We start from the raw sequence: 72,089 nt of genomic DNA on the forward strand, positions 1-72,089 counted from the left end.
ATTAATTAGGCACTGTGTCTTGATCATTGTTAGAGGATACATACTGTGTTGAATGTTTTGTCAGATCAGCTTGTTCTTGTTCAGTTCACTCCAAGTAATTAGTCCTATAGAAAGCTGCCTGGGTGACACATTCACCCCCAGCTCCTCCTTCCTAGCACTTCCAGGAATGCTTGCCACATGGGATAAACACATCTAGGAAATAATTCCTTTAGTGCAATACTAGAAATGCTGAGTAAAACCTCTGACCAACATTGGATCTACATTTCTGGTCCATGGAATATACAGCAGTCCACGTGATGACTAATGACGACAAAGGCATCAGCTCAGAGTTCCCAGCTATACTGTGTCAACACACTCTTCTGCCTTTGGTTTTCAATGAGCTGGACCAATGTCCCTTGTCCTGCTTTCACTCCATCAGGAGACTGAGACCTTCCATGTCCCTATGCTGTCCATAACAGTAGTCACCCAGCACCTATGGCTACTTAGGCATAACAACTCCAAATTGAGAAGTTCTTTAACTACTAAATATGCAGTGTAAGGACTTGATACAAGAAAGGATGCAATTTTCTACATTAATACATTTTTTTCTATATTGACATAGTAAATTGGATTAAAAGAAATATTAAAATTTATTTTTCTATCTATTTTAAAATGTGTCTATGAGAAAAAAACAAATGGTACTTGTGGGCTAATTGCATTTATGTGAGCAGCACTGATTATCAATTCTTCCTATGTCCCTCACAACCTCACTAATCCCATCCTCTTTGGTCCCATGTACATGAAATGCAGGAAGCAAGCAGAGGGTCTCAGTGATACCACACCAGTTGAGTGAACAGTCCAAGGCCACTGCAACCATCCGATGCCAACATTGGAATGTTTCCCACATGCCATGTAATTGCTTATTTTGTAAAAGGCAGGCTGAGGCATACAAAGCAGTGTCCATATCCAGCCAGACCCATTTCCTTTTAAAAGGACATAGTGCCTTCCCTGCCAAAGCCCTCTCTTGGAACAGGTATCTCTTATGCAAATGCAAAACCTCCGAGGCCTCTGGATAGCATTTTGAGATATCAAAGAACTCCATGGACTCCACAGGGCCTTGGAGATCTTTTCCAATCAGTGATGGTTGGAGACAAGGGTCTGCATGTCCTATGAGCAGCGGTAGTACTTGTTTGTACACACTTAAAGTGAAAAGATCCAGTGCTCAAGACTGCCATAGCTAACTTCTAATGGGCACACTCTGCTCTCTACCAGATTTTATATTCTATCTCATCATCTTTGTAGGAAGGAAAATGACAGCAAACTCTCATGGCAGTCAGCACTTACTTTTAAAATATGAAGAAAATCTGGGAATACGTCATCACTGTGGCCATGCCTGATTCCAACAGCAGAAAGTTTCCCATGTCACCCACTAACATAGAGAGAGCAAGTTGTATTAATTCGAGGTGACAAGGAAACTCTAGCCAGATGGAATGCTCCCTGCTGTTTGGGAATGGCCCATCTTCAATCACACAAAACACCAGTAGAAGCAAAAGGCCCTGAAAAACAAGCTGTGAGGAGAAACTGGGGTAGAGAGAATGAGAGAGCAGTGATATGGGGGAGGAGAACTGGAAATTTCCAGAGTTTTGAGTCTGTGTTGGCACTCCAAGAACACAGCGCTTGTCTCTCCTCATCTTTGTGTTCAGTGCCAGTGTGCTGACGCATGATATTGGCTCTGTGGGAACATTTGTGCAACAGAAGTACGGTAGCCTTTGACTCTGGTAAGAATCTTAATGCAGTGGAACTGGGAAAAGCTTCAAATTAGCCTCACCCCTTGAACCCAATATTGAAAGTCCAATAGTATATCACTGTGCAGAGCACTGAGTAGCCAGTGTCGGGGGCCCTTAGAGGAACGCCATTGGTCCTCCAGCGGGGTGGTTTCACAGTGGGACCTACATCTCTGTGACCTGTGCAGGGAACGAATGGCAGGTTCTAAGTGGATATCATCTCGCTTATTCCAAATCCTCCACTTAATGCCACCCAAGTAGCCTTGTGTTTGCTTCATGCTGACAAGCAGCTGATGCCTTCGATATTCCCACCTCTACTGGCTGCCCTGGCATCGTTTTACACTGAAGTTCTGAACTTTAGTAAGATCCAGTTAGGAAACTCCTGGCATTTCCCTCGTTAAGTGTGAAAGCCAGCAGAACTTTGTTCTGAAAGATCCATGTTAGTGAGGTTATTACCGAGTTTACTTGTAGCCTGCAAAGTAGCCTTCAGGATGGCAATGTGTCTGTTGGGTGTGTTTCTGACTATTGTTACAATAGAAAAAAAGATGAAGCTGTGTTGGTGGTGTTGAGCATTGCATTTTTTTTTTATTAAAAAAGCCATGCCTATTCCAAGTCTAATCATAGACAGTAGTAAGCAGGACATGGGGGCCAGAAAGCCCCCCAGCAATCAAGAGCTGCCCCAAAGGAAGCTCCAGCCTTGTGTGCTCCCTGGGACAATCTGTCACAATTACTGGACTCATCTGGAAAAATCTGAAGGCTAAGCCAGTCAACTGGGGTCACTCACGACTGACAAAGAACAGCAAGCGCTTCAGTGTAAAGAGAGGAGAAGGGAATTAAGCCAGGGCCTCTTCCTGAAGTGTGTGCTTTCCTTTACTCTCACAATTTAATATCTCTATTTAATGACAAAATGAATTATCCTCCAAAATAGCAAATGTTCACTACCTTGCTAAATAATAAAATACATTTTCCCAGCAAAAAAAAAAAAAAAAAAAAAAAAAAAAAAAAAAAAAAAAGCCATGCCTATCATTTGTAAACTGATGTGAAGATCCAGGCCTTCTGGGATGGAGGGTTCCTTTGTTCTCTGCCGTTCACCTCTCAGTCCTTGATGAGTCACATCTGAGTAAAAAATCCCTCTGCGCTTGGAAAACCTCCCAATATGTTTAAATCCAGCAGTCCTTAAGCATCCTCTCCCTGCCTTCTTAAAACATTTCCATTCACCTTCCTGCTTAGAAGCCCTCATGTGTTATTCATAGCTATGTTTTTCCCAGTTGCATGAAAAATTCTTTATTAAGAAAAACTGCTATTCCTTTTTTCTTTTTCGTGATCTCTATACTTAATGCCCAATGCACAGTTAGTAAGTAATTAGAAGAAAAATATTTATAACACCTTTTAGCATTTTCATTGCCTCCTGTAAACAAGATACACACCCACATTAGTTCACTGTATCTTTACAGCGGCTCTTGGAGGCATATATTATCATCTCCATTTGCACACGAGGATTTTGAAATTCATGGTAATTGAACACCTGCTTAAGCATATAGCAATGCAATGGGGAATATGTCACCATGGAGAAAAATCAGCTTTCTTCAGCTTCTCCAGGGACATACTTTCCCCTCCACACACCAACCCATGTGAACAAGGAATGGGTAGGAATGATGTCTGCAAAGTAGGATGCCAAGGGTCTTTATTGCCCCTCTTTTTCCAGACTGGATAATACCTTGATGGCTCTTATATGGGACAAATAAGATTCTGCCTACAGCCAGTGCTTCAGTCCGCCTGCTATGCTTTGGCTGATTTCCCTGGAAATCCAAGTCTTATTGTGCCATCCTGGCCCATTCAGGGTTGTCAGTGACATCTGAATGGAGTCACCCTGTGGATAGACTGGACCAAGGGTCCCTGATCCTAAGTCCCTTTGGGGGTATTTCTTTGCTTTATCTGCTGCACATGGGTTCATGGCAGCTCTGGATGTTTGCCTGTGAAGTTGCGTAGGTCTTCATTGATCAATCACTGTACTTCATATGGATCTATGAATTGTATATTATCATTTAAAGCTGCAATTTGATATGGGCAGAGCAAGTAAAAAGTATTTGCCCATGGGCCTGTCTACTCTATGAACAGACTTGTTCTTCAGAAAAGAGTCACCTAGCTTTCCTTTTACTCTCAATGGAAGCTAGGCTTCCATCTATGTCTGTTACTTCCTTCTAACCTGCCATTTTGAATTCCAAATGTGTGACTTTCAAAAATTTAAAGTTTTGACTTTAAAGAACATGGTTTCTGGAGCAGAGAATAGAGAGTTAGAGAAAGGGACGCTGGACATCAAAAAGCCGAATAGTGACCTATTGTAGTATACGAGGAGTACTGCAGTGTTACAGTGTTGTACGGCCTCATTCCCACAGCACAACTCACCTTGCCCTTGCATTCCAGGACTCCCAGGAGTAGAGTGCGATTATGAAGCTTGTGTTCCATCCTGGCTGCTCACATCTGTAATTCTTGTCCTTGGGAGCTGATGCAGGATTGTGGATTCAGTGTCATCCTGTGTTATAGGGAGAGATTCTGTTTCACTCCACTCCTTTTCCTTCTTATGGGAAAGCTTACTGTGTCTCAGGATATACTTTACTGTGGAGCCTTGAAAAAACACATTGCTGGTCATTACAATATGCTAAAGCTGTTGAAATAACTGCATGAGTAGGAATAGATTATGTGAAGGCTTATACAAGTTAGCCAAGAAGTGCTCAGTATTTCTGTCATTGCGTCTGTAGCAGACAATTATCAAGAGTAAGGTAGGGTTAAGACAGGCCATGGCAGGGCAGGGCCAGGCAGGAGAGTGAAGAACAGCTCACCCTGGTAGCCAGGGATGTGTACACAGAAGGATGCATGTTCAATTCCTGTACCAAGGTTGATGTGAGATACAGTCCAGCAAATTAAAGACCATCGCTAAACCCATATCTTCTCCCATGGAATACAGTTTACAATAGAGTCCTGTGTCCTTCATGGGGAATGTAAGGGTTTATTCAGACAAAGCTATCCAAGCATGACTAGATACCTAATTGTCTTACTTTGCATTTGTGAAAGGAAGTTTTGATCAACATTCTGCAAGCACAGGTCCACAGTGTACAATTATTCTTGGATCTGTCTGAATGGTGAGCATACAGCAAGTAGTCACAAAGGTCTCACTGGAAACTTTATGGTTTGTTTAACAAATGCACTTCAAGAAGGAAAAATAGAGTATAAATCTGAATTAAAGTGATGTTATCAACTAGCCACAGTGTGTAGAACCTCCTGGAATCTTATTTTTGCTTTTATTTTATTTAATTAAAATTTCATCTAGTTTTAACACACACACACTTACCACATATTGCATGTTTTGAGATGCATTCGATGTATAATGGCAGAATCAAATTAGTTAACTCATATATTATACTTAAGCAAACTGAAAACATAGTAGCTAGTTGAAAGAGTTACTAGATATTAGTGGACATTAAGTAATTACTGTGAAGTTTTAAGGTAATACTAGCGAGTATTAAGCAAATATGTTAGGGAGATTTGAGTAAACTTGTAGCAAAATTTAGAATTATATTAATAGCCTGAGACTTAAAACATTTGAGTAGGTTATGGGAAAACATTGCTGGCAGAGATTATTATGGGAGAATGGGTTTTTGTGGTGATTTACTATGCTTATTTCTTATCTTTTATGTATCTTTGAAAATGTTCATAGTAAAAAGGAAACATTTTAAGTAAAAAGAAAAGCAAGAAAACAATTAAATGTTCTTTTAACTTACTAATCCCCAAATTCTTGGAAAATACTATTTTAAGGCATCTTAACATTTCAAACGGAGCAACTCTGCGCTTATTCTTGGATTTACTTATTCTTTTCTAATGTAATCTGCCAATGAATTTCTTACTTCTCAAGCTGGTATCTTAATATGTCTCACAAGAAAATGATTGGGACTCTTCAAGTTAACACATGTACGTGTCTGGCTTTCACAGAAGTGATGGGGATCCAAACTCAAGCACTTTACCACTTCGCCATCTCCCTAGCCGTTGACTTGCTTCTTATCTTGTTTCATATATATGAATACTATATATGAATATATATAGGAATATACACACATATCTCTGTCTCTATATCGTAAAGGAGATAACATGAGATAATGTTCTGCACAGAAGCAGAAGACTCTAAGGAGGAAAAACTCCTTTCCTCCTATTAGGTTCTTCCTCTCCTGTTGCTAAAAGGCAGATGTAAGCTTCTCCACGAATGACCTTCCTCACCAACCAGACCAGGTCCAGTGTCTCTGCTGTGACTAGGGAGCTGCTGGTTGTGGCATGGAGGCCAGGTGGTGAGGACCCTGGTCTTTGCTCCTATGTTTGTGAGCACAGACTCACATCTGAGCCACTTGTACAGCTTCCAGGTGACCACCGTGAATGTCTAGATGGTTTCCTGGCACCCTGTTTACTGACTGCAGTTATACCAGATCAGCCTGTGATGCCACTTGTAATCTTCTCGGAGTCACACGAAACCTACCTGATAACAGAACAGGTTGAGCTAAGTCACTTGATTGTTGACTTCAGTGTCTTGTGATGAAATCCAGTGTAAAAATAAAAATGGTTGCTGTAGGGTATAACGACATAACCAATATAAAAGTTGAAAAGTGGTAGGGTACAATTCATATCTTATATGCTGTTATAAAGTGTTCAAATGAATATTGAATAAAATTCATTTTATATTTCTTTATGTTTATGACTCAAGTATCTGCATCAGTATAGGGTCTTAACCATCACGTTTTGGAGGCAGCAATGGCAATAGCCTATAATGCTTGGGATCTATGGGACATCACTGGCTCAAAAAGAAATAACCACTATCTTGCTTTGGAGTTTTTATTTGGTAGTGTGTGGTATTTAGTCGGGGTATTCTCTCCCCATTATTGGATAAGCACTCTTAAGCTTTACTGTTTGTATATAGGCATATGTTTTAGGAATCCTATGCAGTAGTAGTATCTATGCGGCTTTTTAAAAAGATTTTTAGTGTTAAATAATCCTTTCCAGCGTTCCCTCCTCTATGGTGGCATCCGCTTCCCCTCTCCATTTTATCCTTCCCATTCTAATTGTCCTCCATCCTCCTCCACAACACTATATTCTATTTCCCCTTGCACGAAAGATCTTGTGGAGGTTTGAATGAGAATGGCTCCCGTAGGCTCATAGATTTGAATGTTTAGTCACTAGGGCGTGGTGGTACTTGAGAAGGATTAGGAAATGTGGCCTCATTGGAGTACGTATGGCCTTTTTGGAGGAAGTGTGTCGCTGGGCTTCAGGTTTGAGGTTTCAAAGGCCCAATCCAGGGCACGTGGCGGTCTCTTCTTGCTGCCTGTGGCACGTGGATGTAGAACTCACTGCTACTTCTCCAGCTCCAAACTTGCGGCCGCCATGTTCTCTGCCATGATACTAAGCTCTGAATCCTTACGCCTTTTATAAGAGTTGCCTAGGTCATGGTGTCTCCTCACAGCAATAGAATAGTGTCTAAGATAGAGCCCCTCCTTTACTGTGGCCCCTTATTTCCAAACTGCTTTAGGTATTCCAAATAAAACACATTTCTAATGCTATAAAGCTAACAGCCACACATGAGAAGTATGTAATATTTGTTTTTATTTGCTGGGTTACCTTGTTTCAGAATGATTTTTTTCCATTTCTGTACATTTACCCCCAAATTTAACTTTTATTAACAATTAAATAATATTCCATGCTGTAAATATACCATGTTTTCATTATCTGTTTTTCCACTGATGGACATACATCTAGGTTGTTGCCATTTACTAGACTAGCTGTTGCAAACAGGGAAACAATAAATGCAGAAGAGCAAGTATGTCCTTTGGGACAGCATGCACACCCGTGAAAGCTCAGGTCAGACAAAAATCTCAGCATAGAGTGAAGACAGACACAATTCTGTCCTTATCTGAAAAGCTATTGGCATTTTACAGCTTTGGAAATTGCAGGCTCCGTTTTATTTAATGAGTGGCCTCTGGCATATCAACCACATTCTAGGGTAAACCCAATCTCATACCCAAGAGCAGTTGGTCATGTCAAACTGTGGAGAGAATGAGAGAGAGAGGGGGGAGGAGAGATCCTAAAGTTGGGTGAAAAAGGAGGTAGGGTGGATCTAAGAGGAGTTAAGGAATGGGATATATGAAAAATGCATCGAAATTCTTACAGAAATAACCAACAAATAAGTTTTAAAAGAATACATTTAAATATTTTCTAAACTTCTGAAGAAAACAGAACAACTTCCTATCTTAATGGTCACCCTGAGATACACTACAGATCTTCCAAGTAGAAGATTCTACCTGTACCCTCTCAAAAAGACAATCTGTGCCCTTAATATTTGATTCATAATTAAAACTGAATTTTACTTGAGGATTCTCATAGAATGTTAGTCTGTTAGAAATAATTTTTCCCCCAAAATCTTAAAATGTAATAAATATAGGTGGGAATAAGAAATTTTAAATAGTTAATTTACGGTCTTTTGTAATTTCAAGACAGTAACTGTTTTGGTTACATCTAACTTTTCATAGTAATAGCAAAATTTTATTTGATTACTGATAGATTTTGATTACTCAATCATATTTTAAAGCAATATCATATTCCTTATTTCATAGTTTACTGGAGAAAATCTAAAACTATGTCAATTTTAAATAGCGATTTAAAAATTTAACAAAATCCTCTTCACACAATGATCCTAAGCTCTATAGGTCTTACGTTGATATTTATAGGTCTGAAAGTATTTGTAGTGTCAAAATTCTTGAAATTGTTTTATTTTCTGCTGAAATATTGTATCATAAGAAACAGGGGGAAATATACAGAGAATACCCTTCTGTTACCTTTTCGTTGGTAGGGATCAAACAATAAAAGCCCATCTTCTGCTATGGTTTGCTGAAATGTTTTCCCCAAAGCTAATGTTTTGAAAGTTTGCTTGCCAGTTGGTGAGGAAATTGAGGTGACTGAATGCTGAAAACTTTCCATAAAGTAATGCACTGGTGACTTTGTGGCTGAATAGGCTACTAGTGGTTACGGAATAATTCATAGAGTTAAGTCTCTGAAGGGTATATTCTGTCTCTGGAATATACCCTTACTCCTTGGCTTCCTGGCCACTAGGGGTGATCAGCTCTGCCTCACTCTGCCCTTTCCAGTGTGATGCTTTGCCTTTCAGAAAGCCTGCCAGGTATGGACTCAAATGACAAAGGACTGAAATTTCTATCTGTCAGTAAGATCTCTTTTTCTTTAAGTATTTTTTTTTCAGGCATTTTTTATCACAGTGCTGAAATCTGGTGAACACATCTGTCATTTCCTCAGGAGTCCATTCCAGGAGCTCTAGCGGCTCACCTGAAACTGCAGATGATCCTAGCACCTATACATGCCATGACTTTCCAATAATACATATATAGGATAAAGTTTAGTTTATGGATTAAGTTCTGTAAAAGATAAATAGTGACTAGCAATGAAATCAAGAAAGTATAAAAATGTGAATGTAGCATTTCTCAAAATATCTTACTACACTGTAGATCTTATTAACATTAGTATATAGTTTTCTTATAAGCTGAGAGCTTTCAGTTTTTCCCTTAGAGAAGCACCTGATAGCTATTCTTAGGCCTTCCTGACCTGCCAACATCATAGGGTTTAGCCATGCTTCTAAGAAAGACACTTTCCTAACCTGTTTTTTATACTTTAAAATTTTTCTATATAATATTTTTGAACAATAGTTGGCCTCAGATAACTCAACCTGTAGAAGCTAACCCCATCGATAATGGAAAAGCACTGTTATTTCAGAAGTTCTCACATCTGCTGTTGATACTTTCTTGCACGAGCTTCTCTGACGGCCTCTGGGACTATATTAGCTTCCTCTGTAAGCCAAGGTCAGTGAGAGTGAATGAATAGTTGCCATAAACTTAAGGTTTCATCTAGGGAGAAATCAGATCTCAGGTTGAGACTAGAATACAAGAGGAGGACTGTCACCAGGTGGCAATGGAATAGCATCATGCTGCCCACTGACTGTGTTCTGTGATTGGGCAGGATGTAGCTGGGAACGGGCTTCTGTGAAATGAATGAGAGGGCTGCGAGGCAATAACAGATCTGTGATAAGACATTCTGGATATCTCACTTTTACAGAATGTTTCTTAAGGAAGTGGTGTTGGTCAAAATCTTGGGAATCTGTCACGGGCAGTCACAATGCCACCGCCACTGAAAACCAGCTTTCTTCTTGTTCTTTCTGGAGTCATTGTTTACATGTCTATTTTCTTCTTCTTATAAGGCAAGCTCTAAGAAATCAGGGATTTTGATGCCTAAAATAGGACCTGTCTCAACAAACAGCTGTTGGCTTACTGCTACTACGGGTGACCCTAGTTTCAATTAAACCAAAAGGGAGGTAGCTTGCTCAGGAATGAGAGACATGAAGAAGGTTAACTCAAAAAATATCTTTTCATGCTTTCTATCAAATTTAAAAGTCCTGAAGAACCATAAGGGTATACTCATGGAAGTTTATTGGTGAGGTTCTTTGTCAGGAAATGTATTTGAAATATGTAAGTTTAGAGACAGAGAGTTTGAAAAGAGAAATTTGGAAGGAAGTGCCTTTTGAGCTGAGTACAGAGAGGGCTCAAGGGAGGGTCTAAGAAGAAGGAAATAACTGACAAGTAGAAGGAGCGGGACAGGCTAAATGTGAGCTGCAAAAACTATGGGGCCCAGTTCCCCATAGAAACACGCCATATGGTATTGACCAATCAGGCAAGACCCTTCATTTTGACTTTCAAGGCACTATGGAGTCAAAGGAGAGCTTTCAATGTATAAAATCATTTGCAGTGGGGATTACATTGTAGGCAATATTTGGAACTGATTTTAAAAGCAAGGGAGGATAGCATGATTGTCATTATAGAAAATATGTTTTTATATCTAAGGTCAACATTAACCTGTATTGCAAAGCTAGGTTATTATTTCAATCCTACTCTATCACCAGAAGTTGAAAAAATTTGCTTCTACAACAAATATGAAATGGCTGTGTTGGGCAAACCACAAGTATTAAGTCCAGGAAACAGAAATTGGCTTGCAATATTTGTAACAAAAATAGAACTATTTCTTTACTTTCCTCCAATCCTAATAAATCTTAAACTTTTCTTTAAGATTTCTTTTTATCCACTTTCCTCTCTAAATTTTCAAGCCCTGCATAAGACCAAATTATTTGAATGAAGTTTCTCTGGGGAGTGATTAGAAAAAAGAAATCAAATATAACTGTTCCTTTGTGATTCACTGCTTCAGGCCTCTGACAGCTCCGCATTATCCCTCTTTATATGGAACTCCTTCTGGCCAGTGACTGAGTGTAAAATTTAAATGAAGCAAAAGAAACCCAGAGCATTTGAGCATACGCCTTGCAAACGTAATTAGTTACTGCTAGTCAAGACAATGTTTTAAAATTACTAACATTTTACAGTACACACCAGTGGCCCAAGAGCCATTTAATGGGTGCCAAGGTATGAGAGTTTTGTATAGATCATTCACAGTCTTCCAGCAGTTTAAAGAAGGGAGTCAGCCTCTGGACTTTCCCTCTCTTCTCCCCTTCACCTATCTTCTAGGATCTGGCTAGATTGTGGTCCTATCAACACTTCTGTAATAATTATTTTGAAATATAAAAATTTAGTGTGGCATCTGTGCCTGGAACTATTTTCCTATAAATATGAAATATTTACTGGGTTATGACTTATTTAGTACTGGTTACGGATGACTTATTAGCTGAAAGTGAGGTGCTAAGTGTTTGACATAATTGCCTATGGAATCCTCCCTCCTAATCCGCAGTATATAAGATCCCATAACTTCCATATGGTGATGAGTTCTGCAGTATATAAAAAAGAGCCCATTTTTTTCACATAATGATGAGAGATCTTTTCCAGATCATCAAGCTGGCCCTCACCTCAGACTTCAGATCCATGCATTCAGCACTCAGATAGATTGTTCCTGTAATAGCTACTGTTTAACTTGGTTGTTTGGTAAAGGGTCTTTCCATCTAGAACAGTAGTTCTCAACCTGTGGGTCACGATTCCTTTGGGAGCCAAACAACCCTTCCACAGGAATCATTTATCAGAGATCCTGTATATCAGATATTTATATTATGATCTGTAACAGTAGCAAATTTATAGTTACAGAACAGCAACAAAATAATGTTAGGGTTGGGGATCACCACAGTATGAGGAGCTGTATTAAAAGGGTACAGCATTAAGAAGTCTAAGAACCACTGTTCTAGAATCTTGTAGTAAGGGGTGAGTCATCCTGTGTGAGCTTGTCACATAAATGACTGTGGTCTAGAGGGGTTAAGTGACCAGTGAGATATCACCTGGAGATAGCTCTGGGAATGAAACAAAAGCTCCCTCCCTCCCTGCCCCAGGTTCTTCTGTAAAGCATTTTAGAATCATTATTTTTCTCATTAAATAATGAATCGGTGTGACACTTACATGTGACTAGTCTTGTTTGAAGGCTAAATGGGGCCAATATGCTCCAATTCCAACAACATAGGCGTAGTCTTAATGCTGAGCCCAAGGCCAGACATTTGGCCTCTACAACAGCTCTCAAAGGGCGAAAGTGAAGGGAGTACTGCAACATCAGAAAATATGGTCAATATTTCATTGACTTGAACATATAGCAAGCTTAGGAGTTATTTTCAATTTCTGTATTGCTTCCCACTGAAGTAATTATTTCTGAATGCAGCAAACACTGAATGAAGCATTTTGACGAGAGTGGCCATACTACCAAAGCTGAATTATGGATAGGGAGATAATCACTAGTTATGGAGATATGGGAAGTACTGGACACATGAGGGCATTTACTGATATGACCTCGGTATAATTTTACAAAAGCATACCATCCTGGTTTAGAGGTCCAAAAATAAAGGTAAGAAAAAACTGCATGCATATTTCATGTAGACCTAGCAAATATCCTTTTTATATTGAACAGAGTTGTTTATTCAATGCCAACATGAAAGAAAGCTTTAAAGATAGAATTCATGCAGGAAGCAACTAGTTTGATAAAATGATATTTGCTAGTAACTCATAAAAGGTGTCTGTTCCTCCACATCTTGGTTTGTCATAGTTAAAACTGGTTATGGATCTGACAGTATCTAGACTCACCGAGGACAAACCTCTGTGCATGTCTGTGAGGCGTTACTTTAGCTTAGCTTCTGAGGCTGACTATGAAGGATTGGTTGAGATTGGAAAACCCATCCTGAATGTGGGCAGCACTATTGCATGATCTGGGGTCCTGGACTTACTGCAAAGGAGAATGACAGCTAAGCACAGGCATTATTTTCTCTGCTTCTCATTGGCGATGCAATGTGATCAGGTGTATCAAGTTCCTATTGCCATGAAGGATTGCACCCTCAGACGGTGAGCTAAATCCTTTCTTCCTTAGATTGCTTCTCATCAGGAATTTTCTTACAGCAACAAGGAAGATAGCTAACACAAAAATTTCAAGAGGACATGTTTTCTCATTTTGCTTAAGTGTTATGAAAAGATCCTTCCAGTAGCTGAGTACACACAAAACCCAGAAAGATCTAGCGGACAGGACATTGTGGTCTCTCAGTATTTCTGGGTGAAAAAAATGAAGCCAGTGGTATTTCCTAGAGTTCTCTGCTTTTTAGAAACCAATGCAGTGGCAGGTACCTGGCCAGCATTCAAGAGGAGCTGTAACAGAGAGAAGAACTCATTATCAGTACATGCATAGTACGTGATACACAGAGGAACTCAGCCAAGACAACGAGAAAGGAAGCTAACACAATACTCAAGGAGAGATTTTTCTTGGCTAAGCTTAAAGAATTTTTTAAAAAAACTTTTTACTGAGATAGGCACGGTAGGAAATTGGTATCAAGCAGCCACTGTGAATATTTTGTTTCTTTTCTTGTGGGGGAATGTATTAATTATCATTTGGGTAAGCTAAGATATAAAGGAGTATTTTACTCTGAGTTCAATTGTCTTCAGTAAAGATTTTTAGTAGCCCGAAGTAAGGGTAAGAGGTAGGCGTCTGGTGTTTAAGATTTTGAGTTCTTTATATATTCTATATATTAATCCCCTGCAAGATGGGTGTAAACTGAGACCACGCTTCTGTTTCCCAGATACCTAGACCTGAATAAACACACAAATTATATAAATTACAACACTGTTTGGCCAATGGCTCAGGTCTATTCCTAATTAGCTCCTACATCTTAAATCATCCCATTTCTATTAATCTATGTATTGCCATGGGGCTGTGGTTTACCTGTAAGTTTCTGACATCTTTCTTCTTCGGAAGCTACATGGCATCTCTCTGACTTGGTCTTCTTTCCTTCTCTGTCTCTGCTTGGATTTTCCATCTTGCTCTCTTCTTCTCTGTCATGGGCCAGAACAGATTCTTCCTTAACTTTATTCACAGCATACTGAGGGGAACCCCACATCATACGGGCAGAGACTTTGTCCATTCTCACTGTTGACCATTCTCTTTGTACTCTGCTTGTCAGTTCTTTATAACCTTTCCATTTTGTAAAGAAATTTTTGTTTATTCCTAGAATTTGACACATTTTTTTTTCTGCTTTTTGACTCTAATATCAAGCTTCAGGTCTTTGATCCACACTGAGTTCTATTTCCACCACCACAAGTTTAGAGTCAGGAATCTAGTTTCATTCTTCCATAAAATAACCAAGAGCTTATCCCTACTTTAGGCCATGGTTTTAATGCCAAACCATCAACCTGAGAATGTCAGTGGCCTTCTTGTGATTTATTTCTGTCTGAATCCACTACACATTACAGATACAGACATTTAAAATATAAATAGCTTAATATATCTGGAAATTCTTTTCATTATTCTAGAGGACTATCTTTTATTAATATTGCCCTGTGTTTCTCTAGTTTTCTTATTATTGTCTTTATATCAGTATGCACATTATTTATCTCTTTGGTATTACAGTCATGATCTTGATACTACCTGTACCTAAATATTTTATGTGTTCAAAAATATGAATTATTTTGCTCCTCAAGCTCACTTGCTCCCTCAATTTTTTACTGTGTTTAAAGACAAAGAAACAGCTTGTCCTGCTGTATATTTAAGAACATAATATTTGATTGTATAAAAACTTATTGCTACTTTAACTTCCTTTCTTAAGGTCTGAAACATTCATTTATTTTCATACTTTTGGTATTAGTTTCTTTTATGGCTTCTTTTAATAACTTAATATTTTTATAGAGAATATATTTAGACAAAAGGGGGAGGTAATGGGGAACCTCCTTCCGTCAATAGCCTTTGAGAGGCTGGACCAGGTTGGGTGTGGCTTTGGGTACCAAAGGTGCATGCCTGCTGTTCTCATGTTCTCTCTCTCTGCTCTCACACTTGGATGCTGGATTCCATTCCTGTTCCCCATTGTGATCTATGAGTTTCCCTTTAAGTAAAAACCACCTATTATGCCCTAGTTGGAGATAATGTGGGATTACTTTATTCACATTCCCCTTCATCTGGTGTATTCCCCTTCAATCAATCCCACCACGATATAAACCCTGTGAACTACAACAATGACCTTTCTGGCAAGACATGATCACTGGTGCAATAATGGCATGAATGTTATGTGAGTAACCAATCATTTTTTGGTTGTACTTTAAGACCCATTCCACAAGGTATGAAACCCATCCCTGACACTGTCAACAAGGCCAGGTCCCTATGGGAAAACCTATTATTATTATTGTGCCAAATGGACATAGTATTAAAACATCCCTTAGTAGCATATTGTGATACCCATAGACCAGTTCATTACTCAAGTCTCATCAGAGAAATATTTTCTAGCAGTAAATAACTACTTAATCTTATTTTTGAGGAGATCATGTGTATTCAGAAATGTGACCATATGGGTAACTTACTTTTGAAAGAAAGAACTTAAGTATATAACACTAGATATTGTAGGAAACTTCTGTATCTTCACCTCTACCCTTCCTCTCTTGCTAGGCTCACTGCAGCCTAGCTCGAGGTAGTGTGAGTAACAGCTAGACCAAGTTTTGTCTTAAATAATATTGAGAGATGAGTACGTGTGCGATTTCTATTCTGTGTGGTTCAAAGAAATTGCTTTTCTTGACTATTTTATCTTCCCCCTTATTGCCAAGCTATAATCTGGGGGCAGTAACCTATCTACTTCAACTAGGAAGTGTGGACCATAGATGATGTTTTCAATTTTCCCATGGATGTTAATGATCCTGATGCAGGATGAGAAGTTATGTCAGAAATTCCTGTAATTCTGTATCTTAATTATTATTGTATTTTTAAAATTATTGAACCAGAATTCTGTGTGCTATGTGTGTGTTTCTGTGTGTGAGTATGTGTCCATGCGTGAGTGAGCCACGAAGCACATATGGAGGACAAAGGACAACCTTGGGTGTTGGGCATTCCCTTCCACTTTGTTTATTAGGACAGATTCCCTTGTTTGTGTCTATGTGTGCCAGGCTTGCTGGCCCATGAACTTCCAAGTGTTCTCCTATCTAATTCCTACCCTGCAACAGAAGCACTGGGATTAGCCACAGATGCTCCTATGCAGAGCTTTACAGGGGTTTAAAGATCCAAACCCAGGTCTGTGTGATTGCATAGCAAGTACTTTACCCACTTAACTAACCCTATGCTGTAGTTAAAAAGAAATCACATTTTACGTATCATTAAGTATCTTTAATGACTGTCTTAGTCAGTATTCTGTTTCTGTGAAGGGACCCCATGATCATAGCAACTCTTAATAAGGAAAGCATTTAATTGGGACTTGCCTATAGGTTCTAAGGTTTAGTCCATTGTCAGCATGATGTGGTTTTGAAGAGATGGTTGAGAGTTCTACATCTGGATTGGCAGACAGTGGGAAAAAACAGGCATGGGCCTGGTTTGATCATTTGAAACTGTAAAGCCCAGCCTAGCAAAACACTTCCTCCAACAAGGCCACACCTCCTAACAGTGCCACTCCCTGGTGACCAAGCATTTAAATCTTAGTCAAATTACCACATTCCACTCCCTGGCCTTCATATCAAAATGGAACATGCATTCAGTCCAATTTCAAAAGTCCTCATGGTCTATTATAGTCTCAAACTTATTTAAAAGTCCAATGTTCAAAGACTCTTCTTAGACTAATAACAATCTCTTAACTGTAATCTTCTGTAAAATCCAAATAGAAAAGCATATTACTTCCAACATATAATGGCACAGGATGTACATTACCATTCCAAAGGAAGCATAGTGAGGAAATATTGGACCAAAGCAAGTCTGTAAACCAGCTGGGCAAACTCCAAATTCTTCATCTAGATGTCTGATGTAGAAGAGCTCTTCAGATCTCCAAATGGTTTCAGCTTTGCTTACTGCAACACACTTCTTTCTCTTGGGCTTATTTCACTCCCTGTTAGCAGCTCTACTTGGCAGGTATCTCATGATTCTTGTATCTCCAGCATCTTGGGTTCTCCAGGGAAATCCGGGCTTCACTTTCAGTTTCACACAAAGGCCTCTCTGAACGTTCATGCAGGGACACCCCTGACACATGCCTGACTTCAGCAACTTTCCTTAGTTGTGAAGGGAGAGTCCACAATCCCTTTCTTCTATTCTTTATTCTAAAATCAGAACCACATGGTTGAAGTTACAAAGTTCTTCTGTTTGCTAGGGCTAGAACATGGGCCCTTCATTTGAATACATTCTTTTTTTTTTTAACTAGGTTTTTTTTTTTTTTTTTTTTTTTTTTTTTTTTTTTTTTTTTTTAGTTTCCTCCACTATCTAAGCATGGCTGTGCTGAAATTCAATCTCTAGACCTGGCTGACCCTGAACTCTGATATCTGCCAGGCTATGCCCTCCTTGGTACTGGGATTAAAGGTGTGCTCCACCACACCTGGCTCTCAGCTTTTCCTTTGTTCCTGCTCACAAGTTGGAAGCTTGCACTGAGGTCACCACTTCCTTTATTCCATTTAGCATCAGGCTTTTCTTTAATCTGATTATCTCTTTAAACACAGGATTTAGCTCTATTACACTTCCTAGTGCCCTTTATCCTCTACAAACTGTACATTTTGTATATTTCCTTGCTCAGCTTACTCTTTTTCATTATAGATGTACACAATACCATCCATTAATAACTACTTGATATAGTCAATACTAGGCTGTGTTGAATCTCCTCTGACAATGTTTATATTCAGAACTCTTCAATTTAGACCCAGGCAGATTATTTTTTTGAAAAGGGAAGAAAACAGTCATATTCTTCACCAATATATCACAAGTTTGATCTGTAGGCCACTTACTAATATTCTTCTCCTCTGAAACTGGTTGAGCCAGGACCTCATACTTTAAGTTACCCTTAGAAACACTGTCTTCCATGCTCCTAATAGGATTATCCATTAAGCCCAACTTAAAATGTACAATCTCTTTTCTAGGCCTAAGTTCCAAAATATTCCATATTCTTCCAAACAAAAGCATTAGCCAAGCCAATCACAGCAATAACCTGCTTCCTGGAACTAATTTCTGTGTTTGTCAGTGTCCTGTTGCTGTGAAGGGACACCATGATCATGACAACTATTAATAAGGAAGGCATTGAATTGGGGCTGACTTACAATTTCAAAGGCTTAATCCATTATCAGCATAGCAGGAATCATGGTAACACAGAAGAAGACATGGTGCTGGAGGGGTAGCCAAGGGTTCTACATCCAGATCTGTAGGCAACAGAGAGAGAGGGATACTGGTTCTGGCTTGAGCTTATTATTCCTGAGTCAAGACACAAAGGCAAAAATTATAAATTTCAGTGACACATAAAATACAAATTCAGTGGCATATAAGCATAACTTTCTAGTTATGTAGTTATGTACAATAGGTAACATACAACAGTAAGAGACAGAAACATACAAGCTTGGGAGATGGCCTAGCAGTTAAGCCCTTGTTCCACAAGTGTGAGAACTGGGGTTGAGATCTTCAGAGATCAACATCAAGGCTGGCTGAGCATGACAACCTGCTTATAAATCCTGAAAAGTGAAGATAGGGTGTCTTAGTTAAATTTCTATTGCTGTGAAGAGACATTATGACTAAGGCAACTTACAAAAGAAAGCATTTAATTGGGGGTTTGCTCACAGTTTCAGAGGATGAGTCCATGCACAGCAGGAAGCAGAGCAGCAGGCAGGCAGGCGGTGGAGCAGTAGCTGAGAGCTACATCTTCATTCTTTTTTTTTATTGTAGGCTTTTAAAATGATTTTATTTTATTTTTTTAATTTTTTTCCGTTTATTTATTTATTAAAGATTTCTGTCTCTTTCCCGCCACCGCCTCCCATTTCCCTCCCCCTCCCCCAATCAAGTCCCCCTCCCTCGTCAGCCCAAAGAGCTATCAGGGTTCCCTGCCCTGTGGGAAGTCCAAGAACAACCCACCTCCATCCAGGTCTAGTAAGGTGAGCATCCAAACTGTTCTAGGCTCCCACAAAGCCAGTATGTGCAGTAGGATCAAAAACCCATTGCCATTGTTCTTGGGGTCTGCTATGTTTAGCAAGTCCGGTTTTATCCCAGGCTTTTTCAGACCCAGGCCAGCTGGCCTTGGTGAGTTCTCGATAGAACATCCCCAAAAGACACTTAAGGTCATGCTCAACTTCCTTAGCGATCAGGGAAATGCAAATCAAGACAACTTTAAGATACCATCTTACACCTGTCAGAATGGCTAAAATCAAAAACACCAATGATAGCCTTTGCTGGAGAGGTTGTGGAGAAAGGGGTACACTCATCCATTGCTGGTGGGAATGCAAACTTGTGCAACCACTTTGGAAAGCAGTGTGGCGGTTTCTCAGGAAATTCGGGATCAACCTACCCCTGGACCCAGCAATACCACTCTTGGGAATATAACCAGGAGAGGCCCTATCATACAACAAAAGTATATGCTCTACTATGGTCATAGCAGCATTGTTTGTAATAGCCAGAACCTGGAAACAACCTAGATGCCCTTCAGTGGAGGAATGGATGAAGAAAGTATGGAATGTATACATATTAGAGTACTACTCAGCAGTAAAAAACAAGGACTTCTTGAATTTTGCATACAAATGGATGGAAATAGAAAACACATCTTCATTCTTAAACTGGAGGCAGAGAGAAGAGATTTGCTCTAGTTTGGATTTTGGAAACCTCAAAGCCCATCCCCAGAGACATTCCTCTTTCAGTAAGGCCACCCCTCCTAATCCTTTCTTCTCAGTCTTTTTACTGGGAACAGAACATTCAAATACATGAGCTTATGAGGGACTTCTCATTCACACCATCACTCAGGGGATCCCCAGAGCAAGCCCTACTGGGGAACTCTTGGTTTAACTGAGAACTCCTGCCTTAATGAAGATGGTAGAGAGTTATAGATTCCCAACACTAACCTTGATTCTCCTCTCTCAGGCTCACACCCATGATAATATATGCACATTCACCAACACCGTATAAAAATACAAAATGGTAAAAAGAGAAAAGATAGGACCATGATTCCCCAAATCAAATTATTAAAAAGCAAGTGATGTGGTCACAAATATCTAAAATTAAAAAGATGGCCATCAGAAAGGGTGTTAATATTCAGACCTTATTACATGCCTCATGCGGTTATTTTGCTCTTTAGTTTCCTGACAAGTAATGAAGCCTAGAAACTTTGCCTCTCAGGAGTGTTGACCTTGGCTTCTCAAAGTGTTTTCAGAAGTGCTGGTTGATTGGTTATTGGATGGTATGGTTTCACCTAAGCTCAGCTTATTTTTCAGAGATGAAAATATTCGGCCTCTTTGCCCTGGTTTTGGGTTTTTCATGAAAACGGAATTGCTTTTTCCAATTTAGATTTTAGATCATATTTTTTAATTTTGTGTTGAGGCATCCCACAACATTCCTACATTTTTCTCTTTGCATTTCATTTCTCAAAATATTTATAAAGAGCTTTAGCCTGTAAGGAGTATTCAAATATGGAAAATGGTACCCAACATGATTTGAGTAGTTTTCAAATAATGTAACATTCAGCTCCCCCAGCAAGGTTAACAGCCTCTATTAAAGCATGAATTGAAATTGCCAATTTAAAAGCTTGTTTAGTGTCCAAAACTTATTTTCTGTAATATCGTTCATAAGACTTGTTTAAAGTATATTGGATATATAATGTTTTCTTTTCAGAAATAACTCACAAGCAGGCAGATCCAGAAACATATAGTCACCACAGGCAATGACAAATTAATAGCTACTGCTTTTCCTTTTTAGCCTTTTATTCCCATGGAAAAATTACGACATTTTTCATTGTTTTCTTTTTAGCCATTTTTATCTCAGGATTTGGAAAAGCATGAATTTCCGCAGAAAATGTGAGGAGAGAGCTCATCTTAGAAGCAGAGTCACAGGGGCTGGCAGAGAACAAACACATAGCTGCTGCTTGTCTCTGAGCCAAAGCAGACTCTTAGAGCCTGGAGGAGCTGGACAGTCCCTGAAGAGAGAAAAGAACTTTTGAATCTTATTCAAGTCATTATATTTCGGGCATCTTGTTCCAGCAACCTAGCTATCCCTATAGCAAATCAGCAACACATTAAATAGTTTTGGTTGAGGACTAGAGGGCATTTCCTGCATAGCTTGTTCTGAAATTCTGTGTTACTGAAATTTTGAATTGAAACACACAATCTAGTTCAACTATTTCATTCCATAGATAAGTTGAGTCCAAGGGATAGAAAACGGACTGTCTGGAGACACTTGACATTTCATTTCAGATTAATGAAATTTATTCATCCATCTCCGTACTAGGTATATTTCCAAGGAAACTGAATCAGATTGTCAAGGAGACACTTGCACCCTTACACTCACTGATGCACTATTTATAGTAGACAAGATATGGAAATGATCGGAGGCTCCATCAAATGGTGAGTGGGTAAAAATGTGGCATATATGCATAGTGGAATGCTACTTAGCCAGGAGATAATGAAATCTTGTTAATTTTAACAGCATGGAGGAAACAAGTCAGAAAACATAGTATTATTCAATCATAAAATGACTGCAATCCTGCTATTTTAGTTATTATTCTGTGGCTGTGATAACAATACCACAACTAAGGCAACTTATAGAAGGAAGGGTTTATTTGGACGTAGAGTTGCAGAGGAGTAAGAGTCCATCACCACCCCAGTGGCAAGCATGCACAGCGACAGAGCAGAAAGTAGCAACTCACATTTTGAACTTCAAGCACCAAACATAGAGAGCAAAGTCTGCTAGGATGAGATCTTAAGCTCTCAAAGTCCACCAACTGTGACTTACTTCCTCTAGCACGGCTGAAGCAGTGCCACCAACTGAGGTCCAAGTGTTCAAATACCCAAGACAACGGAGGGAGTTCCACACTGTCATTTGTGACATGGGTTCACCTGTTTATCATTATGGTGTGAACCAGGCAGAGAATGGCAAGGACTGCAGGATCTTACTTATAAGTGGATCTGAAAAAGATGATGTCATAGATGTTGAGAATAGAGAGTAATTACTAAGAGACTTAAGAGAGTAGTGGGGATGCCGGGGATCGAACCCGGGGCCTCATACATGCAAAGCATGCGCTCTACCACTGAGCTACATCCCCCACAGGTTGGATGGGGGGGGCACGGAAGCACGGTTCTTAGTTAAGGGAGCCACCTTAGGGTTGGCAAGAGACTTGAACCTAGAGTGGCTCCCAGATACCCAAGCCGAGGTCCCCAGTTAGTTCCTTGGGCAGCTGAGGATGGGGAACCTGAAATGACCCTATCCTATAGCAATACTGACGAATATCTTGCATATCATCATAGAACCTTCATCTGGTGATGGTTGGAGACAGAGACAGAGACCCACACTGGAGCATTGGACTGAGCTCCCAAGGTCCCGATGAGGAGCAGAAGGAGGGAGAACATGAGCAAAGAAGTCGGGACCACGAGGGGAGCACCCACCCACTGAGACAGTGGAGCTGATCTATTGGGAGCTCACCAAGGCCAGCTGGACTGTGACTGAAAAAGCATGGGATAAAACTGGACTCTCTGAGCATGGCCAACAATGAGGGCTGATGAGACGCAAAGGACAATGGCACGGGGGTTTGATCCTACGTAATGTGATGGCTTTGTGGGAGCCTAGCCAGTTTGGATGTTCACCTTCCTAGAAATGCACGGAGGGGGGAGGACCTAGGACTTACCACAGGGCAGGGAAATCTGACTGCTCTTTGGGCTGGAGAGGGAGGGGGAGAGGAGTGGGGGGAGGGGGAGAAGGGTGGGAGGAGGGGGAGGGAAATGGGAGGCTGGGAGGAGGAGGAAATTTGTTTTTTTTTCTCTTTTCTCAATAAAAAAAAAAGTTAAAAAAAAAAGAGAGTAGTGGGGAGGGAGAGCCAGTGAAGTAGGTTATTGTAACAAGTTCTAGTTTACCATTGCATAGAAAGTTGACTATAGATAAAGATAATATACTGTATATTCAAAAAGCTACGATACATTATTTTTAATGTATTCACTATAAAATGATAACTATTTGAGATGTATTTAACCTAAATTAAACATTATACATGTTAAAACATCACAATAACCATGAATATGCTTAGCTTTTATGTTTTCAGGTATTAAAAATTAAAGAAAAATGGGGAGTGTGGCAATGACTCAGTGGTGAGGAGTAGGTATCGCACTTGCAGAAGACCTGTTTTCCCAGCATCCGCTGACACCTCTTCTGGACTGCAGATACCAGGCTCACACATAGTACAGAGGCATACAAACGTGCAGAACACTGCTGCACATAAAAATAAATTAATAAATACATTCTCAAAATGGTTAATATGGAAAACAATTCTAAACTAGTTAATGTATAGGGATAGACAATGTCTTTAAGTATAAAGGATGAAACTGTAATTTCTTTTGTAATATTTATACTAATATAAAGTAAATGTGCTAATGTTCTTTCCTCCATTATTACATTACACGATCTTATTATTTTATCTTGATCTTGTGGATAGAGATACTTGTAAGTGAATTAACTCTATATTAAGCATTTTATATGTGGTACTTTATTTACCTAAGCAAGTCATCATGAAGACTTCAGTGTCATTAGCCTCAGTTTACAGATTGGAAGCTGAGAACTGGGTAGTTAAGAAAACTTCCTGAACCACTGAGATGGCTCAGTGATTAAAATACTTATTACTGAGCCTGATGCCCGGAATTTGAGACCCAGAACCTACACAGTGGAAGGAAAGAACCTCCCACAAGCCATCCTCTGCCTGCCACAGGTGCTCTGTGGCATGTGTAGGTGTCCCCTCACCCCGCTAACACCCACACCCCCTCACCCCGGCTAACACCCACACCCCCACACCCACTCACACCCACCCACACGCACACACCACTCTCACACACATATGCTCTCTCACACACAAATTTGAAAATACAAAAAAAAAAGATAGGAAAGCTGGGGTTTTGGAGATCTGGCACAAGCTATGTCTTTTGCTAAGCAAGCTTATTAAGAACAGCTTTTAATGTGCTATTCCCAGGAGAAAAATGGGACAAAGTCAGCAGAAACTATCATACAATGGCACACAGTCAGCAGGAGGCTAATCAAATGTTGCACCAGGGGAACACAGGGAATCTCAAGGGCATCAGGAGTCTTGGGACTGATAAACACAGCCCCTTAGGGTCGAGGAGTTGGGTTCTCAGGACCCAGTACCCAACCCCCATGACCATGTCCTGATCAGGAACCAGCTCTGGCTCTGCAAACATATCCTGGTTTTAGACAGGGAGCTACACTACTTCTCTATATATCAGAGCCTCAGGGAAAGCCTTGGGTCAACCCAGCCCTCAACAGCAAGTCTTGATACTTAACAGATATTTTTCCAGGATACTATCTTCTCGTCATGCTGGCTGATTGTGTACAGTGATCCTTCGCTCACTGTGGACGTTCTGAACAAACTAGAAACTGGGTGACTGTTTTTTTTTTTTTGGTATTTTATGTAATTCATTGTCATTCCCCTTTGAGTCCCATGCAATTCACAAATACACTGTTAGCAAAGAAATAAAAACTCTTCTGTACAATCTAAGTTCAAGGTGGCTTAGATGAAACCAGAAAATAGAAATATGACAAACTACAAGCGAATTTAAATGACTGTGAGGCCATTATGAAGCAATATTGAGATCCTGAACTCTAAGTTTCATATTAAGGTCACAATAATTGCTTAGTGTTTTATGAGCCTGTATGTTATTAGTGACATCATCTCTTTAATCTTAACATTGCCCCAAGCAGAATAGATCTTAATGTGGTAAAAAAGCTGTCTTATTCAGTAGAGACTGTTTGTTCTCCTACATGTCACTAATACTGTTCTTGTGGCTCCTCCAAAAAGTAAAAGAGAGAAAGAGATATGCTGTTGCTTTGTGCTGAAGTATTTAACATTCCTGTGGTTGTAGAATGACTTATGTATAGAAGACTTTTCAGTTTTGTTTGTACATTGAGTTATTGTGTACTGGTGCATAAGCAACCAGGCTGAGTGAGGCAGGCACGTCTAGGTCATTTAGTCTCCAAATTGCTAGTGAATGTTTGCATGTTATGTTTCTATAATTTTATAGAGGAAGCAGGCACAAGAGGAAGGCCAGAACAAAATGCTCCACATTTCATTAAGAATGTCAAGGCTAGAGGAATGAGCAGGTCCTTGGACAGGACTGGAGAAATGAGCAGGCCCCTACTAGGGTCTTGGTTTACAGAGAATCAGGCAGTTCCTCTAATGGAATGCAAGATAATCTTCAATAGTTAGGATGCAGTAATGCCTCAGGAGATAAGCGGTCCTTTTAACTACACAAAGCAAAGCAAATATTAAGAAAGTAGAATTTACTGAAGAGATGGTTCTCAACTTGTATTAGAACTATTTCATAATCCTGCAGTATAAATGACATGATCCATACGCATAAATGCATGTGTTATGTTGTAAGCAAGAAGTTATGTAAGAGAAACTCAGCTACATGAATTCTAAAATGTCCCCCCAGTTCTTTGTACATGCCTGAATAATGTATGCCTTAACATTTTTGGGTTTGGAGAGATGTCTCAGCTAAGAACTAAGGCTCACAGACAAAAGGACAAGTTTAAGCTTTTTTGTGAACAGACTTAATTCACTGAGCAATAATTACTGAAACAGCAGGTATAGGCAAAATTCCTCTTCCAACTAGGCAAGTGCTTTTCTCTCTGTGGGCTCTATTTGTGAAGCAAATATCTTCCTAGTCTTGGTGCTTAATCACCAGGATTTTTCTTTTTACTTCAACCTCTGCCAGAAAAAGGCTTATTTCATTTGCTTTTGAATGAGTTATTCAGGCTTTATGCTCTTGATTGTATTATGTATGAAAAATTTCATCATTCTTTTAAAACCTAAAAGAAAATATTAATAATTTGGTCTCAAACTAACAAAATATGTATTACTTTTAAAGTAACCAGTTGCCTGTGACAGCAAACTCATGAGTTTAGATATACAAGTGGAGTTAGGAAACAGCTAGCGTAGAATAATATGTGAAATATTAAAAAGTCAAACCTGGTGGAATGATTCAGCATTAGAAAAGTAAGATATTGCAAACAAGTCTGGGATAGAGAAGGAGGCCTGCAAAGATTAAAGGGAGGGGAGTCCCCACCTGTGTGGAGAAATATACTGAACTGGTTCAGAGACAGAGAAATAAGGACTACAGTATTTACGGGGGAAACATATTAGAGACATTGTTTAGTGGGGCCCTGGTTATTTCTATTGTCTTAGAGTGGTTATGTGTCTCTGATGTGGGAAGTTCTTATGTACATGTATACTTTTGTTGGTTAATGAATAAAGAAGCTGATTTTGCCTGTGATAGGGCGGATTAGAGCTAGGCAGGAAACTAAACTAAATGCTAGGAAAAAGAAGGAAGAGCCAGGGAGAAGCCATGTAGCTGCTAGAGGAGACAGATGTTGAAACTTTTCCTGGTAAGCCACAGCCATGTGGCTTAATAACAAATTAATAGAAATGGGTTAATTTAAGATATAAGAGATAGCTAGTAATATGTTTAAGTGATTGGTCAAGCAGTGATTTAATTATTATAGTCTCTGAGTAATTATTTCTGGTCTGGGCAGCCGGGAATGAAAAAATAGCCTCTGCTTACATGTCTCTTGAGATTAGTCACCTTCTTTTGTCTGCCAGTCAGGATACTAATAGATATAGATGGCACATTCAAATAAGGATCAGTCAAGGAGATGCATTTTTTAGAGTTCAATTTTGAAGGTATGAGCAGGGTATTAAAATGATGTAGAACTGAGGAGATGTCTAAGTTGAAGTTTTCATCACACAACTTAAAGAGCCCAAGGGCTGAACAGGTTATCAGAATCTGGAATGGGGGTCATGTGTATAAGAGCCATGGACATGTGTAGAGTCTTAGCCAGCTGGAGGCAATTTCAGAGGGGGGAAAGAAGAGAAGAGAATAATACCTAGCCAAATTGATCTCTTACTTGAGTTTCCTAAGCTAGGGGTCAAGACTCTACTGGTATTATCTGTAGATGCTAAACTCTATTAGCAGGCCAAAGGCAGGAAATACCTCAAGTGTTACAAATAGAGGGCCACTCTATCCTGGTCAGTGGAATGGATGCTTGTGAATGCTTGCCGTTGGATAAGCATTCATTTATTTGTGAGTTTGAGAGTATGAGTCACCTGAGCAGTTCTCAGTTTTGCAAACATAATGAAGGTAAGGTCAGATTCCATATTGCTAGGGCTTTTGAGATCTCCTGGGAGACAAGCTACTGAATCCTCTTTTATGCATGCATATCTGAACGCGGATCCTTCTAGACTACAACAGGAGAAACATGGTAGACCTTGCCTCATATTTCTTCTCAAAGCATTTCAACCTAGTTATATTTTTGAATTGCTAGTACTTGATCCAGTAAAGCAAGTGTACCAATATAAAGCTAATTAATAATGTTTTTGAACTATAATGTCTGGGGTTTATAAAATAAAATATGAAATTACATCACAGATATTTCTACTGTGACTTAAAAATTTTGAAATGTGAACTGATATTTATTATTATTTTTTGGACATCCAGACTACAGTATACCTTCCTCTCCTCCCAGTCCCCCCCCCCCTCCATGTTCCCCCATCCTTCCCTCTTCCATTTTATTCAGAAAAAGGAAGACTTCCCATGGATATCAATAAAGCATGACATATCAAGTTGCAGTAGGAATAAGCACCTCCCCTTATATTAATGCTGGGCAAGGCAATTCAATATGAGGAATAAGGGCCTTAAAGTCAGTAAAAGAGTTGGAGATATCCCTTGCTCCCACTGTTAGAAGTTCCACAAGAAGACCAAACTGTCAAATGTATGCAAATGGTCAGGTCAGGCTTCCCTGTTGTCAGTTCAGTCTCTGTGAGCTCCTATGAGCCCAGGGTTGATTCTGTGGGTTTTCTTGTGATGTCATTATCCCATATTCTCCTGCAATCCTTTCTCCCTCTGTTCAGCAAGATCCCCTGAGCTTAGCCTAATGTTTGACTGTGTGTCTCTTTGTCTGTTTCCATCAGTTGCTGGATGAATCTTCTTTGATGGCAATTGGGCTATGCACCTATCTATGAGTATAGCAGAATATCACTAGGCATTATTTCAATGACTTTTTCCATCATGTTTGGTTCTATCCTAGGTCTTTGGGTCATTCGGCCTCTGATCCTGGTGCTCCAAGCAGTGTCTTGGGTGAGATCATTCTCAAAGCATGGGTCTGAAGCTGGAACAATTATTGGTTGGCCACTACCACAATTTTTGTGCTACCTTAACTGCAACACATCCCATAGGCAGTCAGACTGTAGGACAAAGGTTATGTGGCCAATTTGGTGTACCACTCCCTCCACTGGAAGTCTGATCTGGCTTCAGGAGATGGCCAGTTTGGGTTACATATTGCTCCAAGTCTTAGCTGGGTCATCCTTGTAGGTTTCTCAGAATTTCCCTTTCATCAGTTTTATACTTTACCCCCAGATGTACCCCACTTTCCAGTTGTCTCTTTAGTACTCTCCTGTTCCATCCCTCCCCACCCAATTCTCATGTTCTGTTCCTCACCAGCTCCCAATTAACCCAGGAAATCTTCGATTTCCCCTTCCTAGGAAGATCTGAGCATCCCCCTTGAACCGTTGTTATCTAGCCTCTCTGGGTCTGTGGATTATAGCATGGTTATCCTTTAGTTTTTAGCTCATATCCACTTATAAGTTACTACATAACATGGTTATATTTCTGGGTCTGTGTTACCTCTGTCAGGATGATGTTTTTCTAGTTCCATCCATTCGCCTGCAAATTTCATAATGTCGTTGTTTTTAACAGCTGAGTAACCCTCCAATGTGTAAATGTATACATTTTCTTTATCCATTCTTCTCTAGAGGCATATCCGGGTTGTTTTCAGGTTCTGACTATTTTGAATAAAGCTGCTATGAACACAGTTTAGCAAATGTCCTTGTTGGTATGATTGAGTATCCTTTGGGTACATGCTCAAGAGTGGGATAGCTGAGTCTTGAGGTAGTTCATTTCCAAATTTTCTGAGAAACTGTAGCCACATTGATTTCCAAAGTAGTCACTCCTACTAGCAATGGAGCAGGGTTCCCTTTGTTTCACATCCTCTCCAACATGAACTGTCATTTGTGTTTTTGATCTTAGGCATTCTGACAGGTAAATTGTAAAATGGAATATCAGAGTCCTTCTGATTTGTGTTTCCCTAATGGCTAAGGATATTGAACATTTCTTTAAGTGTTTCTTGGTCATTTGTTGAAAATTCCCTGTTTAGATCTGGACCCCATTTTTTTAATTGAATGATTTGGTTTGTTAATATCTAGTTTCTTGAGTTCTTTATAAATTTTGGCAATGAGTCCTCTGTCAGATGTAGTGTTGGTAAAGATCTTTTCCTTTTGTAGGCTTCTGTTCTGTCCTATTGACAGTGTCATTTGCCTTACAGAAGCTTTTCAGGTTCATGAAGTCCGATTTACTCACTGTTGATCTAAGTGTCTTCATGATTGATGTTCTATTCAGGAAGTCTCTTGTATTCTGTTGGTGATACTTGTATCTGTGGTTCCTCTTCACTTACTAGATTTTCCATTTCTGGAATTTCCTCAGTTAATGTTTACTTTATTGCTTTTCTTTCAATTTTTGGGTAATGAGCAGTTTTATTCATTTCTATTGACCTTTTTTGGCTTACTTGACATTATTTAAGAGATTTATTGATTTCCTCAATTTTTTGATTGCTTTTTTCCTCAATTTCTTTAAGGTATTTAGTTATTTCCTCTTTAACGACTTCTATCATCTTCATAAAGTTGGTTTTCAGATTGCTTTCTTATGCTCCTGCTGTGTTATAATATTCAGGGTTTGCTGTAGTGGGATGGCTAGCCTCTAGTGTTGTCATATTGATCTGGATGTTATTGTTTTTGTTCTCACACTTAGATTTTGGCATCTGGATTTGGAGTGATCATAGGTTTAGTTACCAATTTCTGGATTTGTCATTTGTTGTTGGACTGGTGTTTTCTTCCTTGGCTAACATTTCCTTTCTGGACTTCTGGATATCCAGGCCTATGGTAAAGTAGAGAGTCTCTAACCACATTGGGCACTAGACTTCTGATCACCTAGATGGCCTCTGGTCTAGCAGGAGGTTGCTTCCCGAATGAGACTGGAGTTCTGGCTATATTCACGGTCTCTGATCTGGCAGAGACTGTTGTAATATGAGTGGCAGGGCTGCGTCCCCAGCACCCAGGCCGCCTGCTAGCTTACGCCCCAAAATAACAACACATAAACTGTATTATTTTAAACACTGCTTGGCCCATTATATCTAGCCTCTTCTCGGCTAACTCTCGCACCTGGACTAGCCCATTTCTAATAATCTGTGTAGCCCACGAGGTAGCTTACCAGGGAGATTCTAGCCTACGTCCCTCCTGGGTCGGAGCTTCATCGTGTGTCTGCCCAGGAGAGGGGAGCATGACGTCTCTGAGCTCACTTCCTCTTCCTCCCAGCATTCTGTTCTGTTTACTCCACCCACCTATGTTCTAACCTATCAGGGCAAGGAGTTTCTTTATTTAATTAACCAATGACCTTCCTCCATCATTTCCCCCTTTTCTGTTTAAACAAAAAAGGAAGGCTTTAACTTTAACATAGCAAAATTACATATAACAAAACAGTTATCAAGTAAAAATTACAATATTTACATCTATTTTATCTTTATCATAACAAAGGAAAACAACTTAACTATCTATCTATTTTTCAACTGCATCAAAGACTCCAGAAGGATATAATATTACCTAAGTAAACAAGAAATAAACAACTTTCAAAACTCTAGAAATGACAGAGACATTTTGCTGCCTGAACAGTCACCCAAAGTTCCTCTGTACCATCAGGGCATCCATCTTCGGCCTACAGGCCCATAGTATCCAGAGACGTTTCCATGAAGCAGGAAATTTCAAAGGCAGTTCAGTCACTATCTGCTGTGTCCTGCAGAATGTCTCGCAGACTCCTTCATGAACCAGGAACCCCAAAAGATCATATCACCTTTAGGCAAGTTCAGTAGTCCTCTCTCTGCAGGTTCTCTGTGTCCAGTTTATGCAATAGTCCAGGCAAGAGCAGTTTCTTGCCCAAATGGCTATCAAACTCCATAAAGAGCCTCTTCGATGCCCAGCTTCCTTTTGAAGTAGATTGGTGCTGCCAGGAGCAGACATGTCTCATTGTCATGAAAAACCCTAAGTTATTAAAACATTTAAAATGCCATATTCTATAATCTTTTAAAAATATGAAGAATGCCTAACTAAAATATATCTATGTACATCTAGAAAATCTTAACTAACATGACTACAAACTTGACTATTACGATTATCTATTAACACCCTATATACATTACATTTTAAGTGAACTACACAATCACAATACCTTAATCAAGATCAGAAATACATAAACACATAACAAAAATTGACCTTAAATCTCTGTCAATAAAACAAAATCTATATCAATGCAAATTATTCATACCTATATTATATCCTCCTTTAAATGTAAAAGAACATTTATAAACCATATTTGGGAACATGGGCACAGTGTTTAAAAGAATACAGTTTGTGTGTTGTTATTTTGGGGCATAAGCTAGCAGGCGGCCGGGGTGCTGGGGACACAGTCCCACCGCTGATATTACAACAAAATAGCGCCCAGACATGTGGACAACTGTATCCACTGAAAGCCTGAGAAAAGCTTGGGAAAGAGTAAAGCATGTTTTCTTGGTAGCTGCAATTTCTCGGTTCTACTCTGCTTACTAGAGGCAAGCAAGCGCTCTCATCTAAGAGAGGCTTCCTGACTCAGCTTCAGCTGCAAAAAGAGACCAGCAACTGGTCAAAGTATAGGTAGTAAGAGATGGCAGAGTACTCATCCCTAAATGGGACATCCATACCATAGGCTCTTTCTTCCAATGCTCAGGAGTTGCCACAAAGGAGGGGCCAGAAAAATAGATGGTAAGAACCAGAGATGGTGGATGATTTTAAGGAGACAGTATTTTCTGGACACAACAGGGAAGCTGTGCAGATGAACTCAGGGATTGAGATAGCAGCACAAGACTTGTGAAAGCTCAGTACAGACAAAATCCCACCATGGAGCGGGTAGGTGGGCATGAAGTCTCACTCTTAGCTTAGTAGTGTTTGGCAATTGATAGCAGATGGAAAAAGGAGAGTCAAAGTTTTTTTATTTTTTTTCATATGGTCCCTGCTGTGTTGAGCATGCTCCAGTTGATAGTCCTGCTCCCAACAATGTATGGGCAACACAATTTTGACTTTATAGGTTTAAAACAAATGAGGACACAAAGTTGGGTGGATAGAAAAGGAGGGAGTGGAGGTATTGGGGAGGAGGATGAATAAGATCAAAATATGTTACATGGAATTCTCAAAGAATTACTAACAATAAAAAAGTCTACTATTTCAGCATGTTTCAATATGTGGTTACAGTTCTGTACAGTAGATTTCTTGAATTTATTTCCCCTGCCTAACACAAATGTGCCTTGACCCACAACTCTCATCACTCCTAATCTCTGATAGCCACCGTTCTACTCATACTTTTATGGCGTTAGCTTTGTTAGATTCCGTATATATGTGAGAACATATGCTTTTTTTAATTTAAAATTATTATTGTTATTATTATTGTTCTCTCTCTCTCTCTCTCTCTCTCTCTCTCTCTCTCTCTCTGTGTGTGTGTGTGTGTGTGTGTGTGTACCATGCCATAGTAATCACAGAAATCATTCAAGGAACAAAGTTGTGAAGGTGGTTTTCTGCTTCTGTCCTTGTGTGGATTCTGGATCTTGAACCTGGTCATTGCCTGTGTAGTAAGCAGCTTTACTTACTGATCGACCTTATTGGCCCTTTTTTATCATTTTCTATTTTACTTAACATGATGTTGTCCAAACTCAGCTGCATTGTCTTTTCTTTTTTTTTTCTTTTGAGGTGTAATACTATTTCATTGTGTATGTATACCACACTTTCTTTATCCATCCATCAGTTACTGGTTGGGTTTGTTCTCTTCTGGGTTATTGGGAATCATACTGAAGTGAAATTTGTGGTTCAGGTGCCTCTTGGATATACATTCAGTAGTGGAATCGCCGGTAGTTCTCTTTTTAGTTTTCAGAGAATCACCAACACTGCTTTTCACAACAGTGTTAATTAATTCCCAGCCACAAAGTACAAGGATTCTTCTTCCTTCTACCTTCTCCCACACTTACTCTATTTCTGTAATTCTAGCTGTTGTGATTTCTGTGAGCTAACTCTTCATTGTGCTTTGGTGTGCATTTCTTTGATGACTATAATTAATGATAAATAATTTCCCAATATATCTGATGGCCACTGCTACGTTTCCATGGAGAATTAGCTTTTCAAGTCCTTTGCCTGATTTTAAAGTTGACATTTTTCCTTGCTATTGAATGGTGTGTTTTCCTTACATGTTTTTGGATATTAACAAAATGTATGGTTCACAAATATTTTCTTTTCCACGTTTTTACTTGATAGTGCATTGTGTCTGTTGACTTTCAGGAGTGAAGCAATCCTATTTGTTTAGTTTTGTTTTTGTGTCCTGTATTTTGGTGGTCATACACAAAAGATTATTGCAGTGACCAACATCAGTGACCTTTTTTGCCTATTCTGTCTTTTGTAGCTTTACTATTTTTAGGTGTGACTTTTGTAGAAAATGTAAGGCAACGGTTAATTTTATTCTTCTACATGTGAATATCCAACTATTTATTGAAAAAAAAACTCCTTTTTCTTGTTATGTGTTCAGGGAACTTTTGCAGACAATAAAAGGACTATAAATGCATGGATTTATTTCTGGGCTCCATTTTTTATGTCACATTTGAAATAAGTTTAGTGACATTTAGTTTAGTGACACATTTGAAATAAATTTAAATATCTAATCAATAAAATTATATGTGAATATACAGTGCTTAAGAAAAAAAACCTTAGGTTTAAATATACAAAATAGGTTTATTGTGAATGTATTCTTTTAACATATAAAACACATGTGACATTTTATGTTTTAATTTGTTAAAACAAAAAATGCATCCAATCTGCATCTCAGAATAGTATAATATGTGGCCATGGCAACTGAAGTGGGAAAAACAGGATGGAAGGTGATGTCCTTCACTCTTGAAGTGTATTCTTCCCACTCCCTTGTCTGGGAAGCACAGCATTTTCCCTTCTTATCAGGCAGGGTCTTAGAGGGTCTCGAGTGCTTTCTGTGCGTGATTTCATTGACCATTATTATTTTTTTTTGCCTGCTACAATCCACACAGGTGGAATTTTAAAAGGGAAGATTGCTTTGCACATCAGCTTTTTCTTATTTTAAAAACACATTAAACAAAATATTCTAGCATATTCCATAGGGCTGAATTTGTGGATAGATATTATTTAAATTGGACTTTACCATGGAATATCTTTTTTTTTCTATCTATGGTGGTTGAAAGTTTTACTGAGTATAGTAGTCTGGATTGGCATCTGTGGTCTCTTTAGAGTATGCAACACATATGTCCAGGCCCTCCTTGTTTTAGAGTCTCTATTGAGTTGGGAGCAATTCTGATAGGTCTGCCTTTAAATGTTATTTGGCCTTTTTCCCTTGCAGCTTTTACTACTCTTCCTTTGTTCTGTATATTTAGTGTTTTTCTTATTAGGTACCAAGGGGGCTCTCTTTTCTTATCCAGTCCATTTGTTATTCTATAAGCTTTATGTATCTTTATAGGCTTGTCTTTCTATAGGTTAGGTTAGGAAATTTTTCTTCTATGATTTTGCTGAAAATATTTTCTGGGCCTCTGAGCTGTTTTTTTTTTTTCCTTTCCCTATTCCTATCATTCTTAGGGTTTTTTTTTTCAGATTTTCTGAATATTTTGCGCCAGGAGGTTTTAGATTTAAAATTTTATTTTCCTAGCGCAGCCATTACTTCTGTTTTACCTTCAAACCTAAAATTCTTTCTTCCATCTCTTGTTATTCTGTTGGTGAGGCTTGCCTCTGTAGATCTTGTATGAATTCCCAAATTTTTCATTTTCAGCATTCCCTCAGTTTGTGTTTTCTTTATCAATTCTGCTTTCATCTTTAGGTCTTGAACACTTTTATTCATTTTCTTGCACTGTTTGTGTTTTCCTGGATCTCTTTAAAAGATTTACTCAGTTCATCTTTAAAGACTGTTGGTGGCCATGTTGGAGGAGCTGCACTCAGCCATGGATCTTATAGAGAGCTACTGAATAGCAAAGCTATGGTTAGTGCACTCCAAAGAGGCAAAGCCCTTGGGAGTTGCCTCCAGAATGCCTCTTGCTTCTCCTATTTCTTATCTTGTTTGCTGCTATGGTGTTCTTACTGTATTTCTCACGGTGTGATCATGATGTGGAAGAATTTAACTGTATCTAGTATTATGTGATTATTTCATAGGAAATTCCACTCCTCACTAGGCAGTATACATGCAGATGATAATGAAGATGACGTTTTACAGAGCAATGATGCTTAGAGATGGGAGATTTACAGAGGACGGAAAACGAAAACATGAAGTTTCTTGCAGTATAGACCTATGAATTCTGCCTGTGGGAAAACATACTGATGATCAAAGAAACAATTATGAACCCACACCCAGAGTTAGATCTGAGCTCCTTGGTTATGTTACTTACAGAATTATTCACAGGTTTCAGTGTATGCTTTGAAGAAACAAAATTGTGAAAAGGAAAAATGGCCCTATTGTGTGTAAAGAGAAAAGAAAAATAGATGGTTAGCCTAGCACTTGAGTAAGGTTTTGTAGAGTAGAAATAGGCTAGGAATCTGCTACACTGAGACACCAAACAGTGGCCTGCCAGTACAAAGGAACTGGCAGGAATAGACTTGACTTGCTTGAATCTGTGTTAGTCAATAATAAAAAAAAATCATTGCTCTGGGGCAAATATGTTATGGTAGAAAAATTAATATAGAGGAAAATATTTACACATGTGCTTCTAATAAAAACGTGATTATAATGTGATTTCTTTCAGTATAAAGATGTTAACTTGTGGTTGTGAGCAGATTTCCTTCTTGCATAGAGATTTTTGTCTTGAGTGGTTTAAAAGGGTTAAGAGAAAAGTTAAAAAAAAAAGGAAAGTCAAGTTTCGTCCCTCAAATAAGTCTCCTCCCTTTTTGTGTAGCCATCGACTCAACATCTCCTGTCCAGTTTCTCTGACCTGCTGGAGCTGACTCCAGCAAAGACTCTCTATCATCTCCACTCAGGCTGTTTTTAAGGTCTCTTGTTTGGGCTTCAGATATGGTGGAATATTCAGCTATGGGCTTTCTGTGGTAGAATTGCTGGACTCTAGTGGAAATATTGTCCAGGCTAGTATTAATTTTGTTTTTATGCTGGAATCTAGGCATCTGGGATTGGGGTGATTTTAGGTCTAGGTGTTGACATCTGGTTTTGTGTCTGTTGGTTGAGTGTTTTCTTTCTTGGTATTTGCCTCCTTCCTGGACTATAGGAGAGTGTGAGGTCTGTGTATTGCCTAGTAGGAAATTTTCTGTGGAGGCTTTTCCCTGGTGTGCTTGGCTGATATGCTTCCAGGGTATGATACCTGGGAGGCTTAGGTAATTGGATGAATTGTGGGCAAGAAGGTTGGAGGAGAAGATCATTACATTTGAAGATGAAATGATAGTATATATAAGTGACCATAAAATTTACACCAGGGAACTCCTACATTAAATAAACACATTCAGCAAAGAAGTTGTATACAAAAATTAACTCACAAAAATCAGTAGCCCTCTTACATACAAATGACAACTGGGTTGAGAAAGAAATCAGGGAAACAACATTTTCACAATAGCCTGAAATAATATGTTGGAGTAACTCTAACCAAGAAAGTAAAAGACTTGTAAGGTTAAAAACTTCAAGTATTTGAAGAAAGAAATTAAAGAAAATATCATAAGAAGGAAAGATCTCTTAGGCTCATGGAACGGTAGGTTTAATATAGTAAAAATGGCCATCCTACTGAAAACAATCAACAGATTCAATGCAATTCCCACCAAAATTCCAACACAATTCTTTACAGATCTTGAAAGGAAAATCTTTAGCTTCACATGGAAACACAGCAAACCATAATAGCTAAAACAATAATAAGTAACAAGGAACTGCTGGAGGTCTCACCACCTCCAGTTTCAGTTTGTACTTAGAAGGTATGGGAATAAAAGCCACATGGGATTGGCACAAAAACAGACACATTGATCAATGGAATTGAATTGAAGACCCAGACATAAATGCACATACCTATGAACACTGTATTTTTGATAAATAAACCAGAAATACATACTGGGAAAAAAGACACCATCTTCAACAAATGGTTTTGATAAACTGGATGTCTACATGTAGAAGAATGCAAATACATCAGTACTTATTACTCTGAACAAACTCAACTCCAAGTGGATCAAAGATCTCAATGTAAGACCAGATATATTGATCCTGATAGAAAAAAAAGTGGGAAGTAGCCTTGAACTCATTGGCACAGTAGGTGACTTTCTAAACAGAATACCATTAGTACACACAGTAAGGTCAACAACAATTAACATTTTTTTTTGTTGTTTGTTTTTAGTCTTTTGAGACAGAGTCTCTCTGTAGCTTTGGAGCCTGTTTTGGAACTCACTCTGTGGACCATGCTGGCCTCTAATTGACAGAGATCTGCCTGCCTCTGCTTCCTGAGTGCTGGGATTAAAGGTGTGTTCCACCACTGCCCGGGAACATTTGGAACCTCATGACACTGAAAAGATTCTGTAAGGCAAAGGACCCACCAGTTAAGCAATGTAGCAGCCTACAGAATGGCAAAATATCTGTACCAACTCCATATTTGATTGAGAACTCATATATAAAAAAATCAAGAGACTAGGATTCAAAAACCAAATAATCCAATTAAAAATGGGGTAGAAATCTAAACAGAATTCTCAACAGAAGAAACTTAAATGGCTGAGTAACACTTAAAATGTTCAACTTCCTTAGCCATCATAGAAATGCAAATCAAAAAAAAACTTGCTTTGAGGTTTAATCTAACACCTGTCTAAGTGGCTGAGATCAACACTCAACTCTGGTAAAGATGTGGATCAAGGGGAACACTCTTTCATTGCTGGTGAGAGCACAAACTTGTACAACCACTATGGAAATCAGTGTGACATTTCCTCAGAAAGACAGAAATCAATCTACTTCAAGATCTAGCTATACCACTCTTGGGCATATATTCAAAGGATGCTCCATCCTACAACAAAGGAAAATTACTTAGTCTTATTTATTGTTGGTCTATTGAAAATAGCCAGAAATTGGAAACAACCTAGATGTCCCTCAACAGAAGAATGAATAAAGAAAATGTGGTACATTTGCACAATGGATTCTTTTACTAAGCCACTTGAGAAAAGAACTCATGAAATATGCAGGCAATGGTGCTGAGAGTCTCTCTTTATGAGTGTGGTCGTATATTGGCATGTGCATATGGTTAAGACTAAGTAGATTTAGTGGGCTACTATTACAAAGGAGAAAGGCATGAAGTTAGGAGATGGATGTGTATAGAGGAACCTAGGAGGATTAGAGGTGGTAAATGAGGTTTAATATGATCATACTTCAATGAATACATATATGAAATTAAAAAATAATGCATATGTATCTATAATCTCTCTATATGAAATATAAAATTGTGTTAAGTATGGTAAACAATAATTTTCGCAAAGAAGTCGGGACCACGAGGGATGCACCCACCCACTGAGACATTGGAGCTGATCTATTGAGAGCTCACCAAGACCAGCTGGACTGTGACTGAAAAAGCATGGGATAAAACTGGACTCTCTGAACATGGTGAACAATGAGGGCTGATGAGACGCAAAGGACAATGGCACGGGGGTTTGATCCTACGTAATGTGATGGCTTTGTGGGAGCCTAGCCAGTTTGGATGTTCACCTTTCTAGATATGGACGGAGGTGGCAGGTCCTAGTCTTACCCTGACAGCTCTTTGGACTGGAGAGGGAGGGGGAAAGGAGTGGGGGGAGGGGGAGAAGGGTGGGAGGAGGGGGCGTAGGGTGGGAGGAGGGGGAGGGAAATGGGAGGCTGGGAGGAGGTGGAAACTTGTTTTTTTTTTCTCCTTTTCTCAATAAAAAAAGAAAAAAAATTAAAATAAAAACATAAATGTGAAAGAAGAAACATACAGGCAAATGGTTGACTATTTAAAGGAATCATCCTGACTGAGGTAAGCCAGACCCAGAAAGAAAGATATGGTATATATTTACTTACATGTGGATATTAGGTATTGACTGAATGATAATCAAGCTACAATCTGTACACCCAGTGGAGTTAGGCATAGAAAAAGGGAATAAGTGGGAACACATAGGTCTCCCTTGGAGGGGGAAATAGAATAGAGTTTATGGGTAGACAGAGGCTGGCAGAGGGGAGGAAATGGGAGGATCAGGTGAGGAAGGGAAAGGAGATTGTGTTAGGGAAGGTTTTGAAAGGGTGGAACTTTTGAGGGAAGGAGAGAGGGAAGGGGGGAGGGAGGAAGGGAGGAAGGGAGGGAGGGACTTTGGAACACACAGCTCTAAATGAGATGTCTTTATCAAATACCTCCCCTCAGAGTTTAGCTAATCCTGTAGAAGAGGAGCTGGGAAAAGAGTGGGAGTCAGAGTGGATGGGGGAGACCAGAACCACAAAGCCCTTCGAACCAACAGAGCAAATCTCACATGAACTCACAGAGACTGAAGCAGCATGCACCAGGCCTACACAGGTCTGTACCAGGTCCTCTGTGTATATGTTATAGCTTTCAGTTTGGTACTTTTATGGAACTCCTGAGTGTATGAGTGAGTAGGTATGTCATTTCTGTCTTCTCTTGGGCTTCTTCCCTTCTGTTTGTTTGCCTTGTCCTACATTGATGTGATGGTTTTTGTTTATCTTATTTTATTTTATTTTATTTTATTTTATTTAAAGAACACTATTGAAAGAGACTGGCAGACAGACAGACAAACAAACAAAAACAAAACAACAACATTAGCAATAAAAACCAAACCTCATCTGTCTATGGTTAGTTTTCTCTAAACCTTGACTCTCTCTCCTTCCCTGTCTGTCCCCCACGGCATCCTGTCTGGGTGTGTGTGGCATGCACATGTGCATATGTAGCCAGGGGTTGATGTTGGATGGCTTTCCACTGTAGATATCTACATTATTTCTTGAGACAGGCTGCGTGTGCATTGCACCGACTCAGCTAGGGTGACTGCCCAGAAAGCCGCAGAGACCTTCCTGTCCTCCCCGTCCCAGCACTGGGCTGATAGGCACAAGCTTAAAGGCACATACCAGACTTTCTACATGAGTGCTAGATATCCTGGTTTAGGTGGAGGTGGTACAGCAAACTCTTTCTGTGCTAGTCATCTCTCTAGCCACCAGGCTCCAGATATCTGTTTGATTGGTTTATGCGTTTTCTCACCAGTGATGGTGCCCTGACTAGAGACCTCCTACCCTGGACACAGTCTACTGGTGCCAGCCTTCAGTTAGTTTACTTGTTGGTTTTCTTTCACATGTGATAAAATTCTGAGGGTCTAAATTACTTGGTTGTACTCTGGGCTTTCTTTAACCATGGGATCCACGGTCATTATATCACAAGTCAAGTCACGGAGTTGGGAGATGGCATAGTCTCAACCCAGAGCCACTCAGAGGTGATGAATGACAAGCCGTCAAGCCTGTGCTGTACCATGACTCCAATAAAACCATATAGCAAAATGGGAAAGAAACAGAGTACAAAGGTAAATCAGCTAAAGGGTCAGAGCCCAGCGTCTGTGCTGGGAAAAGCAGCAAACTGATGAGAAATTAATTCGTGGGGAGGTGGAGTATTTCTTGAAGCAGAAAGATTTACAGATTTGATTCTTGGGAACCCGAAGAAACATCAGATTGTCCAGGGTAAATTGGAGCCTTTCTTAATTCACACAAAGCTGGTAAGGGAGAAACTGGCACAGAAAAGGAATTTTTACCTGATGGTGTGTATGCGCTGGTGAGCCAGAGAAGTGGAGAGCAGCAGGTGATGAGGCAGAGACTTTGCCAGAGCCCATAGTCCTCAGTGACCAGCAGCTCCACAGGACTGTGTAGGGGGTTAAGTTCTCCCCTGAAATGAGGACACTCAGAAGAAGTGGGCTCAGTGCTGCTGAAGAACAATAGAAAAGACCAATTTGCCATTCTTGTCTAGAAGATGAAGCAGAGTAATTGCTTTCAAGAACATCTCCCCTCCACATCCCAAGTCCTGGTTTTCATTTTTTGATGTGAAGAAACTATTTCCTGACAACATTGTTGCTGTGTTAGGACTGAAGTAGTATTGAGCAGGCTGTTGGTTTGTTTTTCATCAATACACACGCTATTTTGAGCAAATGGATAAAAGCTTTTGGTATTGAAGAACAAAGTAGCAATGGTGGACAGCAAAAGGCACTATCTTAGTAGGATAGAATCTAAGTTTGCTAACACTTGCGACACGTGAGACAGAGCCAGGGGAAGTCCCTGTCTTTCTTTGTGCCTCGGTTTCTGCTGCTGTAAGTTTGCGGGTGGCCTCCTTGCCGCTTATAAGGTTCACATCCACTCTCAAAATTTCTATGCTAGAAGAAAGTGGGGCAAAGCATTTTACACTTTGTTTCTCACTTAATTCAGGGTAAAATATCAGAAAATTAAGGCTGACATTATTTATCACTATGTACATTCACTTGGAATGCAAGAAAAGGTTCTTATAGTGCTAATACAATGGAAGGTGACATTTTCCTACAAACTGGCAGAATGATCAGAGTAAAGAAAATATGTGTGCAGGAAGTATCTCAGCCATCTTAGGTCTGGACTGTGCAGTGATGGCAGATGAAGGTTAAGGACTGCCAAATTCTTTGCTCTTTGAGTCAAAGTTTAGAAAAATTATGCCAGAGACAATGTTCATTTAAATAATGTATTGCAGAAAAGAAAATGATCCAGACAGATATATTTCTAATGATATAATTATCCACAGCCTCAAATAATGGCTTCAAAACAAGAGTAACGTTTTTCTTTACTTTCAGACGGCATTTTGAATGTTCTCATCGGTATCATGTACTTCTTAGTGGTTTAGGCGTTTGTCACATAGACTGAATATGCACTCAGTACACAGAGAGAAAGGCTGTGAAGGCTTCTGGAGAGCATGGTCTCCTCCTTTCTCTGGGCAGAGTCAGGTGAGGCGAAGATGAGAGTTTTGCCTGTCTACACAGCATTCCCACATTCTGGATCAGCCGGGGCATAATCATGAAAGTCAGGATTGAGTCCCACCTCAGGGAATGTGGTTTTGAAATTAAAAGAGAAAGTGTTCAGTTATATTTAAGCTGAGAAGAAGGTTACAAAGCTCGTGAAATTTGAGGTGAACAGAGCAGGCTTGCAACGAATTGGGCAGTGTTGAAACCATCACTGCTGCAGACAGCGCAGCCTGTCCTACTTTCTAAATTCATTTGGTTTTTACAGGAAGGAACTAATCTCTGAGTTAAGGAGACACGGCAAGAGTTTAAATTAAGTTAAGCTAAGCCTGGGCAGTTGTTGTATCCATCAGCAGCTTGCTCTGTTTACGTGGGTGCTGCTTCCAGTCTGGCTGGCCTGATGCTCACTTCAGTTACAGAAGGCTGGAAACTCACCCATCTCTTCTCTGCCTGGTTAACAAGCTGCCATTCAAGGCTGAATACTTCTGTCTCAGTTTGTTCCTCAGTTCTAAAAGAGTGCTGCAGTAAAATAAATGTGTTTGTCCAGAAGAGTTAAAAACAACCCAATTATTTCACTTTTTGGCCTTTAAAAATAAAATGGGCTTTTACAGCAATTTACTGGTCTGAGCAGACATGTAAATGTGTTGGCTAATGCAGTGACAATTTACATTTTAAGTTATTTTCTTCCTTACAATTACGGTTTTGAGTGGCAAGATTGCTCTCATCACAGCTGGTAGTATTAGTTTTAATGTTGCCAGCTTTAGGAGAGGCACAATAGACAAGTGTTCTAAAATGTAGTAGGTGCCTTTCAGCTTTATTAGAATGGGTGCCGTCTGATACATTTTATCGTTTGTTATCCTTACAGAGAGTGGAGTTGTGTTTGAGCAAGACACATATGGCTGGGGACTCCAGATGAATCAAATATGAGTTTCTTCTGTTGGAACACTGTTCTTTCTGCATAGATGAAGTCACAAACACAGGGCCATCATCTTCTCACTGCCTTGCTTATGACTCACATGTCTTATATGTATGTCACTTCTGTCAAATGTCATTAGTGCACGAGAAACTGCATCAAAGACAAAGTCTAGAGCTAGCAAGGATTTGAGGTTAGTGAACTGTGTGTGTGGTATAAGTTTGTGTGTTTCTGTGTAGGCAGGCCCAGCACCTATGCGTGCATGCAGAGGTCAGAGGGTACCTTCAGGTGTCCTGTGGTCATTCTCTACTCTATTCCCCAAGACAGGCTCTGTCACTGAATTGGAAGCAGCCGGTGAGCCCTGGTGATCTTCTTTCTCCAACCCCATCCCTATGGCTGGGGCTATGGGCATGCCTATCCATGCTTAACTTTTCATATCCATAGTGAGGATCCAAACACAGAGGCTCATACTTTTGAGGCAAGTGCTCTTCCCCATGCTACCAACTCTGATTACTATCTTTTTAAATCTTGGGTTACTGTACTAGTCAGGGTTCTCTAGAGTTATAGAACTTGTGGGATGAACCTCTTTCTCTCTCTCTCTATATATATATAAAAGAAATGTATTGGAATGACTTACATGCTGCAGTCCAACTAATCTTGCAATGGCTGGCTGTGAACAGAAAGTTCAAGAATCTAATAGTTGTTTAGACAAGACTGGGTGTCTCATCTGGTTCTCTGTATATGCTGGAATCCTGAAGAAGCAGAAGTAGAAGTAGGTGCCAATGCCAGGGAAGAAATGGATGTGCTAGCAAGGTGAGGGAAAGTGGGCCAAAAGCAAAAGCAGAACCATCCTTCCACGTCCTTATATAGGGGTCCAGCAGAAGGTATGGCCCAGACTAAAGGTGTGCCTGACTGATTCAAGATCTGTATCAGAGGTGTATCTCCTGCTTCAAGATCTGAACTAGCTGTGGATTCTCCCACGTCAAACCAAGGAGAAAACCTTTCTCAGGTGTGTCCTTCATTTCTGGGTTGTAGTTCATTCCAGATAGAGTCAAGCTGCAGCCCCCACAGTTTCTGTAACGGAATGAAGTAAATAGTGTGTGGAGAAACAAACGTTGTAAGGCTAGGTGGTCCTGTGCTGTAGAAGAAACAGGCTGAATAAGCTATGGAGAGTGAATCAATAGGCAGAATTCCTCTAGATGCTGCTTCAGTTCCTGCCTCCAGGTTCCTGGCCTGCTTGAGTTCACCTAGGTTGCCTTTATTGGCAGATTGTAAATTGCAAGATTAAATAAGTCTTTTCCTCCTCAAGTCATTATTCAATCAATATCTTATCACAAAGGTGCAAACTATCACAGAGACAAACAAGCGGCCCGCTCCTCATGTAACAGATTTTATTGAATTCTAATTATGTAATGTTTTGTAATTTATGCCTGTCTCTTCCCATATAGTAACCACATAAAAACAGTGCACATTTGATTTTCATCATAAAATTGAGAGTCTAACATAGGAATTAAAACTCCTACTACAGGGATTAGGGACCAAATCAAAGACATTGATGATAACATTTTATTTAGATACAGATGCTCTCTGTGTAGTCCTGACTGGCCTGGAATCTGTAATGTATAACAGGTTGGCCTCACATTTACAGCGCTCTGTTTTTGCCTCCAAAATTCTGGGATTAAAGATGCCACAATGCCTTGCTTTGATGCTAATGTTTTATAGAATAAAAATGCTGTGAATATTTTCCTTTTAGCTCTAATGAGAATAAATAGCAGATGAGCCTGACCTTAGCAGAGAGCAAGCAAAAGTCAAGGCTTGACTTCAGGGAGGTGGGCAGCAAGTGCTTGGTTCTACAAGTGACATTAGGAAGATACGGCCAATGTTTTGAGCTCTTAATTTTTCAAGAAGGTTCATGAATTGAGATTTTTATGTAAAACATCTAATACTGGGAATATAAAATGGATTTAAAATACTTCTGAACACTGCATGCAAGAGACCACATTCACACAAACGAACACACCATGCTTCCAATTTGATCCATTTCTGACAATTTACAACTTAAGGCTTATTCGGCAATTGCTCTATAATTTTTTCTCCTGTGCCAGGTTGCTGTGCATGCTGCAAATCTTCTGTCTGGACATTTTGCCCATACAGCCTTTGAATTAACACGCTCAGGGCAGCATGTGTGAGTCTCCTGACTCTTGGCCAAGGCTGCTTCACTCCCTGACTCTGAAGCTCACTGTTTTGTTCAAAGCCAATGATGTATCTGTGACATTGCTGGATCAGGCCATCCTGCCGTTGTCTCCTCCAGGCAGTTACCAGCTTCTCCTGAGTCTTCTTAAGTATTTCTGTACCCTGGCTTCTTTTCAACCTCAGATTCTGCTTATCTGCTTCTGCAATTGCAGAGATCACTTCCTAATATTTTCTACCTTGTCAGAGTGGCTTATTGAAAATGCTAATATAACCTTGTCACCTCATTTTTAGAACAAGCCAAACCTCCTTAGGGCAGTATAGCCCTGAAACCATACTTCTGCCTCTGACTCCCATACCATGACTATCAACTATCATCTTTCCTTCTGTTAATTGAAAATATCTTGCTTTTCTGTGCCCCAGATGCTCTTTCCTGACCCTGCTCCTGTGCTCATGCTGTTTGCACTCCATTCTCTGAGTGACTCACACCATCTGCTCATCAGAGTCCGTGTTAGGCAGTGAGTCCTGCAGACAGCTTCCTCCCAACTCAGAACAGTGTACATGCCTTTTTGGGTAATTATTATATTAACATGACCTGCTTATCGCTAGGCTGAATTTGAATAATGGCCTCTATTTATCTTCATTTGTAACTAATTTCTAGCAGATCTCCTGGCCAAAAAACCACAAGCAAAACATGTTGGTCAAACTGAAATGCACAGAGAGCCATTTAGTATTGGTCACAGACATACACAAACACACAGACACACACACACAGAGCTCATATGCAAAGATCAGGGAATTGGCTTGGCTAAAACATATTACCTTTTATTTTATTTTTTTTGCAAAACAGGTTTTTTTTTCCTCCAAGATTTTATGCTTTCCCTGAAAAGACGCAAACAATTGATTCTTCTGGCTTCCACACAGCTTTTATTGAAACTCAGAGACAACGATGCTTAAGTTTTAAAAACTTCCTTTCAAAGGACTCATAAGGGGTTTTTCTCCATGTCTCTAAGATATCTTTCCACACTTGCTCTTTGTGCATGAGAGGTGACCAGAAGATGTCCCATATGACTAGTAAATGGTATTTATCCCACTGGCCAATACTTATTGGATTGTAGTTGCCATAGTGGAGCAGAGGAAGTGCAAATTTTTGTCCATAAAGAGTCTACAGGTTAACGACAGAGACAAAAATATGAACAGCCCAAGAAGTTACCTGAGAGGAAGGTAGGCGGATAAGATGGAATGCTACTGGAATGGTACAGGAACTAAAGAATAAATACCAGAAAGCAGATCAGTACAGTTTCTTCCATCTGGAAAGTCTTGTCACAAATAGTGTCAATGGACTTAAATGGTGTTTGTAATCAATTTGTAGTTAGTCAAGTTTCTTAGCTCCAGGCACATGGCAGGCTCTTTAGACAGTATTGTTTTAGAAAGTCCCAGAAAGAAAACAAAATCACAAAATGAGATTTGGTTGGAAAGATAAATATGATGGCTAATTTTATAATAACTTGGTGATGCAAAGGGATTCATAGATAGCTGGTAAGCCGTGTCGGAGTGTATCTGTGAGGGTGTGTCCAGAAGACTGAGTTAAGAAGATGCGATCTGGTCTTCTTAGTGTTGGTGACCATCATCCAGTCCACTGAAAGCTGGGACAGAAGAGCCAAGAGATTCAGAAAAAGCCAACAGTCCTCTGTTCTCAGGTCTGCCTTGGACCGAATTATAGCAATGGCTTTGCTGTCCTCCAGTTTTCAGACAGCAGATCATGGGACTTCTTGGCCTCTATTATTAAGGGAAACAATTATCAAAGTAAATCTCATATGCTTGTATATTCTTTTAGTTCTATATCGATACCAATCCCCATGCTTAGGGAACATTTCAAAGAGGAGACAGAAAGGGTGTAAGAGCAGGGGATGGAGATGACTGCTATGGATTACTGTCACCTGGACGTAGCACGGTTGTTGCACACATGGATTCACTTGTCCTGGTTCATCGTGTAAGAATTGCACACAATCACACCAGTTAAGAATTCCACCTGGGAGTGGGAGGGATTCCTGAGACCGCACTGGTAGCTGAGAATCTGTTGGCAGTTGCTGACTGATGGGGGATGAAGCATCATTTTTGGGAATATGGGCTCTAGTGGGCACTAATCGAACACAATGAATTAAGAAAGGGAGACAGAAAACTGGCATGAAGATGGGTACGTAAGGCGCACAGAGTACTAGCCTTTTCTGTCAAACATCGTCAAACTTGTATTTATAAGGAATTAAAATCTCTATATCCCCCATCTTGAAAACCTTTCTACAGTTGTTTTAACATCCACGTTTACCCAAAGTCCCAGCTGCTTCCTCAGAACTCAAGAGGCTTCAGTGGCTCCTTCACTTTCCTCCATTGCCCTCACACAGATTCTTTTAAAATCCCATAGTCACAGACACTGTGAGGTCACACTTCAGCCAGTGGGGGGAAAGGCAGTCACAGATACTGTGAGGTCACACTTCAGCCAGTAGGGGGAAAGGCACACACCTGTGATCCCTTTAAACCATGTGACCTTCCTGTCCAGGTGATTGCTAGCTGGGTTTGGGCCTCAGAGCACCCCACCCACCTCCTTTTGTTAACAAAGCCTTGCTGAGCTGTTTTTGCTTTGTGCCTTGGTTCTTCTGAGTGACAATACGATTATTCTTTATTTCTAACAAGGGGGCCTGGGTAAGTTCTACAGAGGTAGTGATGGTGGACAAGATGAAGACACACTGTATTTGTGTATATATTTTTCAAAAAATAAATAAATAACTGAAGCCCAATAAGAATAAAAAAGTATTTTGTAATGTAATGCTGTTGGCCAAGAACACTAATCCAATGTGTGTATTTACGTATGTGAGTATGTGTGTATGTATGTTTCCTCTATTGATGGATTATACCCTCTGTCTTCTGGAATTTGGGATAGCCCAATGGAGCCATAATTCCGTAACAACAAATCTTAACTCCAGTGGACCCCAAAGAATGTAACCAGTCACACATAGGTACTATCACTTCTGTTAGGTCCTCAGTCTGCACCTGTATTCTAGGAAAAGGGTAAAGATTTAGCATTCCTCAGGCATAGAGGTACAGCAGTAACTTAATAAGATTTTCTTTAATTAATATTCATTCTTAGGTTCAGAGTTATGGAAAAATCAGTTTAAGTCCTATAAAAAGATGTTTATTCTAGTAACAGAACTGTCAGTTCTATTTGCATGTGCAATAATTCCTTCAACAAAATAATTTTTCTTATTTCTAAAATAATTTTCAATCCCATAATTAAAGTAAATATGGAATGGAAAATAAATCTACCTACACTTAATATGTTTGATGTGAAATATTAACAGTAACTAAAGCAGGCTGTTCATTCTGAGTTATATTTTCCTTTTTATGTATTAACTGAAAAATCTCTGCCATGTTAGAGAGGAACAAAGACAAAGAAAAAGGCAGTAATAGTTATTGAGTGCCTGTTATTTGCCAGGAAATTCGTGTCAGTTGATTTCATTTTCCTGATCAATCTGGAAGGCTGATTTAACCCTTCAATTAAAAAAAATGAAGAGCTTCAAAGCCAACAAATTAAAATACCAAGGTAATTGTTTAGTAAAGAGGCGTATGAAGATGACAGTCCTTTGTTTAAACCATCTGTGTCCATGAGACCTGCCTACAGAAAGAAGCCAATGTGCTGTTTGAAGTGCCTGCTGATGGCATTCAAGCCTCACCAAATGCTTGCTCTAAGAAAGACATGAAACCAGGTGCTGCAGGATGCGTGATGCTCGCTTCAGGGGTTTGGCAAAAATGCGGTAGATGCAGCCATCAGATGCTGCTAAGGACCTGGGAATTAATTACCTATTCATTTGGTAGTGTTCATTTTCATATCATAGATATAATCACTAATGAGAGCAATTATTTTGGTGTCATTATTGGTGGAATGGAGATACTGTGCTGTTGACTATTCAAATTCACTGTCCTAAGCACCTTCTCTAGCAACAGGACCATAGCCTGTCAAAGTGCATTACTTTGTGGATGATGAGGCCTAGAGGTGGGATCATGTTTCATTCCCCTGTACTGTCTGGACACTGTGTAGACTATCATCGGACAGATACCAAATAAATGTTTGTTGAATGAGTTGAGGTGAGCAAGAAAAATTAAAATTAAACTATAATTACTAACCAGACTCTATTAAAAAAATTGCTTTTGCCTGATTACATATACATTTTTATTGTCAGCAACGTGTAACATTGATATAGTCTTTGACAATTAAAAATGCTATTTTTCTGTCTAAAAGTTTATTAATTTTTACAAGAGTATTATTAGAAATGTATTCCTCTTCTCATTTTTGTTATAAAAAGTAATTCAACTTCATAATTTTTAACCTTGTGTTGAGAGGCAACCAAAGGCTGCCCACTGAATTTAAAAGAAAGCTTTTTTTGTTTTGTTCTTTGTTGTTGCTGTTTTCTTTGAGGCAGGATTTCTCTGTGTAGCTTTGGAGCCTGTCCTGGAACTTGCTCTGTAGACCAGGCTGTGTTGTAATAGGAGTGGCAGGGCTGCGTCCCCAGCATCCAGGCCGCCTGGCTTGCTTATGCCCCGAAATAACAACACACAAATTGTATTCTTTTAAAAACTGCTTGGCCCATTAGTTTCAGCCTCTTAACCCATTTCTAATAATCTATGTAGCATTATGAGGTGCGCTTATCAGGAAAGATTCAGCATGTCTGACCTGGTGGCTGGCTGCATCGCCATCTGACTCAGAGAGCAGAGCTATAGCGTCTGCCCGGGAGAGGGGAGCATGGCATCTCTGAGCTCACTTCCTCTTCCTCCCAGCATTCTGTTGTTTACTCCACCCACCTATGTTTTAACCTATCAGGGCCAAGCAGTTTCTTTATTGCTTAACCAATGAAATCAACAGATTGATATATGACACTCCCACATCAAGGCTGGATCTCACAGAAATTGACCTGCCTCTGCCTCCAAAATGCTGGGATTAAAGGCATGTACCACCACTGCCTGGTTTAAGAGGAAACTCTTATTTAGCCTTTCTGAGTGAACTAGAACTCAGGCCCCTTAATTTGTGTGTTTCACATACTAAATTATGGTTATATATAGCAGGCTTCAGGTGCACTATAAACTATTTTCATGAGGAATTATATAACCTGTAAACAAAACCAGCATACTATTATCTGAATGTCCCTTGTTTAATTAAGTTTGTTTGTGCTAGTAAAAATCTACCTGGAGTGTCATGACACAGAGGCTGGATGGCCCAGAGACCTAAGATAGAACCAAACACAACTGGAGAAAAAAAAGTTAATGTAGTAATTGTCTATTGGTAATCTGTTATACTCATAGATTGGTGCCTAGTCCAATAGTCATCAGAGAGGCTTCATCCAGCAACTGGTAGAAAGAGATACAGAGATCCTCAGTCAAACACTACACCTAGCTCTGGGAATCCTGTTGAAGAGAGGGAGGAAGGATTGTTGAAGCCAGAGGAGTCAAGGACATCACAAGAAAACCCACAAAATTAACTAACTTGGGCTCGTAGAAGCTCACAGACTGGACCAATATCCAGAGAGCCTTCATGGGGCCAACCTAGGCCCTCTATACATGCCATAGCTATGTAGTTTGGTCTTCTGTGGAATTCCTAACAGTGGGTACAGGGGCTGTCTCTGACTCTTTTGAGACACTATTCCTCTTACTGGATTATCTTGCTCAGCCTTAACACAATGCAAGTTACTTAGTCTTACTATATGTCATGTTTTGTATCCATGGGCAGCCTGCCCCCTTCTGAATAGAAATAGAGGAGTGGATGGGGTGGGCAAAGGGAAAGAAGGAGGAGGGACTGGGAATAGAGGAGAAGGGCTGGGAGACTGTGGTTGGGATATAAAATAAAAAACAAAAAATAAAGAGAACATCATCATCATCATCATCACAATAATGTAGCACCTTACTTCATTCAGAGTGTCAGCAGTCAAGAAAACAGAGGACAATGTATTCTGTTGAGGATGTAGACAAAATGGCACCCTTATATACTATTGGTGGGGATGTAAACCAGCCCAATATCTACATAAATTAATGTGGCTGATTCTGAAATTTGATCTACTAGACAATCCAGATCTAGTTTACCTTTGGGTCAGTCCCCAAGTCAGCACATGACGGAGACACTTGCACATGATTTATAGGTTGCTAGCTTTTTTTTTTTAATAAATTGAAAATCTAGACTCATTTCTTTGTATTATTAGTCTTTGCATTCTTCATATATATATATTGGTGCAATGTTTTTGAAGTGTTATTATGTGCTGTGGAGTCAGGGGACAAATTTGCTCACCATTCTAGTGTTGCCCAGAAAAGAAAGTGCTGAACTGAAGTGAAGCTAAAGCTTGGGGGGATTTTGCTGTTTCTCTAAATTATGTAACCAGAAAGAGGCAGACCATCACTCATATCATGAACTCCTGAAATGCAGACCCATGGTTTTTATCACCATGTGGTTTGTGCATGTGAATTTGTTCTGCGAATGGATGCCTGGTGTGGAAAGTCCTTCTGTATATGTGTTGATTAAGAAGCTGGCTTGGCCTTTGATAGGGCAGAGTAGAGCTAGGTAGGGAAAGCTAAACTGAATCCTGGGAGAAAGAAGGCGGAGTCAGGAAAAACCATGTAGCTACTGCAGGGGACAGACACCAGAAGTAATCTTGCTGGTAAGCCACAGACACGTGGTGATACACAAGTTAACAGAAATAGGTAAAATTAAAATGTAAGAAGCCAGCAATACACTTAAGCTAATAGGTTAAGCAGTGATTTAATTCATCACAGTTTCTGTGTGGTTATTTTAGGAGTCTGGGCAGCCGGGGACAAACAAGCAGCCTGCTACAACAGATACTTACTATAGATGCACAGGACACAGGCTGGTGTTCTCATAGATCATTGCAAGGACAAGCATAATTATCAGCTTTAGCCAGGAAGCAAGGGTGCGAGTGTATTCTTCTTGGTTCAGCTTGTGCTTTCGTTTCTTTTACACGGTGTAGGTCATTTTGTCCTCCAGGAACGTGGTGTTTGAGGAAGACACTGAGTGGAGGACCTTGTCTACAGATAAGATGCTTTCAGCAAATAATCGCTCAAAGAACAATGATGTTTATTACCTCCCTTAAGTGGAAGACTTGAGATCAAGTGGTTTCAAGGTCAGACAACCAAGTCGTTCAATAAAGATGTTAGGAGTGCAGATCTTGACAACTGTCTGACCTTCCACCCTCAAAGCACTGGCCCTTGATTTTGTTCTTCACCTTCACTGTTGAAAGTGGCTGCAGTGGCTCCCAGAACCATAAGAAACTCTAAACACAGAGAACATTTTCTCAGCTGCATCTTGATTTCTAAGTAGAGAAGGACTCTCCAGCTCCACCCAGTGTAGTCTCTTCATGTTATCTTGCCTAGTGTTTTGTCATAGGCAGCTAAGAGTTAGCACTAATAAAGGGGATTATTGTCAGCAACACAACCATTGTGTCAACTTTAACAATCAAATAGACTATTTTTTCTCCCACTGTCCAGTTAAGTAGATTTTAACAACTGTAATGCATTGATTATTAAAAAATATAATGGTGCAGGACAACTCTGCATTCTGTTAATTATGTTTTAAATAAACACTGATTGGCCAGTAACCAGGCAGGAAGTATAGGCAGGACAACCAGACAGGAAGTAGAGGTGGGGCAATGAGAACAGGAGAATTCAGGGAAGAGGAAAGTCCATTCCTCTACAGTCCTGCCAAGAAGGAAGATGTGACCTACCCTGCTGGAAAAGGTACCGAGCCATGTGGCTAACATAGATAAGTATAATGGGTTAATATAAGTTATAAGAGTTAATAAGAAGCCTGAGCTTATGGGCTAATCAGTTTATCATTAATATGAGTACTGTGTGATTTTTTTGGGGGGTCAAATGGCTGTGGGACCTGGTGAAAGGACAGAAACCCCAACAAGCAGGACCTCATGTTACAATATAATCCTTTTATGTCTCATTTTGTTTTATAGGTTACTTTGATTTCATAATATTTTGTGAGTCAACCAGGGCTATATTGAGAGTGTTAAGTGGAAACTCTTCCTTTATCCTCTGTTTTGAATAAAATCATCGCTACTGTTTTAGATGAATGAAATTCTCCTGTCTCTGCACCTACCACCAATACCTAGACCTGTCAAATGCTCCTACAGCCTATAGCTACCAGAATGTGAACTAAACCACTATTATTCACAAAGACCTGTGCTTGTGTGTTTATGTATTAGAGCTACTGGCTTGAACTACTCCCAAGTAACAATTAACACCTAAAATAACTATTTTCCCTCAGAAGAATTAACCAAACGAAAATTTTACCCTAAGAGAAAATTGTTACTTATATTGAAGTCTACATGACTGGGAAACAACACTAACATGGAGGTAGGAATCTAAATAGGTCTCCCTGACAATGAGGATCTAGAGACAATTGCTGTAAAAAGACTCAGGCTGTTAACTGCTGACAATGGCAAGCACCTTCTAAGTAAAGTCCCCTGCTTTCATCTTCATCCTGGCAGATGCATGGCCACTGGAGGTTCTGGTGGATGCATCTCTTTGCAGGTCTTGGAGAAAGTGATGAGTGGAGGACCTACAAATGTGCTGTTCTGTTCACAAAAGCAGTGAGGAAGGAAGGAGAAATGGTTACTCTCTCTGTGTACTAGTATTGAGAGTTTGACATGATAAATCAAAAGAAAAAAAACAACTCAAGAGAAACCCTTTAGACAGAGTGATTTTCCACCCCAAGGATATATATATCATCAAACTCTACAGATAATATTATCTGCAGCTTGCAGAGAGGGATACTGGATGAGAGAAATGTAGCTTTTGCTCCTGAAAACTCATTATTGTCAGCAACAATCAATTCCTTTTTACAAATGCACATATGGGAATAATGGATTATGTACTTAGAGTTTTTTAAAAAAATCCCAATTACTATAGAACACTCCCAAATAATTTTAAACGTGCTTCTGATTTAAATTGCATATTAATTGGTTTGTCCACTAAGTCAGAGTGTGTAGCATTAATAATAAAGCTGGTGAGCCATCTGATAATGAAAATAGCAGGACAGAAGCCTCAGGAATGGTATTTGTCTAGGAGCTCTAGTTCCCGTGATTTATTAGGGAAAACTCTTTTATGTAGATTGTAAGTGTATATTCATTTATCTCAATATATTGACAACTTGTTCAAAAATATTCTTTAGGAACACATTTAAAAATAATTGAAAAAAATTATATTAAAAATTGGAACCTGATATTAAAAAATAGAACTAAGGATGGTAAAAAGGAAGATGAGTTGCTTGGTGATGTTGCAAGGCCCCAGACCTTAGCACATCTGGTATCATGGTAGAACTACCATTTAGGCTTTGGAACCCATGATGCAGGCAGCAATGTCTGCCAGGACAAGAATAATGACCTAATCCACCAGGAGTTCATAGTTCTGGCAAAGTACTAACCTTGCTTTCTGGCTTCTGTCAGAGTTCATCTTCTGTTGAAGCGTGTCAACCAAGGATGTGGTTTTGTGCTTAAAAGACCATCCTGGGAAAGACTCAGGATGGAGATACTGAGATCCGGAACCAAGATCCTGAACAACCAATGTAATTGCCAGCTGGCCAATAAAGACTTTCAGTTGTCTTGAACCTGTGTCCAAGTAGTCTTCACTCTTGAATGTCACACACAATGGCATGGACATTTGTATTTAAAAATTGGATCCAATTACAAAGGAACATTTTTTTTAACTGGCTAAATCATTGTATAGAACATTAAAATGTTGGAAAATACTCTGTTGGTTTTTTTTTTTTTATATCCAAAATGTGTTTATTGGGATGGTTCCCACTCATCTCGAATCCGGTGCTTTTCAGTGCTGCTTCCTCCTGAAGGAGCATCCTTCTGCCAGTCTTGCTTTCCCGCATGTAGGCTGACAGAGGACAGGGGAGCAGCCGACACACAGGACTACCGTCTGTGCATGGCTAAAGACCGTGGTGATTCTATAGCATCCTGGGCACTTTGTATCCATAAAGTAGGAATTGGGGCTCTGCACCAGGCGCTTTTTCTTGTGTTTCCTTTTTTCCTCCTCTGGTGAGGGATGAAGGAGATCCTTTGCGAGAGGCATGTTCTCGTAGGGAGGTCGTCACCACTGGAAAGGCTCTGTTTTTTTTTTTTTTTTAAAACTAAGCTAAGTCATGATTTTATGCATGAATGAGTTTGTTAAGAAAAGGAGAAAATTCAGGGATGATTAGAAAATGTCCAAACAGACAGAATTGGATGGAAATGCTTATGTAGTTGTTGCTTAATAATATAAACGTGTGTAGTTTTTCATGCAAACACTTTGAAAAGGTTTTCCTGTCCCCTCCAGTTGCTTGTTACCATCCCCCTTAGGACTTAAAAATCTGCTTCCATTGTGACTAGAGAATGACTTCAATACAGACTTGTTTATAATAATTTTTCAGTTTATTTCAGGGTCTGGATCAAGTGGAAGAATTAGTAAAAGTAGTGGAGGCAGGAGTTAGTGTGCCTGGTAGCACTGCAGCAGCCACACCATGGCACATTCTCCACCCTCTTACTTTCCATGTTCTCTCTCTTTAGTTTGCTTCTTTCGTTGTTCTGGACATTGTAATGTTCACTGAAGTACTGAGCATTCCTGTTCTGTTTCTTGACATATGATAGGATTAAGTCACCTAGGCTCTGCTCTGGAAACAAAAGCCTAGCTACTAGTTTCAATCATCATCATCTTTTTGTAGGGAGGTATATACAATTACTTTCCAGGAAGAGCTAGCAAGAACCCCCATGAAGCGTGTAAAGTCCTTGTTCAAAGGAAGACTACATTGCAGAAGATCATCTCATGGAGGCACAGATCAGAGGTCTAACAAAAAAGAAATTTCTAAGACATTTTGAGTTAGGAGTAAGACAAATTAGGTAGTGAGGTTGATGTAGCTATAGGTGGTGAGATGAAAAAGACAGATGGCTGGAAAGCAGTTTGGAAGATTGACAGATGAAAATAGTTCAGCCATGCCTGTTCTGTTTGAATTTTTATCACTCTAATGTCAATCTTTTAGCAGAAGATCTATATATTATGGTGTCCATGGAGTTTGCTTATTTTAATATGTATTTAAGTGAGAACCCCAATATGTCTAGTTGAGGTAATGATCATCAGTACTCAGGTGAGTGGAGCACATCTCTGAAGAGAATGGAGGCCAGAGTCAGCACCTGTGATCCTTACGATTCTGGGAGAACAGGGAGCCCCAGAACCAACCCTGCCCCCACTACCCTCTCTTCCCCTCCCCTTCTCTCCTCTCCTCTTCTCCCCTCTCCTCTCTTCTCCTCCCCTCTCTCTTCTTTTTTCATTTTTCTCTTCTCCCCTTCCCTCTTCTCCAATTATTTCCTCTTCCATCCCTTCCCATCTTTTCCACTCCTTTTTCCTCCTCTCCCCTCTTCTGCTCTCCTCTCCTCTCCCTCCCCTCTTCTCTCTCTCCTTCTCTCCTTTCCTCTCCTCCTTCCTCCATTACTCAGCATACATTTCATTATGACATTTTTATACCTATGTGTCATTATTCTTTGTTCTAATTCATTCCTCACCTTCATCACTGCTCTTTGCTTTTCCCACCTCCCTCTTGTTGGTACCTTTCTACCACACAAATGGTTTTTCCTTGTACTTTTATGCCTCGTGTATTTCATTATCTTCTCTTTCCTCCATTGTTTATCTTAACCCTTAAGGTATTTTCCCCTTCTCATGTCTTCATGTCTCCTTACTTCACACACACACACACACACACACACACACACACACACACACACACTTTAGTTTCCACATGAGAGAAAACCATATTTGTTTTTCAGAATCTGGTTTATTTTGCTTACACAGAATAATTTGCAGTTCTATCATTTTTCATGAAGATATCATGATTTTCATTTTCATTATGGCTGAATAAAATTCCATTATGTATATGTTTCACATTCTCATTATCCATTCATCTGTTGATGTACATCTAGGCTCCTTTTATCTTCTGATTATTGTGAATAATAAAGCTATAAATACGAACATGAAAGTGACCCTGTAATGTGTAGACTTGGGGCATATAGCTTAGGGAGCCAAACATTATATCGTACAGACTTTCATTTCTAATTTTGAGAAACTTCCATACTGCCCATAGTGGATGCACAAGTTTACTTTTCCTACAGCAGTGAATAAGAGCTCCTCTTTCTCTGCATCTTCCCCAAGAGTTGTTACTATTTGTTCTCGTGATGATAGTCATTCTGCCAGAGGCAGCATCTTTCTGACACTGAGCATTTAAAAACTTGACCATTTATCTTTCTTCTTTTAAGAGCTGTCTTTTAATCATTTGTCATTTTTAAACTGGATTATTTGTTTTATGCTGTTTAAGTTTTGCAGTTCTTCATATATACTAGATATTTGGCTATGATATCATCAGTGCATATACATAGATTTTATCTTTATCCTAGCTCAATTGAATTATTGACTGAATAGTAGCCTTGTTTAATAGCACTATATATTTCTTGAGTTCGTTTCATGTTCTCTCTCCATTATTAGAATAATTTAATTTGTAATACATTATTAGAAAGGAAGTTGGGATCTGAAATCTATTTTGACTACATTGAACATATTCACTTCAATTTAGGTGTTAACCTTTGTTTTCCATCAATAAATGAATCATCTAATTCTTAACATTCTGCTAGCAAAAAATGAGAAATAAAAATGTTTTAAGACAGAAGGAAACTCTTCTTACCTCTCTGTTTTATAAATACAGAAACCTAACAGGACATAGCAAATGGGGGAGATCCAAGTATGCCCTTGACGTTAAAGAGTGCTTTCCATCCTCCTGTGCAGTTTGTTGTTTGTGAAGTGGACAAGGGGCTTGTTCTTGATGAGACTGTAGAACTAAAGAAGCATATCAATCAAACAGCTTTGGATTCAGACTCCTCCTACTAACCTGATGAATCCACAATAATGAATTACAAGAACTGCTAGTGTAACCGTGTGTGTGTGTGTGTGTGTGTGTGTGTGTGTGTGAGAGAGAGAGAGAGAGAGAGAGAGAGATTGAGAGAGACCCTCAGAGAGAGAGAGACAAAGGAGGAGGAGACTGAGAGATAGAGGAAGACATATGGAGGAAGATAGTGAGATAAAGACTGATGCACTCACTGAGAGAGAGAGAGAGAGAGAGAGAGAGAGAGAGAGAGAGAAAGAGAAAGAGGCAGAGAGAAATAAAGAAGAAAATGAGTGGATGATGTTTCCTTCTGGAAATGACTTTTGTTGGTGACAGATTCAAAGAAAGCAGCTCTTTGGAACGAAAACGGTTTTGCAGATCAAATGCAGAGCTCATTGATTTAAATTGTGTGAAGAAACCAAAAAGCATGTATGTGTGTAGTTCTGAGGCTTAGCAGAAGGGCTGAGGAAGAAAAGAACTTGGGGAAAGAACTGAAGGTGTACTTCGGCCAGAATTCAGGAAGCAATCCAGCGTGTGAGGAATGTCATGGTACAGGCCGTGGGACAGGCTTTCCAAAGCAGTAGTTGCTGATTGTCCTTTGGGATCATCTCTTTGGAGGATGAAGATGCCCAGGCTGCTCCCATGGGCAGTGAGGGTAAGAACAGAGAGTAGCCATCCTGGCTTAGACTGCACTGTGGTTGAATGGTTGATAGAATCCTGTTTATCTGTTTGAAGATCCTTGCTTTTCAGAGCCCAGCATCTCCTGTTCCACGCTAATGCTTGGCTGGCAGCTTAGGAGAGAGCTGTGGGGTAATTGTTAAGAAGACAGACTCCAGACAATTTAAATGGGACAAATTTCATTCTGATATTGGGAAATCATCCCAAAGCAGTGCACATTTAAGGAATTAAAAATAAATACCATTGATTTCAGCCCAAGTCAGTGCTGAGTTTTCAGTCCCACTTTGGGTGCATAGAAATAATAGGCTGTAGAAAAACAGTGTCAAAGCATCTCAAAGATGAAGCATATCCTAAAAAGCCAACAGAGTGTAATCTGAAAACTTTGCTCAGAAGAATTTTCTTTGCTTGTGGTGTTTTACAAACAAGCATCCAAACAAAGTGGTACTAGGAACAGTTACTTCTTTGACTACTGGTGTCTTTCTAGTAAAGAGTCTTCCTATATGTCACAAGGTTTCAAAGAGGAATGAAAAGCTATCGGAGTGGTATCTTTGCATCATGACAACTGTCTGAGCCTCAGATGGCTCTCTAAACCCAGATCCTGCTCAAATGGCCCTTCTGCAAGGTTATTGCAGTCGGGTGAGGTCTGCTTTTGGCCTTTGCCTTCGGGTGGTAATACTTCCTCTGGGAAAAAGAAATAACTCATAATATAATCTGCCAGGGCCACAACTTCTTCAGTATTTCAGGTTGTCCTTTCTAAAGTATAAGGTCAAGGAATAAATCTTCACTGCAGAATGTCATGAACGACATCAGCCAGAGCCTTTGTGAAAAAGAATTTGGTGTTGCACAGATATACAAAGGAAGGCATAAAATCCAGTCACAGCCTGTATATTAGCCTTGTCAGAAAGGAAAAAGTAAGGCACTCGAGAACCAAAGGGGTTTGCTTTCGAGTGGCCTTTGCATCACTTCTGTTCTTTATAGTAGATAACGCCCAGGTAAATGAGAATAACCTTGGTTTGTAGCATATTCAAAGTCTGAAGGAGACTTCATTTATGTGTGGTTCTTGTTCCTTTAATTTCTTGATCAGAAAGTGTTAGGATTTCTCCATTTTCTAATTTTTCTTTTATAATTTATTTTTTTTAAAAAAGAAAACAAACTATCTTTTCCCATTTTACATACCAATCCCACTTCCCACTCCCTCCTCTTCTCACAATCACCCACCCCCCACCTCCATACACTCCTCAGAGAGGGTTAGGCACATTGCTCTGAGGAAGGACCAAGGCCCTCCTACTATATCTAGGCCGAGCAAGGTGTCCCTCTACAAAAAGCCAATATAAGCAGTAGGGGTAAATCCTGGCCCAATTGCCAGTGACCGCACAGTCTGCCCCAGTCATTCAACTGTCACCCACATTCAGAGGGCCTAGTTTGGTCCTGTGCTTGTTCCTTCCCAGTCTGGCTAAAGTTGGTGAGCTCCCATTAGCTCAGGTAGACTGTTTCAGTGGCTATCTCCAGCATGGTCTTGACCTCTTTGCTCATATTCTCACTCCTCCCACTCTTCAACTGAACTTTGCGAGCTCAGTCCAGTGCTCTGCTGTGGGTCTTTGCCTCTGCTTCCATCAGTTGCTGGATGAAGGTTCTATGGTGCCATTTAGATATGCATCAATCTAACTACAGGGCAAGGCCAGTTTAGGCATCCTCTCCACTGTTGCTTAGGGTCTTAGCTGGGGTCATCCTTGTGGGTTCCTGGGAATTTCTCTAGTGCCAGGTTTCTTGCTAGCCCCATTATGGCTCACTCAATAAAGATATCTCTTTCCTTGCTTTCTGTCTCTGTCCTTCCTTCATCTCAAATATTCTGTTCCCTCAAGTTCTCCTCCCTTCTCCCTTCTCCCCTCCTCCCCCATGATTTCCCTTTTCCTCCCACTCTCATGCTCCCAATTCTGTCAGGAAATCTTGTTTATTTCCCCTTCCCAAGTGGATTTATATGTTTCTCTTAGGGTTCACCTTGTTATTTAGCTTCTCTAGGGTTATTGACAATAGGCTGGTTATCTTTTGCTTTACAGCTAGTATCCACTTATGAGTGAGTGCATATCATATTCATCTTTCTGGGACTGGGTTTCTTTACTCAGGATGACTGTTCCTGATAGAAGAGAAAGTAGAAAGTACCTTCAATGCGTGGGCACAGGGGACCACTTCCTAAATACAACACCAGTAGCACACACACTGAGAGTAACAATAAATAAATCGGATCTCCTGAAACTGACAAGCTTCTGTAAAGCAAAGGGCATAGTCTATAAGACAAAAAGGCAGCCTACTGAATGGGAAAAGATCTTCACCAACCCCATCAGACAGAAGACTGTAGCAATGAGGAGGCCTGTTTGTTGGGGTTTCTGTCCTGCCTGGTACCCCACAGCTGGAAAGCCCCAAAGAAAATCACACAGAGTCTGTATTACTTATTAACTGATTGGCCCATTAGCTCAGGCTACTTATTAGCTCTTGTAGCTTATATTAACCCATTATTCTGATCTATGTTCACCATATGGCTCAGTATTTTTCACAGCCAGAGCAGATCACATGTTGCTTCTTGAGAGTCTGGGCAGGAGTGGGAGGAATGGGCTTCCTCCTTTCCAGCATTCTCCTGTTCTCATCACCCCGCTTCTACTTCCTGTCTGGTTGATCCACCTATACTTCCTGCCTGGCCAATCAGCGTTTTATTAAAATACATGATTAACAGAATACAGACAATTCTCCTGCACCAGAAGACTTATCTCCAAAATATATAACGAACTCAAGAAATTAGACACCAAAATTCCAAATAATCCAATTAAAAATCGGGTACAGATCTAAACAGAGAATTCTAAACAGAAGAATCTCAAATGGCAGAAAGACACTTAAGGAAATGTTCAACATCCTTAGCCATCAGGGAAACGAAAATCAAATGACTCTGAGATTTCATCTTACACCTGCCAGAAAGACTAAGATCAAAAACACCAACAATAGTTTATTCTGGAGAGGATGTGGAGTAAGAAAATACTCTTCCATTGCTGGTGGGAATGCAAACTTGTACAACCACTCTGGAAATCAGTATGGTGGTTTCTCAGAAAACATACCTCAGGACCCAGAAATAGCACTCTTGGGCATATACTCAAAGGATGCTCAATCAAATGAATAAGGACAGTTGTTAAACTATGTTTGCAGTAGCATTATTTGTAATAGCCAGAATCTGGAAACAACCTAGGTGCCCCTCAACCAAAGAATGGACAGAGAAAATGTGGTATATTTACACAATGGAGTACTACTCAGTGATAAAAAAAAATGACATCTTGAAATTTGCATGCATTGTGGATGGAACTAAGGTTTCTTCATTTTCAATTTTACTGAAAGTTTCTCAGTCTGCATGTTGTGACTTATTTATCCATTAGGAATTTGCACCCATTTGGCATCAAGACACCCTATAACCAGTGAATTTTGGCCTTGAGCTTATTCGCCAGAACCACTTGGATTTTATGTAGTTCCTCTAACTTTTGGTAAGTGAAAACAAATGGGAAAAACTGGCAATACAGATACAACACAGTACAATACAATACAATACAAAACAATACACCTTGAGTGGCCGTATGTTAGGAAACTTGCTGCAGTGGATACAAAGAAGACAGAAAGCTAACTAAGCCCAGTTCAGTGTGACATTCAGGAAGAAAGAGTTCCAGAAATAAAGCTCAATTTACTTATTCCAGAAAGGCCTACCTCAGGAGCCAGGTCACAAGGGCAAGCCTGTTTCGGCACAGGGATGAACTATTTCTAGTATCAAAGAAAGTCTCTGGCAGTCTGTCTTTACAGTTTAGTGTCTCTTCCTCAGCGTAGGGCTTTGGTTGCTGGTGAGAAAATGGGTGACTGAATCACGGTGAAGTTCTTCAGCTAAGTCCATCTATGAATTTAAGTAGTTTTCACGTGTATTTCAATAAAATGAGAAGACTTCTCTAAGCTCTTTGTTAGGCTGGGCTCTGCTTTCATTATAATGGTCAGCTCCCTCAGTAGCAGTGATTCTCAACCTGTAGGTCCTGACCCCTCTGGGGGACAAATGACCCTTTCACAGGGATCATTAAAACCTTGGAAAAACACAGATATTTGCATTAAAATTCATAACCGCAGCAATATAACAGTTATAAAGCAGCAACAAACGTAGTTTTATGTTTGGGGGTCACGACAACACGAGGAGCCGTGTTAAAGGACTGGCACATTAGGAAAGTTGAGAACCACTGCTTTGTACCTTGTTTGTCTGACTAATGATTTCCATTTGAGTTTAATTTTTTTAGCATACGTATGTGTGAATGACAAGAAGAGGACCCTTCATAAAAAGAAGTGTATCACTTTTATAAGACACCATGGGTGAAAACGGAACCTTCTGAGATTATGCTGTCTCTATATAGCAGCAGAGAAAAGCCATTCCTTCTCCTAATTGAGCAACTTCTTGGATGCCACTCTGTGATACAAACTGCTTGGAGCTTAAGCGAGCCTCCAGCAGCTTCAGTCAGTATTGCCAAACGAATGTACAAATGAATAACAATATAACCAAATCATGAAATGCTTTTTTTTCTTGGCCTTTAATTCAAATATACTATAGCACACATGTGCTATTTGGATTCTTTTCACATGTAATTAAACTGCACAGAGAAAAAGCCTGGCAAAGGGAAGGTGAGGGAAGGGCCGATAAAAGAACGTGCAATTTCTTAGAGCATTTTATCAGCTTCCCACTATCCCCTCTGTGTTTTGATAAGATGAAACAAGACTAGCATTTAAAGGTCTGGAGAAAGGATTCATATAACCCAATAAATGTGCTGTTAATTGGAGAAGCAGCATCTTGTTTTCAAACTATAGCTTATAGTCATAAAAACACACTAATAATTTCTAACACTATGCCGACAATCACCTGCGGAGCTTTTCTGGTGGCTTTTGACCTGCCCTACATTGTTACTAGAGCCAATCTTACTAACAGGGTTGATGTCATACCAGCTTCTTCTTTTTCTTTGCTGAATCTTTTCACAAAATTATTTAAAGACGCGTCTTTAACCACCCACACAGTGCCAAGCTGTTCTGTGAATGCCAGTCCTCTGCCATTAGGAGAATTGTCTTAGATAACGTCACACGACCTTTTGAGATGTTAATCTTTGTACTTTCTTATATGTGACCCTTCGTTTGTTCAGGTGCACGTATTCCCACTGCCCCGAGGGGACCGAGATTTAGAGCAAAGAGGGAAGCTACAGTAGGAACAGACTTTTGAAAGTTCGGTCTTTTGATAGTTTACATTTTGTTGAGAAAAGGATCACAGAAAATCTGAAGCGGAACTGATGTCCTCCAGTGCCCTGAATTCACTGAGCTCTGTCTGGGCTACCCTTACGGATGTGTCTTTATTAATGTCTTCAGGGCCTCAGAATGATCCTGACACAGTGGGTCAGTCTCTGGCTTCCCCGAAGGACAGTGATGGCTACAAAGCAAAACGTCTCCAGCTTCATTCTTTGAAGCGTAGAAAGTGTATCCACGTTGTGTAAGCTCCACATATTAGCCTTCCAAGGGCAGAGAGAAAAAATCAGTCTCAACAGTGACTCTTTCTTTAATTGGCAAAGACGATATCTTAAAATAAGAGCAAAAAGAGTCCATTCTGGAAATAAGACTTCAAATGTACAGGAACTGTTCTTTCTAGATTATTATCAACATTCACCATCCAAAGAGAAGCTATCATAGACCTAGGAAGGACTTTAGATTGGTTTCTGACATATTCTACTCACAAAGGAATTCTGCTTCCACCTGGTCCCCCAGCACTCATCCTCTACTCTACCCTACCCTTGAACAGCTTCACCAAGATGCTGGTCTTTTCTGTTGTTAACACCTCTTTGTTAAGACCTTTTGTTCTATCAACAACCCTCCATCAGCTTGCTTGATATATTTTCTCTATAATAATTCCAATGCATTATGGAACTGAAGGCCCTGTTTGGTAGTCTGAATAAGAATGGCCCTCATATATTCATACATGGAACTCTTTGAGAAGGATTGGGAAGTATGGCCTTCTTGGAGGATGTATGTCATAAAGTATATAGCCAGCACCAGCTTCTTCCTCTCTCCTCCTATCCCCATCTCCATCTCCCAACTCTCTGGTGCACCTTAAGGATTAGGCATGAGCTCTCAAGTACTGCTCCAGCACCATGCTTGCCTTCCTGCCACTCTGCTGTGTTCCCTAGCATGCTGATCATCACTAGCCCTCTGAAGTTGTAAGCAAGCCCCAGTTAAATGCTTTCTTCTACAAGTTGCCTTGGTCATGGTGTCTCTTCACAGCAATAAGAAACTCAGAGAAACCTTTTTGTAAATAATATGTAAACTAAAGTAATAAAATTTTAGAGATTTAGTGGCCATTCTAACTACATTTATTGCACTTTAATACACTTGTTAACTAAGACAAACAAATCGAAGGCCAGACAAGAATACAGCAGTGACAACAGCAACTACAACCTAAATTTAAAATACTATTGTATTCTCGGGAGATGTGGAAGCTGAAGTAGGAAGAAATAAGTTTCACTGAATAGCACTGTCACTATCAGAGCTGGAAGAAGGCAGCAATTGGCATGCCAGTGGTATGGAGGCTAGGAGTGATATTACGGGAAGGTAATATCTCTTCTAGAGTCAGGTTAAGGACATCACTAAATGATTCCACCTTGGGAACAGAGAACATGCCTTACTCAGAATATCAGAAGGAATACCTAATCAAAAGAATCTTTGAATGAATAAACTTTTGTACCAGGTCAAAACCATCAATGAAGAACAGCTTGCTATGCAATTGGAGCTTCTTGAAGGAACAGGCACCTTTTCCCTTTGGCACAAAGGTATTCCACAGAGTGCAATGGTGGATAGCATGTCAAAAAGGCACACTATATGCAGAGCTGGAGGGACTAAAGTGGGTAGAGAGTGAACAGTCTCTGGTACCTCCAGAGAGCCTCCATTTCAGCACATGTGGGGGACTAGGGAAAGGGTTGCCTCATTGCCCTATCCACTTAGCAGGAGGAAGGGGAACACAGATTTCCTAGCCTAGGTGATTCTCAGGAATACAGAGAACACTGCTTTGTTATTTTTGGAGGAACAGTTATTTGGGTATTATTTCAATTTTTGGAATTCAGTGTTTCAGCTAGTTGCCAGATTTCCTGTACTTGGAGGGGATCCTGGAACAGGCTGTTGCTGGCTTCCCAGTGGGCAGAGCTGTGCCCTGGAGAAAGACTCAAGGCTCAGGCTAATGTGGGAGTGATTTCTTATTAATAAAGATACTGCCTAGACCCATTTGATAGGCCAACCCTTAGGTAGGCGGAGTAAACAGAACAGAATGCTGGGAGAAAGAAGCTGAATCAGGAGTCGCCATGATTCTCCCACTCCAGACAGACGCAGGTTAAGATCTTCCCTGGTAAGCCACCTCATGGGCTACACAGATTATTAGAAATGGGCTAGTTCAGGTGCAAGAGTTAGCCGAGAAAAGACTAGATATAATGGACCAAGTGGTGTTTAAAAGAATACAGTTTCTGTGTAATTATTTCGGGGCATAAGCTAGCCATGTGGGCGGCCGAGGTGCCGAGGACACAGCCCTGCTGCTCCTACTACATCAGGCAGAAAGGTGCTGATCTGGATTTGCCCACAGTGCATTGCACTGTGAACAAAAGTGGAGTTAGATGTAAAATACGGTGTAGGATGCTGAGGTCAGCCATCAGACACCAAATGGAGAGCAGGCAGAGATGCACAGTCCAAATTCGGGAGGGCTCTCGGGGTTTTGCTTTTAATTTAGCTACTGGCCATGAAATATGCTTTAAATAGTGGCTTTCTACTGGAGCTCTTGCACCAAGAGACACGCTCAGATGTTGGGAGACAATTGGAAGTGAGCAGCGTGCAGCTAACACCGAGTGGGAAGAGGCTAGAGATGCTGCTACAGATCTTTCTTTACATGCTATGTTTGAGGACCAGCACCATGCTCTTTGAGGCTACTGCTCAACCTCTTTCTAGGCTGAATTGCAGGAAAAATTCCTGACGCTACAGATGGACCTGACTCAGGTTGGATTGGTTGGATGTTATCTGTAGTAATAAGGGCTAGTAAAAAATGTCAGCTTGCTACATACTTTTTTTATAAGATATCAATAGCTGAAAAGTGGATAGGTGAACCTTATTGGATAAGCTTTTCCTTGATCACTGTTCTTTCAAACCATCAGTTTATCTACAGTATGAAACAACACCATATCATTAGCAAGAGAATCAACATATGTTTTGCTTATTGACAATATGGCTATCTCTAGTTGTAGTAATAAGGGTGGCGGCGGGGCTGCGTCCCCAACACCCCAGCCACCTGCCCGGCTAGCTTATGCCCCGAAATAACAACACACAAACTGTATTCATTTAATCACTGCTTGGCCCATTCTCTTCTAGGCTAATTCTCACATATTAATTTAGCCCATTTCTAATCATCTGTGTGTAGCACCCCAAGGTGCGCTTACCGGGGAGATTCTAGCCTAGTTCATCCTGGGTCGGAGCTTCATCCCGGGAGCGGGGCATGGCGTCTCTCTCTGAGGCGTCTGCTCCCGAGCGAGCTGTGGAGTCTCTGACCTCACTTCCTCTTCCTCCCAGCGTTCTGTTCTGTTTACTCCTCCCACCTATCCTCTAACCAATAAAATGGGCCAGGGCAGTTCCTTTATTAGCCAATGACCTTCCTCCATCAATGTTACATAAAGACGTTGGCAACAGTGTTGGGGTGGCTAGAGATGATCTTCATGGCTGTTTCTGTGTCACATGGCTCCAAGAGTGCCGTGATTTATTCACTGTAAACTCTTGTATGTCTGATCCCTTCTAGCTCTCAGCAGCTGGCCACAGGCTTGCTTCTTGGACATGGGTGTCACCCTCATTTGAAGATGACTATTCACCTTACCATGTCAGAGTTAGCCTGATTCTGGTTGAAAGTGCATCTCTTCAGTCTCGGATGTCGACGTCCCACCCCCCTTTGGTCATCTACAGTGAGTGGAAATGGATGCATGGGGCTCTGAGGTTTGTATTCCCTTACCCACATGTAGTAACTGTATGCACAAGGTATCTCTTGTGATCATCTTCTCCCTGCAAGTTCCCTAAACTTTATTTGCTTGATGACTAATGAAATGTCTCTATTTGGACCACGCTGTAAAAACAGATATATATTTAAAAGCCTTATTGAAAATCACTTGGAAGATCAAGATTTCTTGTGGCATGAAAAGACTCCTTCTTCTATGAGAAAGGGAGGAAGCATCTCAAAGAGTGTGGCAGGTGTTTGTGGTTGTTTACATCTGGATGCAGACCCAGAGAAGTCGAGGGCTGTCCTTACCGCATGGTGCCCATCCATCCAGACTGAGTCCTGTGAACATGGCCAATACACATTCATTTTTTTTTTAGTCCAATTCTTTTCTTTGGAGGAAGAAGGGGTACAGAGATGGAAACAGTTCACCAGGGCTCTGAGGCTGGGGAGACTTTTGGGGTAAGGGTAAGGTAGAATAATAAATAAATCCCAGTTTTACTATTCCAACACATTTATGGCTAGAGATAGAGTAAGGGGTACGTTTCTGTACTTTGCACATTTTCCTCACGTGTGTGTGTGGGAGTATGAGGAAGAGAGGGAGAGGTACCGGGAGAGGGAGATTGATAACTTTGGAAATATCCCAGTGTCTTCAAGTATAGGGAAGATATTTTCTCTCTATATATATATATATTTAATCACAAAACTGGGTTCTTTGCATGGCTGAAGGCTGGAGCCTGGGACAGACAGCATTTATCCAGGATTCTGACCAGATTGACATCTTGAGCATATCAGCTTCTTGCATGGAATTATGTATCTCATTCATTCTAAGAGATTTGAGGAAGCTTTGTGTGTGTGTGTGTGTGTGTGTGATTACTAATTGGCAAAATACGAACTTTTTTTTTTCCAGGAGCAACATAATTATATTATTTCCACTGCCCCTTTCTTCCTTTCGACACCCCTCCCCATATATTGCTCCTATCTCTCTTTTAAATTCAGTTTCCTTAATCGAAAAAGTAGATGTGGAGCTCTCCTAATGTCCACACATCCTGCTCTGCCCATTCTGGGTGTGCTAGCTTGTGAGTATACTGTCTTCCCGAAATCCCATTCAGATCAGGGCTCCTCCTCAGAAGCATGGTAATAGGCTTCCGAGGAGCAGTGAAATCCTTTGTGTGTGGAGAAAATTTGAACCTATCTGTGAATGTGTATTTAATGTCGAAGGAGTCCATAGCTTACATGGATTTGCGTAGGGACCTCAGACTCTCTGATGGCAGAATATTGATAATCTGCTATTTGGAGCTTTTAACACACGAGTCCCGAAAGGGAGATAAGACATGGAAATAAACGGCTTTCAAGTTTGAGAGCATGTTCCGGGCATTTTGAGACAGGGAGATGACCTTGGGTGGTGCACAGCTTACTGTGCCTAAAGATTGGGCGAGATTTGCACAGGAAAGCAAATGAAAGAAGTGAGTTCATAATAGTTAAGGAAAGCCAGCTCTAAAGTTACACACAACAACCTAGCTATTTGTAAACCTTTACGTAAGCATTATGAAGATTTCCAAGTGATATTAATGACTAACCCACATTTTGTTCATCATCTATCCTCAAAACAGAACGGAGCTGTGTGGATCCCCAGCCTCCTCCATTAGGCTGCATTGTCTCATCTGACAAGCACACACTGGCCATCACTGCCTCACGCCGTGACTACGCCGTGACTACGGGCTGTCAGCTGTCATAAGCCTTATCTAGAGAACGAGCCGGGTGAGTTTTGCTGCAGTGCACTTAGAGACTGGCTTTGTAGTCCTCCTGTGCAGTCTTGTTCGAAGTGTCACACACTGGCCACTAGATGGCAGTCCTACACAGGCCAGCCCAGCCTCCCTTCTCTGCATCACCACAGTCGGCCAGGGATCCTCCACAGCCCTGGAGAGTGAGTGATGTCTGAGATTGATGTCTGAGCTGATGGAAGGGCCGGAATGTCAAACAGAGTTGTCTAAAGACACTTTCAAGAAATCAAATCGATGATATCCGAGGTGACAAAAAGCAGAACTGCCTGTCTGTTTTTCACATTTACATTTTTTAAAAATTGAGAAGCCTCAGGCATGACTGTTACTGGGCCACAGATACGGCAGATAATTAATATACAGCCTGAGTCCTTCCCTCCAAAACGGGTTTCTCTCATTTCTGCTTTCCTTAGTCGGCCTCCTGGTTTCCAGGCTCCTGGACTAGGAGCGCTCTGGCTCTCGCCTTTGACTTGTTAGCCTCCTTCCTGGCTTTACAGGCACATCCTACTGCTCCTTTATGTCTGCCTTCCTAATGTGGCTCCCCTTTGTCCCAACGCCATCATGCCTGGTTACTACAATGATAATTACATAAAAGGTTTTTAGTGCGATATGAAATTGATAAACAAATAAAAAATATAATGGCAGTTACATAAAGATCAATGCAATAGCTCTCTATATTTGGTTTATCTGAAATTTTTTCTCTTTCCAATAAAGAAAACTGACATAATTTGTAAATTATAGTGTACTGACAGTCACTTACCCATTGACTCATTTTATTCCTTCCTTCAGTAAGGTTTTCTCTGGGCTCCACTTCGGCTCCTATTGCCAGAGGCTGTGGGACCAGGAAGGATGCTCAATGATCCTTGTGCACAGGACACCATCTCCTAGACCGTCGCAAGCTGTTTCTCTGCCCAGGACTGTAAGCCTCTAAGGGCCTCAAGCAGAGAGAGCAGCAGCTTGCTGTGTCTTGAATTGCCTTGAGAAAACTGGAAGTTTGAGAGCTGGCTTTCTGGTTGATCTTTCTACATTTTTTCTTTTTGGACTAACAAGTTGTTTTTCTCGAACTTGGTCTGCATTCTCTACACAACAGTCACACAGTAAATAAATGTTGAAGGGAGGGATGAATAAGGCAAAACTCCACGTCCGTTATGATTTTCAGTGCTATAATTCCAAATGCCCCGACAACCTGGAGACTATATAAACAGCCTTTAAGATCTGATGATGGTTCCTTGGGTATTTCTAATTCAATCTTCACAGCCGAGCTTGAATGTTATACCACACCACCTTTGCTCTCTGCTTTGCCAAATCATGATGTTTGCCAATTGTTCCAGAGTCATTGAAAAATTGCATTTTAGTCCAATCCTGTGTGTATAGCAAATGCATTCCTCACCTACCTTTTTTTATTTATTGGTCTCCAGAGGCAAGTGGTTTTTAATATTTTGATATTTATTGAACCTACAATGCTTCAGTTCTGACTCGGCTGTGGAGCATGAGGGTGTAGCTTTTCCCTCCACCCCCAACTATTTGACATTCACGATGTATCTCCATACAAATGTGTAGCTGTTTATCTGAAATTCATGTTTAACTGGGTTTCTTGTATTTTTATATGCTAACCCTCAACCATACAGGAACAATCCCAACATCTAGTTTAGTTTCTCTTCATTTTGGCTTGATCACTTTTCAACACTTGTGTTCTGAGGACCACGTATGTGCAGTCACATACCCACTGCTTTAACTGTTCTGGGCTTTGTTTCCTTAGGCTGGAGTGTGCTGGGTTTCAGTTGCTGCATCTGTCACCATGTCACCTTCAAACATTCTCAGTGGGGGGTAGCTGATTTTAGGTCTCTGGACCTGATGCTAGCCAGCTGATTTGTTCCCCTCCTCCTGCATCCTGCATCTGGATTCCTGCACTCTCAGTTCCTAGGGTGAGCTCTTTGAGGCTTTAGTGTCTTTGTTTTTGTTTTGTCCACATTTTGGTCTGAACTCTGGGAGGAAGCTTGCCTTTATGAAAAATAAAGAATGCACATACATGAGAATTAAATTTGCTTTGCACTCACACGTGGTGGTAAGTTTGAGCCAGAATGAGATCACGTGTTAGAA

General features: G+C 40.2%; 1 protein-coding gene and 1 non-coding gene across 2 annotated transcripts; both read right to left on the reverse strand.

Moving 5' to 3' along the window:
- Positions 1–22,257: 22,257 nt before the first annotated feature.
- Positions 22,258–22,329, reverse strand: Trnaa-ugc. Its single transcript has one exon. It is a non-coding gene; the product is annotated as a tRNA-Ala (tRNA).
- A 33,064-nt stretch (positions 22,330–55,393) lies between these two features.
- Positions 55,394–55,660, reverse strand: LOC121449722 (40S ribosomal protein S27-like). The gene has a single exon (XM_041654375.1). It carries the CDS (start codon positions 55,646–55,648, stop codon positions 55,394–55,396), a length of 255 nt encoding a protein of 84 aa, XP_041510309.1. The 5' UTR covers positions 55,649–55,660.
- Between the last annotated feature and the right edge of the window lie 16,429 nt (positions 55,661–72,089).

The sequence above is a fragment of the Microtus oregoni genome, unplaced genomic scaffold (assembly GCF_018167655.1).
Source record: "Microtus oregoni isolate MIOR12 unplaced genomic scaffold, Mior012 000006F_ref0000085, whole genome shotgun sequence".
Lineage (NCBI taxonomy): Eukaryota > Metazoa > Chordata > Mammalia > Rodentia > Cricetidae > Microtus > Microtus oregoni.

Excerpts from the sequence above, each read along its gene's own strand:
- LOC121449722 (XM_041654375.1), bottom strand. The coding sequence starts at position 55,648 with ATGCCTCTCGCAAAGGATCTCCTTCATCCCTCACCAGAGGAGGAAAAA.